Source organism: Phoca vitulina, unplaced genomic scaffold (genome assembly GCF_004348235.1).
Source record: "Phoca vitulina isolate PV1807 unplaced genomic scaffold, GSC_HSeal_1.0 scaffold2, whole genome shotgun sequence".
Lineage (NCBI taxonomy): Eukaryota > Metazoa > Chordata > Mammalia > Carnivora > Phocidae > Phoca > Phoca vitulina.
The window spans coordinates 10,454,266-10,525,840 of record NW_022589705.1 but is presented as its reverse complement, the minus strand read 5'-3'; the positions used below and the strand labels follow the sequence as shown (position 1 = coordinate 10,525,840).

The following is a 71,575-nucleotide window of genomic DNA, read 5'->3' as shown; positions in this document are numbered from 1 at the left end:
TCTGCTGTATTCATCCTTAGATCCCCATCGAACTCAACATAGGACCTCGCTCAGAGCAGATAATAAATGTGTGCTTGGAGAATGCACATGTGTGGGCTTCGGACGATGCCTCATCTCTGCACACCTCAGAGTGCTGGGTGAATGGCCCTTCTCCATTTGGAAGAGTCAATGACCAACTCCTCTCCTCTCTGAATTCCCTTCGGACACCTGGATGCACTGTGTCAACAGGGCAATAGGGCATCCGTTCCGTTCTGTGCGCCTTACTGCACTGAACACTGGTGTACTCATTTCCTATTGCTGTTGTACCCAATTACCACAAACTTAACGGCTTAGAACAGCTCAAACTAATTTTCATACCGTTTTGGAAAGCATTAGTCAGAAATCAGTTTCCAGTTTCACCGGGCTAAAATCAAGGTGTCTTGATCAGGGCTGGTTCCTTCTGGAGCCTCGGAAGGGAGAAGCTCTTTCCTGGCCTTTTTCAGCTTCCAGAGGCCACCCACATTCCTGGCCCTGTGGCTCCGCATTCAAAGCGCATCCCTCCAGCCTCTGCTTCTCCCCTCACATCGCCGTCTTCTCTTTTGGGGTCACATTTCCACCTGCCTTTTTCTTGTAAGGACGCCTGTGATTCCATTTAGGTTCACCTGGATCAGGTAACATTCTCAGGGAGGAGGATTTGCATATTTTTAGGGAGCATTATTCAGATTACCACATTTATCGTTAATACTGACAATTTACCTTTTAATTTTATACGTGCCTGTCTTTCCAGGACACTGTGAGTGACTTGAGAGCAAGGACTGTACCTTGTCTACCTCCATGTTTTTGGCTCCTCATACAGTGCCTCACGTCCAGTAGAGGCTTCGTAAGTGATTATGTGCATAAATAATCCCATATCTGCGGATTGCTTCTGCCCTAGGATCATCACTGTACAGCATTCCAAAGAAATCTAAATCTGACTTCAAAAAGCCTTAAAAGATGAGTCAGTCTTTAGCAAAATTCTCTTGGGGACATAGTGGAGGAGGTCACACAGCATAGTACACAGCAAAGCTTCTTTAAAAAAATGCCCTGGAGACATTTCTCCTTCCCCTCCAGACTCCTTCACTCAGTCTTTCCCTTTTTCTGCCCATCCACTGCCCCAAGCAGCCAGATTTGTCATTGTCCTAGGGAAAATGCAGGAGCATCAGGATTTAATTTTAACACTACCCATTCTTAACCAATGGGCAGGTCTCACTAGGAGAAGAAGAAGAAGAAGGAAAAAAAAGCACTATGCACTTCCTAAATCCCTGGGTGTGTTCCTGGATCTGTCTGCCACACAGGGTCTGTGAGGCATTGTGTCTAATTCCCAGTGATCCCATTTGGACCATAATTGGGACCAGCCTTCTGTTCTCCAGCCAGCGCCCAGAGGCTGACTCCGAGGGGTAAGGGGAGCGAGCTGCCTGGAGGCCTGTCTGGCCCCAAGGCTCTGGAACGGGCAACCTTCCCAAGGCAGCCCAGCATCTCCAGCGTGAACGTCTTGAAGGCCTTAGGCCTTCCTTCTTCCTCCTTCCGAATTAAAGTCAAAAACCAAAAAATGAGTCTGAGTAAAATCTCACTTGCTTTAGTGACTCTTGGCTCTAAATTCCTGATGCTCTGACACGATCCAGCCCGTCCTGATTCTGCAAGCTTTGCTTCTAGGCACTTTGCTTGTGTGGGCAGGTCACTCCGAGGGCATAGTAATGACAAGAGTCTCAATGTTTTATTTACTTCCTTGTGGGTAAGTTTCCTAAAATGGAATAAATAGTCCGGAAGATATGACTGGACTGAATGAAAATTTTTATAGCTTTTGGTACATATCATTTGATTGTTTAAGGAATTACCCAAACATATCATCGCCAGCAACATGTAAGTACATACTGCCCCACAGTTTTGTTAACATGAGATTTATCATTTTTATTTGTTTTTACTAGTTTAATAGTGCCAGAATGGTATCTTAAAGTTGTTTAGATATGTTTTTCTTTATTGCTTTCAAGGCTGTATATTTTTCTATGTGATGTTTGTTCTTCCTTTTTATTTGTTAATAAACCACTCATCTCCTCTGGCAACTTACAGACTGGAATCCAGACACAACTATATATTTGTATCAGTTCTTTCCTATTTCTCAATAAGCTTCCAATAATTATATTTTTCACATATATTTTTCCTATAGCCTGTGTCTACCGTAAGTTTTTTTTTTTTTTTTAATGTTTTATTTATTTATTCATGAGAGTCAGAGAAAGAGAGAGACAGAGGCAGAGGCAGAGGGAGAAGCAGGCTCCCCGCCTAGCAGGGAGCCTGATGTGGGGCTTGATCCCAGGACCCTGGGATCATGACCTGAGCCGAAGGCAGACGCCCAACCATCTGAGCTACCCAGGCGCCCCTCTACCGTAAGTTTTAAAATAATCTTTATTTTTTAAGAATGATGTTTATGTATTCATATTTCTCTATCGTGTCCTCAATATTTGTCATTTCTTCAGTAGTCAGACCTTTATCACTCCTTTAAACACAAGATTTTTTTCTTATTCTTAAAAATACTAGTGTGTGGGGACCCCTGGGTGGCTCAGTCGCTTAAGCATCTGCCTTCAGCTCAGGTCATGATCCCAGGGTCCTGGGATCGAGTCCCGCATTGGGCTCCCTGCTCCGCGGGGAGCCTGCTTCTCCCTCTGCCTCTGCCTCTCTCTCTCTCTATCTCTCATGAATAAATAAATAAAATCTTTAAAAAAAAAAAAAATACTAGTGTGTGTTTCACTCTGAAATTATTATTCAATATGTTATAATGTATTACTCTAAAGTAATACATGGCATAAAGTAATGAACTTCCTTTCTATCATCCCATCGCCTGAACAATTAGTAAGCGATGAAATCTTTCTGCATTGTTGTATTGTTTCTCGTTTGTTTTAAATTAAGTTTATAAAGTAGGACATCTGAGCCACAGGAATTTCTGTTCTGTTTCGTTCACTCAACAAAAATTTGTTTTGAGCACCTACTGTACGCCAGGACTGTTCTAGGTGCTAAGGATACAGCTGTGAGCAAAACAAGCATTTCTGCCCACATGGAGCTAACATTCTGGTGAAGGAGTGGAAGAGGGAAAAACAAATTTAAAAAAATACATGATAGATGGATAAATAAATAACAAGTAAGGTAGGAAAAATGTTAGGGAGCCTGGCATTGGGTTGAAATTTCCAATGGGGAACTTCAGGACCTCACTGAGAAGGTGACATTTGAGCACAGACCTGAAGGAAGGGAGAGAACAAGCATGCAAATGTGGGGGTGGGGTGGTGGCACCTGGGTGGCTCAGTCCATTGAGCGATTTTGGTTTGGGCTCAGGTCCTGGTCTCAGGATGGTGGGATTGATCCCCTCCTCGGGCTCCATGCTGAGTGTGGAGTGTGCTTGGAGATTCTCTCCCTCTGCCCCTGCCCCTCTGGTGCACATACTCGCTCTCGCGCTCTCTCTCTCTCTCTCAAGTAAATAAATAAATCTTTAACACACAGACACACACATATCTGTGGGAAAGCAGGTTCAAGAAGAGAGCAGCAATTGTAAAGGATCATCAAGTTCCTAACGTGCTCTGGCTGGGGGGCTAGAAAGCCCGTAAGAGAAAACGGAAATCTGTGAGGATCTGTGAGGAGGCTCCAGGCTATGGTAGGGACAGAAAGCCATGGGGGCCTCCATCACGGGCCCCGGAGGTGGGCCAGCGAGAAGTGGTGGGTTCTGGATCTATTTTTGACCTGAAATAAAGAAGGTTAAGGATGACTCCACGTATTTTGGCCAGACCATTGGAAGGGTGGTTTTGCCTTTCCTGAGATGGGAACAGGGAACTGGTTCTGTTTTAAGCTTAAGATGCTGTACCCAACAGAGATGTTCCGCTGATTTTTTTTTTCCTGTTTGGGGACCTATCGTTTTGATAAATGTGCTTTTTACAATGCATTTTCAATCATGTGAGAGAGTCCTCATTTTTTCCCACTGTTCTCTAAGATTGATATCAGTTATTCAGCTTCTGTAAGTATTTTATAAAGCCTTAAACTAATATTGCATTAAATCTATCAACTTTGAAAACACTGTCACATTTATTAAATTTTGTTTTTCAGTAATGATGCAGTATATCTCTCCATTTGTTCACATCCTCTTTTCCTTTTCCTGTTATGGCTTAATAATCATCTCGGAATAAATACTGTGGCTCAAAGAAAATCCTCAACCAATTTTGTTTTTGGTTTGCGGTTATGAATGGAATCTTTCTCTTTTCTTTATTTTATCTTTTTATTAATATGTGGCTGTATTTCACTAACAGCTAGAAATGCAGTTGTTCTGTGTGGGTTTCTTTTGGCTACATCTTTGCTGGATTCATTTATTATTTCTAGTAATTTAGGGGTTGCTTTTCTTGGAACTTTCAGGTATGTAATCCTGTCAACTACAGAAAGTAATATTTTTTTAATCCCTATATTTTTATGTCCTTCCCAAATAGTATTACCATTTCCATTACCATGTTGAAAGAATAGCGCTGGGTGAAACCTCTGCTCCTGCTTTCAATGGGAGGAACCATCCTCAATCTCCAGTAAGTGTGACATTGACCCTTCAGAAAAAGTACATGGTTCTTCTCATCGAAGAATAAAAATCTCCACATCTTATTTTGAAGCTTTAATGAGGAATTAATATTAAACTTTATTGACTGTCTTTTCATCAACTGTTAAATGAGTACACACTTAAAATTGCTTTTCTTTTTCACCCCTGATTTAATTTGCTACATTTTCTCTCTTTCTAAAATGGAAATTAACTAGTTAATGGACGGCCAAGGAATCCAAATGCAATTATATTTTTCTTTCTTTCTCTTTAATTTTTACCAGCTTTTGGCTTATGTCTATTATTGTATTATTTAGGACCTAAAACTTGATAATTGTTAGGCACTTACTGTTCGATGTATGTTATCCCCTTAATATTTGTGACCATAAGATCTACTTTATTTGACATACTGTTCTTTACATACTCATAACAGAACTTAGAATATGCCCATCATTTTAGTTTTTTTTTTTTTAAAGTCTTTTGGGGGGGCGCATGGAGGGCTCAGTCGTTAGGCGTCTGCCTTCTGCTCAGGTCATGGTCCTGGGATCCTGGGATCGAGCCCCACATCGGGCTCCCTGCACAGCGGGAGGCCTGCTTCTCCCTCTGCCGCTCCCCCTGCTTGTGTTCCCCCTCTCGCTGTCTCTCTCTGTCAAATAAATAATGGTAATTGGTTACACAGCAATAGAAAACTAATTTCGACACCCACCTTTCTTATCACATTATTTACAGATTTGGGGACAGAGGCTGTAAGTTATTATCTATTTATTTACTTTAATCTTAAATGTATCTTTTAAAATAGGTAAGGGGCGCCTGGGTGGCTCAGTCAGTTAAGCGTCTGACTCTTAATTTCGGCTCAGGTCATGATCTCAGGGTCGTGAGATCGAGCCCCGCGTCGGGTTCTGTGCTGGGCGTGGAGCCTGCTTGGGACTCTCTCCCTCTCCCTCTCTCTCCCTCTCTCTAATAAAACAATTTTTTAAATAAAATAAAATAGGTAATATACCATTATACATTCATTATAACATTTAAAAGACCAACATACCAAATATTGGCAAGGATGTGGAGCAACTGGATTTCTCATGCCCTGCTAGTGGGAATGGAGAAGGGTCCAATCACTTTGCAAAACTGGCATTTCTTAAGACGTTAACATACACACATCTACAATCTAACCTTTCCACTCTGAGGTATTTACTCAAAAGAAATGAAAACATATTTTCACCCAAAGATTTATAGGCGAAAGTTCACAGCAGCCTTATTTGCATAACCCAAATCTGTAAACAACCCGCATGTTCATCAACATTTGGCTGGATAAACAAAATGTGGTACAACCATACAACAAAATACTATTCAGGAACATGCTCTTGAATACACAAAATAACATGAATAAATCTCTAAGCCATCACGCAATGTGCAAGAGCCAGATACGAAAGAGATACCGCTTGATTCCATTTATATAAAATGCAAGCTGGCCTCAAATGACAGAGGGCAGTTCAGTGGTTGTAGGGGGCCAGGGTGGAGAGAGAGGGACAGCAAAGGGGCATGTGGAATCCTTGGGGGATGAGGCAAATATTCTGTATCCAGATTGTGATGGTGGTTTCACAAGTGTATACAATTTTTAAAATGTATTGCTTTGTGCATTTTAGACGGATGTGGTTTAACTGTGCAATAAACTCAGTAAACTTGGCAAGGAAAAACAGATCCACGTGGTTCAAAATTCAAAAGGTACAAAAGGTGCAAAGTGGCCTTTTTATAGTGGCCCTAACGGAGGCAACCACTGTTACCAATTTCCTGGGTAGCTTTCTGCAGATATTTTTACTTAATATAAAGTGAAGATCTGGGACGCCTGGGTGGCTCAGTCGTTAAGCGTCTGCCTTCGGCTCAGGTCATGATCCCAGGGTCCTGGGATCGAGTCCCACATCGGGCTCCTTGCTCAGTGAGGAGCCTGCTTCTCCCTCTCCCTCTGCTGCTCCCCCTGCTTGTGCTCTCTCTCTCTGACAAATAAATAAATAAAAATCTTTAAAAAAAAAAAAAAATAAATAAAGTGAAGATCTTTACATATCAGCACATTAAAAAAGAAAGCCCTCCTCTTTCTTCTTTTTAATAGCTGTTTAATTGTCCCTTTATGGTTGTACCATAATTTACTGAACTAGTTTTTAATTGCTGGACATTAGGTTATTTCCAATCTTTTTACAAAGAAAACAACAATGAGCACAAACTGGTGGGTTATAGAATATGTGAATTTTTTTTATTTTTAAAGGTATTACTAAATTACTCTCCATAGAGGTCATAGCAATACCTATTCCCACCAGCAGCAAGAGTGCCTATTTTCCACAGCCTTGCTGGAGTACTATGTTATCAGACTGTTCAATGGGCTAGATAAAAAAAGTATAGATCATTATAATTTTATTTTTTATTTCTCCTATTATGAGTAAGGTTGAGGGCCTTTTCACATTTTTTTTTTAAGATTTTATTTATTTATTTGACAGACAGAGACACAGCGAGAGAGGGAACACAAGCAGGGGGAGTGGGAGAGGGAGAAGCAGGCTCCCCGCCGAGCAGGGAGCCCGAAGCGGGGCTCAATCCCAGGACCCTGGGATCATGACCTGAACCTTAGGCAGACACTTAACGATTGAACCACCCAGGCACCCCATCTTTTCATATTTTTAAAGAGTTATTTATAGTTGTCTTTGCAGTTACTTTTTTGTGAAATGGTTATTCGTATCTGCCTATTTTTCTGTAGCATTGCTGGGCTTTTTCATATTGCCTTCTAATAGTTCTTTATACCTGGTCTTGACTCAGATGCCCTAGGAAACTGGCTGAGACAAAGCTCACATTCTAATGCTTTACTGCGGGAGCACAATGTCAGGACTGCAAGAATGAAGAGAGATATAGAAGTGAGGCCAAAAAGTAGGGAAAGCAAATACAAGGTGGTACATTACCAAGCTGGTCACAGATTCACAAAGAAACAGATCATTGCGCGGTTATGTGACTATCAGGGGCCAGGGCTGGTGAGAATAGGGAGAAAAGGATATCCTCTGTCAGTTCCCTCCCAACTACAGTCTCTCAGAGGTCAATATTTGCCTCGCAGGGTGCTAATTGCCTTGCACTCCTGGGTGCCATGCCCAGCACAGCTGGTGGGGAAGCCAGATTTTGTGTCCTGTGGCATGGTGTTTCTCTGAGTCCAGAAGAGGGGGAGGCATAGCTCCCAGATCTGGGCAATCGTGGCCGCTGCCCAGCCTTCATCCTGGCAGAAGACAAGCCAGGCAGTGTGTTGGGGACAAGGCAATGAGGGCAGTGGCTAGGGGACTCCACTGAGTAAGCAACTGAGGTCCTGGAGAGCTCCAGGTAGATCTGAGCTATTCTGGAGAAAATTTTATATATTTTTTACATAAAATTATAAATTTTATGGATATATTTCCCCTCTAATTGCTTAGATCTACCTGCAATATCCAAAAAGGACAATAATGTGTATATATATATAAATATATAAGGACATTATATTTTATTGTATATATAATATATATTACATATAAATATATATCAATATAAATGAATATATATTACATATAAATGATATTATATATTATTATATATGTTATCCTTTGTGCTGTATTCTAAGTTTCAGATACTCCCTCCTGCCCAGTTTGTTATTTGATTTTGACTATTTATGGTGATTTTTTTGTTATGCAGAAAAGTTTTATTTTTATGGGACTGAATTTATCAATACTTTCTCTTATGGCTTCAACCCTTTCCTACTCTGAGATTATGAAAATTAAAAAAAAAAAATCTTCCCATGTTTCCTTCTGGTGCTTCTAGGATTTCATTTTTGAAAGTTTAGATATCTCAGATTCATCTTGATTTTATTTTAGTATAAGGGCATATAGTATGGATCCAAGTTTATTTTTGTTCTAAATGGCCACACAGTTGATCCTGGTATAAAAGGACACCTTTATCATCTATTACGTTTCCTTACTTTTGAAGACTTTTTATTGAACCCGCTTTTGCCTACTGGGCCTGAGACTCACAAGGTGGAAGCAATGATTTAGGAGACGAGGGTCACACAGTTAACGGAGCTCCACTTTGTCTCACACCATGGTCCACTCCAGAGAGGGCAATGGTGGGAAAAGAGCAGGCAGTTATTTTTTTATTATGTTATTTTTTTAACATAACTAATACTGCATTTTGTGATGCTGTGTGTAATGATTTGGACTATGATACATCAAAATGGGGTGATATCTCTATAACTAACAACACCTTGGGGAAATGAAGGAGATGGAACTTTGAATTATGGCTTCTTCCCCTGGAGAATGTCATAAAACATAAATGTAGTTTTGGATGTGCTATTTTTATTTGGCATGGTCTGTGGGAGATCCTCAAAGGTGTTTCAAGTGCCAAAAAGTCCAGACAGAAAAAAGGGGGGGGGGACGAGTTCTTTTAAAAGAAACTGGGCCTCTGAAGCCACCCTTGGCCTAGAGCATTAACTCTGTCTTTGTGCCCCCCAGTGCAATTTCAGTGACAGTGAATGATTTATGATCCATACGTCCTGGCTAGGCATACATTTCTTAGGGGTGTAGACTGAACCGAGCCCTGGCTACATTTAATCCCAGGGATTAGCCTAAAGCCTGAAACACAGTCATTGCTTCAAATGTGTTTCTGGAATGAATGAAATAAAGATAATGATAATGAATCAACTCAGATCTCCTCCTGTGAAGCTTTTCCTGACACCATCACTGTTCCCTTCAACCCAACCTGGACTCTGGGAGTCCACTGAGTCCTTTGATTTAATCGCTGATTTCCCACTTCTCCTTTTATGCATCCCTCTTCCCCGTAACAGTGTGAACTCTTTAGACACATGAACTGTCTTAATCAATCTTATGGCCCTAGCACTAGTAAACACTCAATAAATGTTTGTGGAGTGAATGAGTGAAGGAATGAATGGTCTGTAGACAGACTGTTAGAAAAGGTCTGAATGTTGCTAAGGGCTAGCTGGTGTCTCTAGTCTTCATGTCCAGAAAGGAGATTATCTTTCCAGAGGAGAAAATATGGTCAAGCGGGAAGAATATAGGCTTTGGACAGAGAACATCTGAGTTCTGATTCCAGCTCTGCCACTTCCTTTGGACAAGTCAACTTCTCTTTTCTGAGCTTTAGGGTCTTGCACTGTAGAGTAGATATAATGAGGATTGGAGATGAGGTTTGCCAAGCCCCCCCACCCCACCCAGGGCATGGCATGTTCTAGGCCCTCTCTAACAGCCGTGCTGTTGCTGCTGTTATAATTATTATTTACCACTATGGTTATTTAGAGGTGTGGGGGAAGTATGGAGGAAGCTGTTACCTGTACAGTTTGGGGACAGGATGGAGTGTGGGGAGACCTTCGATAATTGCAATGGTGATAATAACCAGCAGATACTGAGCACCGACTCTGTCAGGCATTCCACACACATCCTTTCGTTAAATCCTCACAACAACCCTTAACGTTGGTGGTATCACCCCACTTGTCGAAACGAGGAAGCTGAACCTCGAAGCACTTCTCTGAGATTCAAGGTCATAGAGGTAGTAGATGGTTGAGCTGGGTTCAACCCAAATCCATTTTGAAAGCTTTGCGTTAGGTTTGAACTCCTACCCTATCTTGAGTAACCCAGGAGCTAAGAATATTCTGGGAATGAAACCTAGGTTAGAGACCTGCCAAGAACCTAGATATTGAGTTAACTTATGTAGAATTACAAGAACATACACCCCCATCTTTTTTCATGAACCCATGCTTATCCCTCCTGCTGTCATTAATGATGTCTTAGTATTTAAACTGGGCTTGCCTAGACCAAATGGACTGTACCGCGTGTGGGGAAGTAGACTTGGGTGAAAAAAAATCTTCACCTGCACCTATTCCTTCAGCAGGGGCAAAGTACCAGTGGTTTTAGGACAGCTGTCTTTTAGGAAACTGCCCTGGGCCTGGCTCATCCCCTAATGGGAAATGTCATTGGTTTGCATTTCCCCAGCACACATCAGATGTTGGCCTCAGCATACCATACATTCTCCAAGCATGGGGGACAGGAAGACTCACCCCAGGCATGACTGTCACAAAGCTTCCTCTGGCTGTAGCCTCTTTAACCCCTTCTCTAGTGCACGAGCTCATCCTGGTGAGACTTCCCTTGGGCATCATAGATTTTAGAACCGGATTCTGAATTCCCAGGCACTGGGGCCATCATTGTGTTGGCCTTCTCTCCATCAGCCAGATGGTCTTAAATGTGCTCTGACTCCCCCCCCCCCACCACCCCCAATAAGTTGCACCTTGTAGGTCCTCAATAAATATGCCCTGAAAGGAGGGGTTAGCTGAGCAAGAGGAGCTGAGCAATACCACCTCTTGGCATCGGTTTTATGTGGCATCAGTATTCAGGAACAGTTGAGGGGATGCAGAGCAAGATTGATTTGTTTAAAACCTCTTCGTTTGTATATATGTCTCTCCCACAGAGAGGCCCGCTGAAAATAAACATAGCCTGCCCTGTGTGTCTCCACCACAGGAGGGGTATACGGCATGGATTAGAACTGTCTTCTTTGGGGGAGCTTTTCCAAAGGACACTATCTATTTACTCAGCAAATATTTACCGAGCAAGATGGGAGGAGGAAGGGCATTCCAGGGAGAGAGAACAGTTTGAACAAAGTTAAAGAGAGGGGAAACCGGGGATATGCTTGGGGTCCAGTGAGTAGTGAAATTCAGGAAGGAACATTTGAAAGGTAGGAAGGAACAGATCAAGAGCTTTGAATGTTTGGCACGGGAATTTGGCCTTATTTCAACAGGTAGGAGGGAGTCAAAGATTCTGAGCAAGATGGATGTAATCAAAACTGCTCATTAGGAAAATTAATTTGACAGTAGTGCCTAAAATGGACTGAGATGAAGAATAATTATACAGAGCAGCCAGCAATGACTGGGTACTTACTCTGCACCCAGCACCATGCCAAGACGTTCATACACATTGTCTCATTCAATAAAATTAATAGATAATGCATTTAAGACTCAGTGCCTGGCTCCTCGTCTTTTCTAATCTTCACAATGAACCTGTGAGTTGAATATTATTCTTACCTCAATTTTACAGATGATGCCTGAGGTGCAAACAGGTTAAATACATTATACCCAAGGTCAGAAGTGTTAAGTGGCAGGGGCGCCCGGGGGGGCGCAGTCGGTTGAGCACCCAACTCTTGGTTTCAGCTCGGATCGTGATCTCAGGCTCATGAGATGGAGCCCCGCCTCCAGCCCTGCGCTCAGCGGGGAGTCTGCTTGGGATTCTCTTTCCTTCTGCTTCTGTCCCTCCCCTCCCCCCAATGCTCGCTCACTCTCTCTTAAATAAATAAATCAAGCTTTTTAAAAAAAAGTATTAAAAGCAGAGCCAGGGTTTAAACTCAGATCGGTCTGACTCTAAAGCGAACTCTTAAGGGAGGACATGTTAGGAAGTAATTGCAAAATCCTGACCAGTTTGATGAAGTGGAAGAGGGGCAGGAGGGAAGGAAAAGAGAAAAGGGATGCACAACTGAACTGTGGATACATGACAGACATGACGTAGCAACTGGGGGACTATTGGAGAGACAGAGTGGTCAGAGATGGCCCAAGGTTTAGAGGATGGGTGACCAACAGAAAGGAGGCACTATAATGAAAATGAAGAACATAGGTAGTAAAGCAAGTTAAAGGAATTCCAACCATGTTGAGTTTGATGTGTTGATGGCATTATCACGTACAGATATCTTGCAAGCATTTGGAAAACCCACCTTATTCCTTTTTTTTTTTTTAAGGTTTTATTTATTTATTTGAGAGAGCGAATGAGAGAGAGCGAGAGAGCACATGAGAGGGGGGAGGGTCAGAGGGAGAAGCAGACTCCCTGCTGGACTCCAGGATCATGACCTGAGCCAAAGGCAGTCGCTTAACCAACTGAGCCACCCAGGCGCCCTGGAAAACCCACCTTATTCCTCACACCTTGTTCCTCATTTATAATGTCTCATTCTTAAGTGTCTCATTCTTTTCTTTTTTTAGATGTTATTTTTTATTTTATTGTGATAAAATATGCCTAATATAAAATTTACCTTTTAACCATTTTAAGAGTCTTATTTTTTTAAACTAATATGAAATTGACTTCTGGTTACTGCTCCAGCATGGAAGGAGCTTGGAAGTCATCAGTCCATCCACCCAACAAGTAAAAAGCTGAACAAACTGAAAAAATCAACTCTTCTTAGATCTATCAGAACACTGAGGTCGCAGAACACATTGCTGCCCCCCAGAATGGAGAGAGAGAGACAGGTACATACATACAAAGTATCGCAACTTTGCGGAGCAGAAACCTCGGTGGGAGTCAGTCCTGGGGGAGGAGAACCTAAACTGTAGCTGACGAGTTGCTGGAGGCTCAGTGTGGACAAGTCTGAGAGTGAAAAACTCCAGGGGGCAATCATGGGGATGTATCAGGTTCTCGCTGAGCATATCAGAGAAAAATCCCCTTGTACTTCCTTCCGGCAAAGGAAGGGAAAAAGTGACCATTTTGAAATATGCAGGAGCATTCCATTCTTCTTAACGAAGGCCTGCTCCCAAGAGAAACTATTTTACCACAGCCTAGCCTATCGGGGTTTTCCCAGAGCTTAATCCTTAGCTGAGGGAAGGGAAATACCCAACTTTAGCCCCTATTCCACCTCAGGGGTGAGAGAATGGAGAAGCCCATGTGAAGCTCACAGCCCAGGAACACAGCCTCACTAAAAGCCTGAGACCTAATCATCAGACTACAGAATGCTTCCCCTCCCCACACACCTGAGCACCTCACCCTAAAGGCCTATTTCCCAGAGCTCCTTTTACCCAGCACATCATGGCAGGCTTTCAATAACCAAAACACACACACACACACACAAACAAAACAAACAAACAAAAGCTCTGCAAGGCATACTAAAAGGCAAAAACCACAGTTTGAAGAGGCAGAGCAGCATCAGAACCAGATTCAGATATGGCAGGGGTGTCCTATTATCAGCCTGGGAATTGAAAACAACTACGATTAATATGCTAACGGCTCCAATGGAAAAAGTAGACAACATGCAAGAACAGATGGGTAACGTAAACAGAGAGATGGAGAGTCTTAGAAAGAATCAAAAAGACATGCTAGAGATAAAAACACCACCACCACCACCAGAGTAACAGAAATAAAGAATGCCTTTGATGGGCTCATTAATAGACTGAGACAGCTGAGGAAAGAATCTCTGAGCTAGAGGATATGTCAATGGAAATTTCCAAGACTAAAAATCAAAGAGGAGGGGCACCTGGGTGGCTCAGTCGTTAAGCATCTGCCTTCGGCTCAGGTTATGATCCCAGGTTCCTGGAATCAAGCCCCACATCGGGCTCCCTGCTCGGCGGGAAGCCTGCTTCTCCCTCTCCCGCTCCCCCTGCTTGTGTTCCCTCTCTCACTGTGTCTCTCTCTGTCAAATAAATAAATAAAATCTTTAAAAATATATATATATAATATAGATCATATATATAAATAAATATGATTACAAGTAAAGGAATGGGGAAAGATACACAATGCCAACCCTAACCAAAAAAGAGTGAGTGTAGCTTCTTTCACTCAGCATAATATCTTTGGCAGTCATCAAAGTTGTTTTATATATTAATAGTTTATTCCTTTTTAATCCATTGTATAGATGAACCACAGTTTTTTTTTCTCCATTAACTTATTGAAGGATATTTGGATTATTTCAGGTTTTGGCAATTATGAATGGAGCTGCTATAAATATTCCTGTGCAGGTTTTTGTGTAAACATCAACTTTCATTTCTCTAGGATAACTGCCCATGAGTGCAACTACTGGGTCGTAAGGTAATTTGTGTTTCATTTTATAAGAATTTATCCAATTGTTTCCCAGTGTGGCTGTACCCTTTTTCATTCCTACCAGCAATGTATTGGAACCATGTTCCAATGTATGACAGCATCTCATCAGCACTTGGTATTGTCAGGGGTTTTATTTTAGCCATTCTAACATGTGTACTGCTATCTCATTAAGTTTTTTTTTCTTCAAATTTTATTTATTTATTTGAGAGAGAGAGAGAGCGCATGTGCATGAGCAGGGGGTGGGGCAGAGGGAGAGGGAGAAGCAGACTCCCCGCTGAGCAGGGAGCCAGCCTGACGAAGGGGCTAAGGGGGCTCGGGGCTCTGGGCTCAATCCCAGGACCCTGGGATCATGACCTGAGCTGAAGGCAGGCGCTTAACTGATGGAGCCACCCAGGCGCCCCTCAAAGTTTTTAATAATGAAGTCCAATATATTTGTATTTTTCTTTTATGGATCATTGTTTTCTTGTCAAGTCTCAGAATTCTTTGCCTAACCCCCAGGTCATGAAGATTCTCCTGTTTTCTTCGGAAAGTTTTTTTTTTTTTTTTTTTTTTTAAGGTTTTATTTATTTATTTATTTGACAGAGAGCGAGAGAGAGAACACAAGCAGGGGGAGCGGGAGAAGGAGAAGCAGGCTTCCTGCTGAGCAAGGAACCCGATGTAGGGCTTCATCCCAGGACCCTGGGATCACGACCTGAGCCAAGGCAGATGTTTAACTGACTGAGCCACCCAGGCACCCCAAGGAGTTTTTAATGATAGCATAATACATATTAACGACAGAAAATGTAAATAATATAGACAGGCAAAAATGAAGCAACATCCTCTTTCTTTTTCCCAGCCCAAATCCTGCTCCCTTAAAATAGCCAGAAGAAGAGTTTGACTTATTCTTCCAATACACTTCATTTCTCTATAGATATACATCAGCTCAAAAAAACCTCATAGGATCATCTCGCAGCCACTTTTAGGCATTGCTCTCTTAACCTAACAATACAGATTCACCTCAGTCATTTTAGAGGCATTGTCGTTGTAGAACTCCAGCACCATGCAGTCCACGGCACAGTTTAAGGAATTTCATCAGCCGCTCAGATGCATGGACAGCAGATTATATTTTGTGAATTGCAGTAATTTATGCATCTTACAGATGCAGAGTATTTTAGGGTCTATTATCCTAAGGGGGATTTGAAAACAAAATTAAGAAGGACTGTGGCACAAGCTCCATTGTATGAGGCCCTCTTCCCTGGAGAATATTTAACCCCACGCCAGCGCTTCAGAGTTCTCTGGTTTTAGTCCCAGGGGTGCTGTGGCTTCTGAATTCTCAAATAGAATGCTTGATTTCTATTGCTGTTGCAAATTCTTTTCTTTCTTCTTTCCTCTTCTGAAAGTTTTATAGTTTGATGTTTTACATTGAAAATTACATGGATTAAACATCCATTCTGAGTTAATTTTTGTACATGGTATGAGGTTTGTTTTTCTGCTTATGGATCTCCAACTGTTTCAGCACAATTTGTTGGTAAAAAAAAAAACTGTCCTTTTCTGCGCTGGATTGCCTTTGTGCCTTTGTGAGATATCAATTAGCCATATTTGTGTGTATCTGTTTCTAGATTCTCTATTTTGTTTCACTGACGTATGTGTCTCTCCTGTTTTCATTAATATAGCTTTGTAGCAAGTCTTAAAATCAGGTCATGTGATTCTCCCAGCTTTGTTCTTCTTTTGCAAAATTGTTTTAGTTCCTTTGCCTTTCTGTATAAATTTTAGAAACTGCTTGTCTATATCTACCAAAAATCTGCTGAGGTTTTGATAGCAACTGAGTTAAATTTATTGATCAAGTTGGAGAGAATCAAATCTATACCCTATTGAGTCTTCCAGTCCCTGAACATGGCATGATTTTCTATTTTATTAGGTCCTCTTTGATTTCTTTCATTAGTCTTTTATACTTTTAAGCATATAGATCCTGTATATGTTTTAGGAGATTTGTATCTAAATCTTTGATTTTCTTAGCTTTTGAAAGTGATATTGGTTTTTTGAATTTTGGTTTCCAATTTTTATTGCTAGTATATAGATATAGGATGTGTGGATCTTACCTTTTGCAATATTGCTAAACTCAGTGCTAGGTGATGTTTTGTGTGTGTCTATGAATTCTTTGGGGTTATCTGTGAACAGAGACAGTTTTATTTCTTTCTTCCAATCCATATGACTTTTATTTCTTTTTTCTAAAATCATAAATAGATGTGAATTTTGTCAGGTGCTTTTTATGCATCAATTGCTGTAATCATTTTTTTTTTTTTTTAATGGTAAATGTGGGAATTACACTGCTTGGCTTTCAGATAATTTCAGATAATGAGTAATCCCTGCACTCCTTGGATAAACCCTATTTGGGCATGGTGTGTTACTCCCTTTTTATATAGTGCTGGATCTGATTTTCTAATAATCTATTGAGGATTTGTATCTATGTTCATGAGAATTATTTGTTTTTAATTTTCTTTTCTTGTGATGTGTTTTTCTGGTTTGGGTATAATGCTATTCTATTAATGGATCAATCCTTTATTTTAAGGAGGATTGAACCTAAGAAATGAGAAGGATTCTGCAAACATCCCATAGAATACAATTCCTGGATTCCAAACCAGTGCCATTTGCTGTGCTGTGAATTATATATAATTTCTTGTGTGTTTTTCTCCTGGATCTACTGTTGGCTACAGTGATAACTGACTTCTGTAATCTCAATATCTCATTGCCAATTATTAAAACTGTCTTCTTCCCTGCTGACACATTTTCAGTATTTGATATAACAAATGTTTCCATTTTCCTACAGTTGCACTGTCAACCTGATCTCTTTTTCCCTTCCTTTTTGCAGTCACCCCTGGAACTGCATGAAATCTACCAGCCAGGTAAGCCCAGGCTTCTATGCGATTCAGAGCTACACATAGTCCCTGACTTACGTATGGTTCGACTTAAAACCTTTCGGCTTTACGATGGTGCAAAAGCAATATATTCAATAGAAACTGTACTACGAATTTTGAGTTTTGATCTTTTCCATGGCTATCTAGACACCTTCCGATCTTCTCTCAGGATGCTGGGCCCTGGGAGCCAGCCGCAGCTCCTGGTCAGCCAGATGAGCAGGAAGGGTAAACAACCCCTACATGTACAACCATACAGCTATTCTGTTTCTCACTTTTAGTACAGTATTCAATAAATTACATGTGATATTTGACACTGTACGATGAAATAGGCTTATGTTAGATGATTCTGCCCAACTCTAGGCTAATGTAAGTGTTCTGAGCATGTTTAAGGTAGGCTCCACTAAGCTATGATATTCAGTGGTTTAGTTGTCTTAAATGCATTTTCAACCTAAAGATATTTTTGACTTATTATGGGTTTATTGAGATAACCCCATCATAAGCAGAAGAAGATCTGTATATTGATTTCCAGAGGGCTTAGGGAATTTCTGCTTCTTTCTCTCCAGAAAGGGACAAATAGTTCAGATAACCCCGGGCCTCTAGGTAGCATGCATTTGGCTGAATAGATTGCCTGTCTGGGGCTCATGATCATTCAGGTGAAGGCCAGCCAGGTCATCAGTGTGAAAGTAGATAAGGGGGGAACTTTCCACCAGGCAGCCCCTCTCCAAGTGATGAAAGGAATAGATGAGAAGTCAGCTACTCATTTGTTTTGTTTAATTTAATTTAATTTTTAAAATTTTATGTATTTATTTGAGAGAAAGAGACAGAGAGAGGAGCAAGAGCATGAGCTGTCGGGGGTGAGGGGGAGGCAAAGGCAGAGGGAGAAGCAGACTCCCCACTGAGCAGGGAGCCCAACACAGGGCTCCATCCTAGGACACCGGGATCATGACCTGAGCCAAAGGCAGACGCTTAACTGGCTGAGCCACCCAGGTGCCCACATTTTGTTTAATTTTTAAAAAACACAATTTTAAATGTTTTCCTAAGTATTAAGTTGGTATAGTCTTAATGTGGAGCGATGTCTATAAAATAGAGTGGAAATTAAATAATAAATACATTATTTATGTATTATACCATTCAGGTAGTGCTTTTATATGCCAGGCACGGCTCTAAGCCTTTTACATATATGGACTCATTTAATTGTGACAAAACCCCCAACAAGGTAGGTATCATTGTAATCTCAATCTTACCAGGTAACTGTCACAAGAGGGGTTGTAGAATAATATGAATAGCCTTATTTATGCAATAAAAAATCCCATCTATGAAAATACAAAAAATATTATGTGGAGGTGAGGTTCCCCACTCTAAGCCTGGAGTGTGTGCTTCACTTTTGTTGCACATACATCTGTTTGCTTAGATTTCTTTTTACAAGGATACATTACTTTTATATTTAAAATTACATTTTTATTCAAATTGCTCACCAAAAGTAATATGCACTGACTGTCAAATTTTTAGAAAATGAAAACACACACAAATGAGAAAATAGAAATGACCTGTGATCTCACCTTGGAGAGGAAATAAGCATTTTGGTGTTTATCTTTTTAGTTCTTTTTTCTTTGTATAAATAAGTGATTTTACATTTACCAAAAAGTTGGTTCACACTTGAGAGATAACAGAAAATATATATTGGCCTCTGTCCCCCATTCCTGGCTCCTAAAGAGCTCCTAAAACCCTTGTAATTTCCCATATGATCAGAGCCCCAGGAGTATCTCTTGTTTTAGCGAGGTGACTATTGGTGGGCTTCTGAGTGGGGGCTGGTCAATGGAAAGAGCAAACCATGACTTGAAGCTCGGAATCTTCGGGCTCTTCAAGAAGGAATGGCTGAAAATGGAGTTAATGATTGATCATACTTCCGTGAGACTAAGTCCATCAATGCCCACAGGTAAAGGCTCAGAAAGCTTTCAGGCTGACGACCATGTGGAGGTGCGGGGAGAGGGGTCACTCCATGTCCCTTCTCACATACCTCACCCTGGGCGTCTCTCCCATCTGGGTGTTCATCCTTTATCATATCCTTTATATAAGAAACTGGCAAATATAAGTCAGTGTTTCCCTGACTTCCGTGAGCAGCTCTGGCGAAGTAATCGAAGCCAAGGTGGGGTCACTGGAATCTCTGATCTACAGCTGGCTGGTCAGAGACACGAGTGACAGCCTGAGCATGCGACTGGACTGGCGCCTGAAGTGGGGCTGGCAGGGAGGTGTCTGTGTTGTGGGACTGAGCCCTTCACCTGTGGCATCTGATGCTGTCTCCTGATTAGATGGTGTTGGAATGGGGTCGAATTACGGGAACCCCAGCTGGTGTCACAGAGAATTGCTTGCTCTGGGGAAAAACCTCTACACATTTGGAGACCAGAAGTGAGGTGCTCTGTCTAAAAGTAGCGAAGATACACAGGAGAGACACACATTGGGCAGGAGCTGGGTTTTCTCCATTCATAGGTGGAAAACGGAGTCTTTCCATACACAGAGCTGTAACGCTGTTTGAAAAGCTGCCTTTTTTGGCTAGCCATTTTACGATGAGCGTCTGTCTGGGTCATTAAGCCTTCTTGCATGGTATGGCCTTGACCATAGTTTTGGTTGCCTGCAGCTACACTTTTCTTTTGCTATTGGAAGTGGGAGAGGGTGATTAATTGAACATTTAAAATGGTGGGATAATGTGATTGAGAAATCAGCTATATGTGGTTTTCTTGGCTGTGGACTCTTCAGGAAAGAATGTGAAGTATTTTCCCCACATCCTCCCAGGAGGGTGGCCAGACCTTCTAGTCCTGGAGGTCAAAGGGGAATTGGAGCTGGTTTTCCAAGCTGGAGAAGCGAGAGCCTTACCTTAGGGGCCGTTAGTTCTAGTACCTGAGAAGAAGGCGCGAGATCACGAGTGTCCACAAGTGGCAGATATTGAGATCCAGCTGGAACACACATCCCCTGACCCCACGCCACCCCACCCGCCCGGCCCCCCGGGTGGTGGAATCTGGTTTGGGACGGCTATGTGGAGGAACCAATAGTCACAGACAGAAAGGACCAGCGTTCAGCACGTAGTACAAGGAGCAGATGTTACTGTGGTCATTTCCCCTGAAAAGGACCAGCTGCCCCAGTTTTACAAGATCAAACCCTTTGTTTGTTTGTTTGGGCATTTTTGGGTTTCTGTGGGGTTTTTTTGTTTTGTTTTGTTTTTTGTTAAATCCAATGGGCCAGGGGATGAGGACCTAATAATGATTTTAAACTCACCAACTGTGGATGGGGCTCGTGATCAGATTTAAATAAACCTGGCAAAATGAAAAATACTGGCATTTCTTCTCCATCAAGTGTCATGGAACTATTCGTTTCCTCATTTATGCACGATGATATGAGGCACATTCATGTGACTAAATCTGTGTTCGTCCTTGATCGCTGGCTGTTCATTTCAAACATCTCTCGGCCTGGAAAGCGGGGCAAGGTCAGCTGGGCCAGTCAGCTCCATGGATTAAGAGACCAAACTGGGCAAAGACGAACAAGAGTAGGGGAACCTGGTTCCAGTCCTCACTCTGTCGCTACTGTGCTTTATAACACTGAGCAAGTCTCTTTAGCTCTCTGTGCCTCCGTTTTCCGGTCTGGAAAGTTCTGTGGACCCATAAGTCCTTGCTTCTTGGAGCTCTCAGTCTGTAGGAAGTTAAGACAACTTGCCAGTAAATTAAATGACATATCATGGAAACCATAAGCAGCTCAGTATCCTCCCATGTGCTCTGGTCAAACTAGATTGTGGGCCATGTTCCAGAACATACGCTGAGGTTTACACGTCTGTGGTTTTGCTCTTGCTGTTCTCCTAGAACAAGTGACCCTCGCTCCTGCCTGTGGAAATCCCACTAGGCCTTTGAAACTCAACCAAAACGACTCTCCACGAGGCCACCCCCCTTGGAAGCCCCCTTCTTTTCTTTTTTCTTTTTCTTTCCTTCTTTCCTTCTTTCTTTCTTTCTTTCTTTCTTTCTTTCTTTCTTTCTTTCTTTCTTTTTTTCTTTCTTTCTTTCTTTCTTCCTCTCGCATCTTATGCCTGAGACTACAGTCATCAGGGTACATTTTTCAAGCTCCCTGAGGGCAGGGGCTGGGCCTCACTCCTCTCTGTGGCCCCCACAGGACCCAGCCCAGGATGCTACATGTTATGGTGCAGCCAAATGTTTGTGGAACTGAAATTGGGACCTGGGCCTAGGCTTGGCTCAAGTTTCAGGCTATTTCAGGCCCTGGAATGGGTGGGGCGATGAGGGGAATGCTGGGGCTGCGAGATAAAAGGCCTGAGCAGGAATGTGGCCTAGGCTTCACAGCCTGGAAGGGCCTCTCTGCCTCCGTCCTCTCCCCGCCACCCAGGCTGGTGCAGGGAAACACTGTGTACTAGGGACTCTTCCATCAGACCCCTGTGGGCCCCTTAGGACCCTAGCCCCGCCCACCTCTTCCCTGGGTCCCTGGGGCGGGGGAGGGGTGGGCCAAGGCCCAAGCAGGTCTGCAGGAAATGGTTGGAGGGGCTGTGGGGAGAGGTTAAGGTCCAAGCTCCTGGTCTCCGCTTGGGCCCCACTGTTGCTTTTGGTCTAAAACGTTGTGTTGACCCTTTGTCCGGGCTCTGTTTGGAGTGTGGAAGTGGCATGAGCTCATGCAAGAGGCCGAGGAGCCTTTCCTCACTGCTGCAGAATGGGACAAATGCTGAGGGTGGGGATGAGGGAGGTTAACTCTTTTCCTGGGGAAGAGTCCAGGCTTGCCATGCCTAAGGTGGAGGCTTCAACCCTCAGGTGGCCGCCCACGCAGAACTCCTGCACATGACAGAGCAGAACGGAGGTTTGCGAGATCCAGACAGACGGGTGTGAGGGGCAGCGCTGGGAATCTAAGTCAGCTATAGGAAGGCCTGGGAGGGTGAAATGGTTAAAGGTTTGTTGAAAAACAGGGAGAGTCCCTCCTCCAGGGGCCCAGCTGGCTGCAAAGCCAGGAGCAGAGGCTCCAAGGGTGATGCAATGGGGCCCGCCCTGCACACCAGAGAGGGTGAGGAAGGCGGGCTCCCACCCAGCAGCAGCCTCCACACTGACAGCTGACCATACTCCTCCAGCTCTAACAAGCCAACCTTGGGGCAGGGCCTTTGGGGCAAAGGGGGCAGGATCCCAGCCACCAGAGACTTAGAGGGTTGAAGCTTCTGGCTGTCCCATTGCATCCAGCCCCAGTGTCCTTCCCGTCAAGGCAAATCCCTCTCTGAGCCCCCAATAGCAGATGTAATCAACCTGGCCAACCTCTTGTCTCTCCCAAATCCAAGACCATTTCCAGCCCTAGGGGCAGGTGGCCAGCGGCAGGTGGGAAGCCAATGCTGGTGAGAGGCGGAGACAGGCTATGCAGTCCCCGATCCCGGCAAACTGGTACCTCCGCCTCACCAGCCCACTCTCCATTGTCTTGGGACAGGATATCTGCCAGGGAGACAGTATTCCAGGAACTTCTAAGACTCCAGGACAGAGCCAGGGGTGGGTAAGTCGATGCAAACTCTGGAGATGGACGGCCGTCCTCCTCCCCACCCTGAAGTCTGGCATGGCAAATGCAGTTTACTTCTCAGAAGGACTTTGCAGGGTGGGGCACATGGAGAGAGGAAGGAAGAGGGCCCCACTCTGAAAAGGTATGGGGGGGCACAGATTTTGTGACCGAGTCCCGCTATTGACTCTAAGCCCCATGAGGACAGGAACAGTGTCTGTCTTGTTGACTGCAGGCGCCCTGGCATCCAGCTCATCCCCTGACAAAACGCCTGTGCTTAATAAATAACTGACTGGCAGAGACCTGGCCACAGTCTGGTGCCCAAGGCCAGTTTCACAATTTCTGGAGTCTGCTTTTTTGGTAAACTCCTTACCACTAACACACAGTGCGCGCGCACGCGCGCGCGCACACACACACACACACACACACACACACACACACACTCACAGGCACAAGAAAGTACACAAAGTAGCACAAAGAACCATCAAAACAGATTCCTTGAACATTGTTTACAATGACTGGATGCTTGCTCAGCCTTAACTTTTCCGGGCTGCAGCTTTGGAAAACGCAAACTGAAGAAAGATACATCAGGCTCTCTGGTCCAACCCAGGAGAAAGCATTTGAGGAAGTCTGCGGGGGCTCCTGATACACAGTAGCCAGAGCCCAGGCCAGGCTGCACCAGGGAGGTGGCAGCTCCTCATGACTGGGATGGTTCCAGCCGCAATTCTCAAGGAAGTACAGTCCCAGTGTAAGCAAGGACTCAGCACCAGCACTGACAAGCAAGTAGCTACTGCTCTTCATTCTGGGAAGCGGGGCACCGAGAGAATTCCAAATTCTCCACGATAACACCTTCCCCTCCCGACTTTTAGCTGGAGCCACATTTTGGTAACTTACATTTGCACAATACTTGTAACTTGTTCAAAGCTCTTTGATACTTATTATTTTATGAGATTGGATCATCACAAGCCCCAGATGGAGAGCTATCCCCCTGTTTTGCATGAAGAAACCGAGGCCCGGAAAGGCCCAGGATTCCAGCAGCCAAGTTGGTGTAGCAGAGTCAAGACTTGAGAGGCCACATCGCCGTCTGTCCAGATGCCCGGCTTCCCTCCACGCCATGAAGCATCCCCCGGCCCCCCGTGAGTCAGCCATCACGAATTCCAAGCCCTGGGCCTCACATCCCCTATGGCCGAAAGGTGCCTTCCCCCCAGTTTCTATTTATTGCCAGGACAATTGGCCCCACTCTTTACATTTTTGCTCCTTCTCTCTGGCAGGACCTGGGGGCTTTGACCCAACCTCGTCTATTTTGTTTGAAAGCCTATCCCACTCTGACTCCTACTCTGACCCACACTTTATTCAGATGGCACTAAGTTGGAAACCAGGGCCCAGCACTGGGAGCACGACCTAGCTAACTTTTATGGCAAGATGATGGAGTGCTTGGGAAATGCTGACAAGGACAAGCATGTAAGCAATCTCTGTATGTGGTAATGTGTTTTCGAAATATTGTAATCTGATCAAAGCAGAACACAAAGCAACATGCACCTACTAATCACAGGTATGTAAATGCCAGCTTCTGCAAATGGCCAAGAACCAGAAGTGAACTTAGAGAGATGTGAAGAGATTTTTATCTTCGCAGGTTTTTCTTTCCTATAGTGTTCCAAACAATAATAAATTATAAATATGATTGTCAGAAGCAGAGGAGGAGGCAGAGAAGGAGAAGGCCCCTGGGGGACTGTCCATCTTCTCAAAAGGGCTAGAGTTACAAAGGGAGGGGGATGACTGGACATGGGGAGTGAAGGAGCTGGGTGGGAGGCGGGAGCCAGGCATGCTTGCAGAGCCAGTCCCCCCATGCCCCCCTCCCCCGGCCCCAAGATGCAGAGGTGCATCTGGGAGCCTCGCCTCTGGGGGTCCCTCAGGACCAGGAGGGCAGATTAGCAATCTGGAGTCCTGCTTCAGGGATCCCCTACATGTCAATGTTCATGGTGCCTCCCAGAGTTGTGCAACATGGAGGCCCTGGGACAGAAAGAAGATGGGAGGCCACTGAGCCTTGCTCCCTTGCTTCTGAGGTCATCCAAGATCTCTTGCAATTTTTCTGCACCTTTCATTTCAGAGGGCTAAAGGGAGGCCTGGCCTACAGACGGTGAAATGCCTCCAGGGCAAGACCAGCCTTGCTCTGTGGGGTGCCAGCCTGGCAGGGAGCCAGCAGGTATGAAAGGCACCAACCTAGGCTCCCCTGGGACTTGGGAACAGTGCTCTCCACGGACATATCAAACTCGACATGTCTGAAGCTGACTCCTTATCTCAGCAGCCCCTCCACCCAGACTTGCTTGTCCTCCCATGTTCCCTATCCTGGTGGACGTCACCACCACCCGCCCTCGGCTTGCCAGGATCTGCAGGATCTGGCTCCACCTTCAGCTCTCACTCTGCTCCATTTTGCACCCTAGGCCCCACCTGCACTGAAATATTTACAGTGACTATGATACACCAAGTTATTTCATTGCCCTGACTTTTCTCATGCTATCCCTTCCCTACCTTGTCCAGCTGCTTATACGTCAAGAGTCAGCTCAAGGAGCATCTGTCTCTACAAAGCCTATCCTGCTCATCCCCACCCCCCACCCCCCAGATCCCCCCATCTGTCCCCCAGTAGAGATCAGTACTTCTTTTGTCTCTGTGGCCCCCCACTATCTAGCGCTGCTTCTGGCACATCTTCAGCATTCGATGTATATTTTATGAATTTAAAAAAATGAATGAATGCGGAGGGTACGTTTTGGGGTAGACAGAAGGGTCAATTTGATTAACCAGACCAAGCCCAGGTGTGATGTGTGAGGGCCAGCACATTTCTGGTGAGGGCATCTCCCAATTCATCTCTACCCTCAGGCTACTCCTTTCTAGAGCAGGGTCACTTCTGGCCCCAAGGCTCGTTGGCACCTTCCCTCCACCACACACAACAGAGGCACCTGTCCTTGGGGCTCTGCTCTTCTCAAACGTGGGCCCCTGGTCATTGTTCTCCTCTGTGTGTGGATTGTGTTGTTCACGGGAGTGAGCCCTGACTCATCCACCTGACTTACCTCAGAGGTGCCGAGTCAGATAGGTGATAGGTGGGTGGGTGGGCTGAGGACAGGTCATTTCTTGTCATCCATGAGAAACGACCCCCTTAGCTGGGCCAAGTGGGACTGTCTAGGAGGGAGAGGGGCGGCGTGCAACAGTTCTCACCCATATTATGTCATCACACTCTCTGGTTGGGTGAGTTCTTGGGGCTCTAGCCCACAAAGGTGGGGGCAATAGCATCTACCCATGTCCTCTGTGGCAGGCTGATTTCCGGAAAGGCCCTGGGCCCTGGTCCAATGTGAACCACATAGCCCTGCTGCTTTTTCCAGGGCAGGGAGGGAGTACTGTCCCTCCTGCCTTCCAGTCTAAGCACCCAGTTCCCCTAGCTCGGCCTCCCCAGCCTGCCAGTCTCCTTCCTGGCTCAAACTGCAAAGGTACTTCTCTGTCAAGGCCTGGCTCTATTTTCAGCATCCTCAGCAGCAGCAGCGGCCAGTTCTATGAGCGAGGTGTTAGGGAAAACCTGTTACTTTGATCCAGGAGGAGTCAGAGAAAAGGGATCTTCCATCTCCAGGAGTCTCAGTCTGATTGCTAACACGCATGGCAGAACTTGGGCTCGGAGAGACAAAGCTCTCAGACAATGGGAGTTTTAAAGATCAAATCCAAAGGACAGACACATCTACTTTTTTTGTGTTTTTTGTTTTTTTTTTCTTTTTTCTTTTTTCTTTTTTTTGGTTTTTGTTGTTGTTGTTTTTAATAAGCTATCCTAAGTCACATGTTTTCCTATTCTAGGGATGTGGAGTTTTCACCTCTGTTCCAACTGGCTCTGCCTCTGTTCTCTGAGCAGGCACCTCTGATCCCTGGACTCTGACAACAGTTTGGGCAAACCCACAGGATACAAGCTACTTTAGGCTATAGGTCCAAAGACTCCTGGGTGGGCAAGTATGGCTCGTGGCCCCAGCTGAGAGATAAAGAGGAAGGTACCAGTCTGGCACCCTTGTGGATGAATCTGGTATTCTGGTCCTCCTCCTCTCTGTCCCTTGTGGGACAGGAATACAGCTGAGAAGGAAGTTGGGGGCTTGAAAGAGGGGTCAGAGGAGAGAATTCTAACAGTTAAGATGAGGATCTGCAGAAGTATGCTTCCTTTCAGGCACTTTCGAAGCTTGATTTAAACAGATGGCCCCCTGGGGCGGGGTGGTTGGAACATGAGCTTCTCTGACTAAGACTCTAGGGCCCCAGAGGCATGTATTTCACACTCTCCCCAGTCTTGAACACAAAGCAGTGAAAAAGATGTCATTTCAAACCACAGCTTCTTTCTTGAAAGAGTTGAGCCTGTCAAAGACCTGGTGGGCTTCTGGATATAAGGTGGTGGGCTTGGTGAGGCAGGGGGAATTTGAGAAAAGGGCACTGGGAAGACCTGAATTACTCATCACAGTAGAGAGGAATCTGGCTTCCCAGAGTCATTCAAGGAGGAGAGGGGGAGGTGGACGAGTGGGAAGGGAGTAACGGATGGGGTAACTGGGTGACTGGGCATTAAGGAGGACACATGATATTATAATGAGCCCTGGGTGTTATATACAATTGATGAATCACTGAACTCTACCTCTGAAACGAATAATATACTATATGTTAATTAATTCAATTTAAATAAAATAATATAGGAAGGGAGTAACAGGAGGAAGCACAATAGACAGCAGTGGGCTAGGGGAGCTTTGTGGGGTGGTGTGGCCAGTGAGAAACCCCAGGTGACAGGACAGCCAAAATAACTTTTCAGAACATTTCAGAAATGTGATTTTAAATTGTTTGCTGTGTGATGTAATCTCTCCCCTGTGGCCCACAAACCTTCATTAAAAGTTCTGCTACATGTTACAGCATTATTTTTGCAATTGTTTTGGAATAGGGGTGGGGGCTGTGTTCCATATTTGAATTGACAGCAGGAACTGAAGAAACAGCTAACACCGCTAGAATAGTGAATAAAACTTCAGATGTGGCAGAAAATTAGAGCCAGAGGTAACCATGAAAATCTAAGTCCCCCCTCCCCCCCCCCCCAAGTAATTCACAGAAATCCTGGGGAGGGCACTGGACTTTCCACAGGACATGGGCATTCAGCCAGTGTCATTTAAATCTCAAAGGACATGCTACCTCAGCTGACATTAGGTTCCAAATAGGCTTTGCCTTTGCAGCTGGACTAAGCCTTGCAAAACATAAAATGTATCACACACACCTTTACTATCCAGGGCCTTAGCATAGAGCACATATTGGGGCCAGTAAAAGAATGCCCTGGGTGCCACCGGGAGTTGGCAGAGTCTATGCTGGGGGCGGGGGGGAGCAAGAAAACCATTCGGGGCAGGACTTGTCTCTCCCACCCCCAAACCCCCTCCTTCTCTCCACTCTCTATCCATTAGCCCTATCCCAATGGCCAGATAATATTAGCTCTGCGGCCTGAAGGTCTTGTAAACAAGCAAGACCCAGCGGAGACGGTGGTGGAGGAGGTCACAAAAGGTTGTGCGGAAGCCAAACTGCTCTGAGTCTGTTCTGCTCACCCCATAAGTGTGAGCAGAAGGGGAAGAGGCTCCTGGTCCAAAGGGTCTGGGGCAGTGAATGGGTTGTCTGGGTCCCCGACTATTTCCTGGTACTGGCTGTAGAATGTGTCGCGTGGGGCTCTGGTCCTTGCTTCCAAACATCCCCCATACGCCCTTCTGAGGCCTTGCGGGGAACCCCACAGCCCAAAGAAACCCTCCCTCTTCCCGCCAAGTTCCGAGGAGTCCTTGCGGAACCCACGCGCCGCTCACAGGGCTGATGCCGCCACCTGGCGGCGGAAAGTGTCCGGCTCACTCTGGGACCCAGAGAGGCAGGAAGAAGAAGGCGTGGCTTTCGAAGCCCGGTCCAGCGTGGTGACGTCACGACAGGGCGCCGTTTCTCCCCGCCTCTTCCCCTTACCCCGCCCCGCTCGGAGCTGCCAGTACTTGACGTGGCGTCACCGCCCTCTACCCTTACTTTGCGTGCGTGTTTGCGTGCGGCGGAGGTGGCGGCGCGGGCCGGTCGGAGCTCGGCGTTGCTGCTCTTGGTGCTCCTGTCGCCGCCGTCGCTGTCCGGCTGGTCTAGACTGCCGAGCGGACGAGACGCTGGCCACAGCACCTTAGCACCGGACGCAGCTCCGCGCGGGCCCGGCGGGAGGGTGGGCGAACGCGTGTCGGAGGGTGCCGCGCGGGCGGGCGGGCGGGCGCCGGTGAGGGAAAGAGGCGGGGGCGGCGGGTCAGCCGCGGGCCGGGCCGGCCGGGGGATGTCGATGCCTGACGCGATGCCGCTGCCCGGGGTCGGGGAGGAGCTGAAGCAGGCCAAGGAGATTGAGGACGCTGAAAAGTACTCCTTCATGGCCACCGTCACCAAGGCGCCCAAGAAGGTGCGGGGGCTCTGGGTGGCGGCGGGGGCCTGGGATGGGGCCTCGCGGAAGGGGCGCGAGCGAGCCCAGGGCCCGGGCTCCAGCTAGTTCGGGACTTCAGGGGCCAGGTTTGAGGTGGTCCGGGACGACTGAAGTGGTGTGAGGGGTGGCGGGTGAGTGACCCCAGGCCTATCCCGAGCTGGAAAGGCCGCCCCTGACCTCACTTTCCTTTGTCCCTCGGCCCTAGTCCTCCGGGATCTTTCTGAAATCCGAAAGGGCCAGGCCTTTAATTTGCGGCGGACTTTTCCTGGATGAAGGGCCTTTCGAAGACGGGAGGGGGGGTGGTGAGCCAACTCAGTCGACCCTTGTGACAAGCCCCCGGGGATGGCGCTGTACAGAAAATCTCCCCTCAGGTGAGTGGGTAAATCCGGCAGAGCTGCTTTGGGCAAATCCTTGGGAGCAGTGGCTGGTTTATCCAACAACTGCGTGCTAGCTTGGAGGCCAGAGGAAAAAATACGTGGAGCCAGCTCTTTTATGCAGGTGAAAGCAGCGAGGGCAGTGTGAGATTGAAAAGGAAAGTAAGATTCTCACCGTCTGTGGTCATCCGGTTGCTTCGAGATATGTAAGATATTAACGTTTGGAGGTTGGTGACAGACACTGTCATGGATACAGGTTGATCGTAGTCATGTGAGTAGATCACTTAGCATCCCTTGAGAAAGGAGCTTGGGTGGGTTGGAGGGGTGGGTGGTAAGGAAGGATTGCTCATTCTTTACCGCACTTAACTGAGGCAGAACAAGTTTAGTCTGTTGTGCTGCAGGTTGAGCTCAAAGGACACCCTTCTGATTCTCTTGTCGTGAAAGATTAAATAGCAGCCTTTGGAGATTTTAGTCTAACTAGCTCTCTGAACGATGGAATTGGGATCCCAAGTGCTTTGTGAGCATTTGCTGCCAACCACATCTTGACTTTCCACATACCTGGCACCCAGTTAACAGTAGACGGGAGAACCTTTGCAGAGAGGTGACCTTTCTGAAACTGATGAGAAGCTGGGTAAATATTTCCCTCCTGTAAAGACAGAGTTTCAAGGCTGTCTCTGCCTGCAGTGTTTGATGGGATGCAGTGCTTGTATAAGCTGAATACATGGTTTGCAGGAATACAGTCCTTGAGGCTCCTACACCTGAATTAGTTAAGCTGTCATAGTGGGAGGGATGACTTTGTTTTTAAAGGAGATTAATCTACCACTCCAGAAATCAAATGCAGGATTGAAAAGACGGGTTGCCATGGTGCGCTGTAGCTCTTTTCCCACAAGATTAAGGGACTTACCGATAGAATGCCTTAAAAAGGTAGTAGAAGATCCTTTGATTCTGTGGAGTCTGATTAACCTTATTTTTAGTGCTCTCAGTTCAGTTGACTGCTTTGTTGGGGCAGTAACTGTAATCTGCAGTATTTGGAGACACAGTCACAGTCTTTCTAAGAATGCTTAAGGGTGATACCTACGATGAGTTAGGGGAAAAGCTCTGGTACCCTAATTCCCTGAACTCTTCCTCTCCCCATTAGCCTATCCTCTTTTGTCTGGTTGCTTCAGGGATTAAGGGTCTTTATTCTTACGTGCCTTAATTTTAGTAAGCCCGTATTCTTGCCAAGTGCCACTTATTAGTAATGCAAAGTTTGTATTGTAGATTGTAAACTCCATAAAGGCAGGGACTCTTATTCACCGGTGTATGTATTGTGCCTAGCTCTATACCTAGCATATAGTAGATATTCAAATATTAATTGCCCACCTGGCTAACTAGTAATTGAGATGTCTGTAGGACCACCTACCAGGAATAAATATTCCTTTTCCTCTTTTCTTCCCAGGAGGAATATTGTTAATGTGTATTATTGTCAAGCCAAATGCTAATGATTTTAAAGAGTCATTCCATTAGCTGAAATGAGGAGTCTCTGCCAGGAATGTGGGAAGACCCTATTATAAGTTCCCATTTGTTGGTAAATGTCCCTCGTGTTTCTTATTAATTTTGCTCTTTCTGAGGTTTGTTGTTTAGCATTTACACAGCACTTTGTATTAGAGTGATTTATGATGACTAATTACCCTTCCCCTATTGATGATTAAAGGCATTTATTTAGTTAATGAGTTGACTGAGGACTAGTCAAGGTCACATAGCAAGTTCTAGGTGATGCGTTTTTTCAGAACAACTGAATTGGACATTGTGTCTTAAGTCACTTTTGTACCTCTGCCATGTGTGGATAATGTGAGAAAGCATGAGAAAAGAGAAAAAAATGTAGCTTGGTGTGTACTGAATGATGTAAGAAAAAGGCCTCTTCAAAAGGTGCTGGCCTTACCCTGTGAGGATTCCAGTGTGGCTCTAGGCCAAGTAATCCTTAGATCATTCCAAGGCCCCTCAGGAAGTGAGGTGCTAGTCAATCTATAGATTACTTTAGGGTGACCTTGATGGTCCTTAGATCAGATTCCAGTGTAACTGGTGAAATCTTTACTCATTTTGGGGGAAGAGTAGATGTCCATCAATTAAAAGCATAGATTGAGATTCTTCAACTATAATCATAACTTAGTTTTGTATGCCCCAGGGTCTACCACAGTACTGTGAAGTTAATAGGACTTGTCGGTTTGATTCAAGGTTTGATCTGGGTGTCAAGAAGTCAACTAAATGGGTACCACCTTAAGCAAGTGAGGTTCTGTGCCTCAGTTTCCTCATCTACCAAAAAGTACTTTTTATTTGGAATAGGTAGAGATAGGTGCACGTTAGGAGCTAAGATTGCATAAGTGGTTTTAAGGAAGTCTATTAGTATACTTACACTCCCTCTTTTTAGTGAGCATTTGAGATGGCTTATAACACAAGACACATACAATATAAATAGAAAGTCAAAACTAGGGGTGCCTATTATTTGACAGAGAGAGAGATAGCTAGAGCAGGAACACAAGCAGGGGGAGTGGGAGAGGAAGAGGCAGGCTTCCCGCCGAGCAGGGAGCCCGATGTGGGACTCGATCCCAGGACCCCGGGATCATGACCTGAGCTGAAGGCAGACGCTTAACGACTAAGCCACCCAGGCGCCCCATAAATAAATAAATCTTAAAAAAAAAAGAAAAAGTCAAAACTATAGAAGGAAGGGAAAAAATACTAACCATAAGGGCTAAGACAGGTGATGAGGCTGATCGTCACATGCAGCTCCACACTTCCTAGAAGTCAGATGATAAAGGGAATCACATTAGCAGACGTGGGAAATAATACATACACCATTTTCTTGGGAAGACAGCTTTGGCTGACACAGATTTCTAAAGGAGATGTTCATGGGACAGTATTAACAAGCTATAGTATGAGTCAACATGGTAAGGCTTGTTCACAACTGTTACTGTTTATTTCAGATTGTATTGCCAGGAAAATTTGGGTGAGAAAAGGGGTCCCTTAGTTGTAAGGGTAGTATACATTATGCCACAACTAAAGAGGATCCTTGTTTAATGTTGGCAGTTACCAGTCGACCCAAATAAACCGGCTAGTTACTCGTAATCACTGGTTATTTATCCCTCTTCCTGTTACTTTGTATTGTGGGAGTGAGAGCTGTCCTTGGGCCTTTGGAAATTGACATTGTATCAAGTTAATTTTTTTTTTCCAAGAGTAAACCCAAGTCTCCAGCTTGATGAAACTTCCTAAGACAAGCTTCTCTGGAAGGCCTATCAGAGCATTTGCTATTCTCTGCACTTCTGAACATTTATGGGGGGTGGGGGCTGTCTGTACGTCTGAATATTTATTGGGGGTACTCTCCAGAGTGATACATTAGGCATTGAACCTAAGATCTATGCAGACAGACTTTTACCACCAGCACAGTAGAGGAAAAGAGAAGACATAAAACAACTGCTTTTGCTTGTAGGATATTCTTTATTTGAATAAGGCATATATAGCAGCCTCAGTTTATCAAAAGGGTCGGCTAGGACTTCGGAAGCACACTAAGTAGAGCCCTAGTGAGTACTACTTAGCTGTTAACCTGTTGGGTGAAATGCGGGATGCTCCTCTTCTCATCAGGGCTGTATTATGGCTAATTCTTGGTGCAGTTTTATAGAATTTGCACGGAGACTTCTTAGATTCACCGAGAAGAGGTTTGACAGCTGGATATTTCCTGTCTTCTCTACATCATCAGTATCTCTTGATCTCTTCAGGCCAGCTACTGTTTTAGTGACAGTCTTCAAACAGAAGTCAGGGGTGTAAGAAGATCTTGTTTGGATTTCTCCACAGATACTGATTATCTCATTTTCTTATTTGAGTTGTTAGACACTAGTGTCCAAATTACTTTGTTCTAAGTTCCTTTAGACTTTTATCTTGTAACAGAGAGAAATCTGTACATTGTCTAGATCCCTTGCTGACAAGATGACAGTTGTGTTATCTTTTATCAGAGGGTTATCATTTGGATCCAGTGTGTGTTACCCAATGTATTCTTGTAAAGTTATTTATGAAGGATATTTTGATACATAGAATCATGTAGATTTCTAGTTGCCTGTGACTCTTCATAAATTTTCTCTGCCACCTCAAGTAGTTATGATCTGTAAACAAGATTCTTAACCACAAATTGTCTTTCCCACCTTTGTCAACGGTGTCAGCATCTTGCATATGATAAGCAGTTAAAACTTCACATAGAAGTATTGTCACCTTTTCTCTTCCGATTCCATATTTCCCTTTGACTCATTCAGGTAGTTCTCTTGCTCTCCCACTCTTGGCTTGGCTGTTACATAAGATCTCTTTAACTTCCTCTTTTTGTTCCTAAAACTGAGGAGTACAATGTACATCAAGCACTTGATTTTTGGAGTCAGGTTTACCTCCAGTCCCCACCATCCAAAAACCATGTGACTTTGGGCAAGTGACTTAACCTGTGGAGCCTCCATTTTCTTGTCTGTAAAAAGAGGAATAATGATAGTACTACAGGATTGTTCAGGGGATTAGCATTTAGTAAATATTCTTAGTGCTTTTGTTCCTTTATAACTGGAGTGACCATATTTCTCGTTTGCCTGGTGCAGTTCTGGTTTAGACCCGTTATCCCATCATGCTGTTCAGTGACTGCCTCTGTAAACTCTGAAAAGTACCCTGGTTTATATGGAATTTTGAAATAGTGTTAAAGAGCCAAAACAAAGATGTTTCTATTGGAATATCTTTTAAATAGGAAAAAAATTTTCCCTGAGAAAAATGTTATTTTATGTACGGCTTAAACCTATTGAACACTAAAATTTTGGATTTCTTTTTTTTTTTTTTTTAAGATTTTATTTATTTATTTGATAGAGAGAGACACAGCGAGAGAGGGAACACAAGCAGGGGGAGTGGGAGAGGGAGAAGCAGGCTGCCCGCTGAGCAGGGAGCCCGATGCGGGGCTCAATCCCAGGACCCTGGGATCATGACCTGAGACGAAGGCAGCCACTTAACGACTGAGGCACCCAGTCGCCCCTAAAATTTTGGATTTCTAAGAGGTACGCAGACAACGGGAGAACTTAGAGCTTGTGATAGAACTGGGATGTGTTCTACCTGACCCCTCCTCCCCCACCCCCCGCAGCACACAGTGCCTCTGTAGAAGGTGGGCGCCTTTCAGACAGTGGGCTAGCTGAGTCCAGTTTATTTCCTCAAACTGCAATCATCTGGGAGCCTTCCCAAACTGGAATCCTTGAATTACATGAAACAATTCCAAAGACCCTTTTGAGGTGTGACTTTATCTTTTTATATAATCACCTTCAGATCACATCCCTGTGTACTCCCAACTCCCTGCCTCAGGTACTGTTTCTCTTTGCTCTAAACAGCCTGCTCCTAATTACATTTAACTGATTTTCTCCTGCAGAAGTGTGTGGCCTTTGCCCCAAAGCAATTACAGAGCTAGGGTGGAACACCCATGCTTTTGTTGACACTCAGACTGGTTTCATTTTTTTCCTTTCTCTGTTCAGTCTCTCTAAAGGATTCAGTCCGGTGCCTTAATCTCAGAATGAGTGTAATGATTGGTGCTACTCAGCAATATACAATGGGGCTTAATCATTTACTATCCAAACAGGCCACAAAGTGAAAAAGTATAATGAACCACCGGTAAAAGGTGGTATTTGGAATCCTGTGGCTGAGGCGAGGAAAAGACTTTGAAGAAACACAAATGGAGGACTGGCCCAGCATGCTCCTGCTTTCTTGCCACAGAAGTCCCAGTGCCTCAGCTGACATGCCTCTGTACTTAACCGGTAGAGCTTAATGGGCTGAAAATGTTCTCCTTCACCAGCCCAAACCAGTTCACTGCTAAAATGGACACACCGTACTCAGTTGTGTGCTCGAATGAGGCGTAAGCAGGAGGGTCTTGGGACTGCTCACTGTTCCATGCTGTTCATCTTGGACCTGCCTCAGGCTTAGTTCTTTACAATCTGAAGAACTGCCCGGCTAGAACAGGCCCTCTTGTCTATTTTTCTCGAAGAGTGTGTGTGTGTTCAGTGCCATCAGCGGAATCCCACTGAGCATGCTGTGTGCTCCAGGTGCCAAGGGAAACACTAGCGTGCTGATCCGCTGATCCGCAGTGGTGCACGGCTCTGTGAGCTAGATGGTGAACTGGTGAGTGACCGAGTGAGGGGTTAAAGGCCGGAGGAGATGAGTGTAACCATGTTTCATTTCCGTCTCCTGAATGAAGCTGTCCATTTCACTGTGTTTGAATAATGTCAGGATTTTGGAAGTTCTGTTTTTAATAGTAAATGTTTCTAGCTCTTATGGTACTTATTAAAGTGAACCTTTGGGGCACAGGTTTCCATGGGCATAATGGGAATTACTTTATTCCTTTCCCCCAGGACTGGCTTGACCTCAAGTCAGAGTTTTTGGGCTATGACTTGTCTTCATTATGATCTTAGGATCCTGAAATCAAAAAAGGGACCTATCAGAAAAGTAAGTAGGACAGTGGTTCTGCTCTGCCCTTTTTGACCACCTCCTTCCTCAAAGGTCTTATGAAAGATTTGTTTGGGCTCTCGGGATGGTTAGCTTTATTTTGGAGATGTAGAGAAGACCTCTTTGCTTGAATTTTTAAAGTGCACACCCTCATCTCTGTTTCTACTTTTAGGAGACAGGTCAGTAAGTAGGTAAGTCTGTGTGGAAGGTAGAGAACTGGAATAGGTTTCTCTTTTGCCAGTTTGAGGGATGCTCATGAGATAGTCACTGGATTAGAAACTCTAGAATGATGGTTCTTAATGTTTTGAGTCACAGATCCCTTTAAGAATCTTATGAAAATTATAGTTCTTTGGGAAAATTCAGGAACACAAAAACTTGCATATATGTTTCAAAGGACTTGTGGTACTTCCTGAAACTCATCCATGGATCCTGGGTTTAAAAACCCTGTTAGAAGAGGAGGTCTCTAAGCCATAGTATCTCTTTTCTTTACAGATCCAGAAACTGCCGAGACTGTTTTCAGCTTGCAGTTTGTCCTTGAAACAAAGCTGAGGTTGTTGGTGTTCTTTGTCATCTCCCTCTTTGGGATATTCCTCAGCTTCCCAAGAGACTCATTATCAATGCCTTGAGGGTTCAACTCAGGAACTTAGGCATACTGAAACCAACATTTCAGCAACTTCTGGGGGTTCTTGTACTATCTCATACCCTCTGCCCTTCATATGAACTGTGGTGCCTCTAAAGCTTCAGAGCTGATTCTCAGGAGTGCTTAGGGAACTCACGCGCTATACTATCAAAACCAAACAAAATAACTTGTTCCTCTGTATCAAAAATAGGACTATTTTCAGGACTGACTTGATATCTGAATCTTAATTTTCATTTGATTTCTGTAAACCAGGCATATTGAGGGCAAGGACCATATCTCACACTTATGTATAGTATGCAGTGCTTGGCATGTAAGTACTGTCAGTATTTGTTTATTGAGTAAAATATTGTGAGATGATTATCACTAGGAGAAAGTGAGTTGAACTCACTGGGTTGTTGTGGCTCCCTGTCCCTTTCAGTTGGCAAAACGTTGTTTTTCTAACTCAGATCCCTCTCATTTGGGTGATAATGGAAATACCAAGAACTGCAGGTGAGAAATTGATAAGAATTTCCAACAGCTTAGTAGATCCTTTTATAATGCCAGAAATAGGAGGTAAGGGAGGAGACTGTTGAGATACAAGGCCTCCAGCTTCTTCGCCCAGTAGCTGAGAACCACAGGGCAGTAGGCTAGAAGCTTAGGGATATCCTTACATGTAATGGGAAGGTAATTTGATGTCCCACCAAGTTTTAAACCCTTAGCATTAGGGACACTGCCCTAAGTTGAAAGTGGTGTTCTGATTTACACATGCTCTTGATTTAAGGAACAGGGGCTTACTCTTAGGGTGTTTGAGATTTGAAGGCCAGTAGTGAGTTGAACAGTTTCATTTTGGAATTTGTGTTGGAAAGTAATAAACAACAGCGCTGCCCGGCAATGCTGGGCAAACTTCTGATTCTTATTCTGCAACCCTAGCTGCCCCTCCTGAACCAACGGCTGAGCTCCATGTTCAGAAGCTTTATATGCCCTTGTCTTTGAAATACACCTTCTTTAGAGTTACAGTCTTCTGGGAACTGGGCCAATGCTTGTCCTAACCAGGAATCAGACTCTAGTTGGCATTGAGGATTTTGTGTGTTTTTGTTTCCCTAAGTACGTGACGTAAGCAGGATTCAGGGGAAAGGGAGATCTTCAGAATTTTGTAGTTTTGGAAGTAGAAATAGGCACTTCGTAAAGATGGCAGATGTGTTCGATTGTTCTGGTAACTAATTCAGTTTCCTGTGGGTGGCCAGGTAGTATCCTACTTCTAAATCAGTACTTGAGTTTTTAGTGCCCAGCTTCAGAGCACCAGACTTCTTAGCACGCAAGACATGAAGATTCCCAATGTTCAATTCTTATGGAGAGTAGCCCAGCTGGCTTGTCATGCTGGACTAGATGAATTGTGAATGTTAATTATACTGATCAATACAGTGGCCTTGGTAACAGACTTGTAGCTGCTGTAGAATCTGTTTACTTCAGGTTTATAACAGAAAAGAGACCAAGCTGGTTGGGAACATGATGTTCTAAATGTAATAAGCTGTATTGTAAGTCCAGGGAAAATGCATGCTGGAGGCACTGAGCCTATTGCACCCTTCCCCAGGATTTCCCAGAGGAAAGCATTACTCTGGGGGTGGTTTCTGTTCTTATTTGCCAGTTGAAAATGAATTAAGGTTGGCAGAGGCATGGCTTTTGTGAGATGGGGTAGAGGATATTTACAAATCCTAAAGGTTAGATGGAGAGCACCCATGTTGGGAGGCATCTCATTCCTCTACCTAGTGTGTAATTAGGAGTGGAGAGTTGATGAGATTAGTTGCAACCCTTGCATTCAGAAGAAGGAACCCCTCCTATTTGAGGAATAGAGGGTTCAGAATTCTGCACATTCTTTTCTGACTCCACAGGGAGGGGATTAGCTGAACACTGGGCATGGTTGGAATGAGAGCACCTTGCCAATTCTTACTGGTTTTGGACCAAGCCATTGTAAAAATACAGTCTCTCTTCCTATAACAAGGTCTTTGTAATGTTCTCCTAAACCCTGTAGATCTATTTGATGGATTGCCTGTACCTGACAGATGGAGTTGGTATTAAAGAGGCAGATTTTCTGCTTTCTTTGCCTTATTTGTTTTATCTCTGAACAAGATATGTCTAGTCTGTTTGTTCCCTGTGTGCCTTCAGTTGCTTTATCAAGAGCCTGGTAAACTCAGTGTGCTTGTGTTTGCTTTTTCAGATCCTGCTTAGACTGTCTCCGATGAGTACTTCTCATGGAGTGGAAGGAATGGAAGGAATCGTCACCTAGAGAGCTTTTCAAAACATTCATTTCAGGGCCCTAACCTAGATCTACTTAATCAGAATGGGAAGGGTTGAGGGATAAGGGGCAAGTGGAGAATAGGATAGTATGTGCTTTTTGAAACAGCTTAAACTTGAAAGATCCCGTATTTAGAACCAGTCTTTTAGATTATCTAGCAAGACTGGCCAAAATTGTTATGAAATCTGATACTGGGATGGTAATGTAGCTCCCACCTACCTCGAATGACTTTGGCCATGAGGAAAAATCTTGTGCCCTGTGTGAGAGGTCCTGAAAATAGCCTATGGTTACTCTTCTTTTCCAGAGTATTCAGAGTAAGCTGTGGCCAGAAATTATGCAGCTCTATCAGCTCAGGGTTGAGCACCTACTACTATATCTGAGGACCTGTACTGGGCACTTAGGATTCATCAGTGAACAAGACAGAGATCCATATCCTCTGGAGTTTACATTCTTGTGAGGTTATTATTCAGGTCACATAAGTCTAGTATAGTGGTTCTTAACCATTTGGGGTTTGGAGCCCTATCAGAGCTGTGTTCATCTTCCAGAAAAATAAACACACATTTTTATATAAGTATATATGTGTATATATATGACATATAAGGGGAGTTGGCAGCCTGAAGCCCATCCATGAACCCAGGCTAAAAACCTAGAATGCTTTCCTAGAATTGAGAACCTGGTGATTGGGATCAGGCCAGGCCATGAGTTGGGTGTTTGGGTCTATTATCTGCTAGCCACACTGGTTTGTAGTTTTTTCTTCTGTATAGCCAAGGCCATTTGCAAAGAACTTGAGGGTGTCTCTAAAAAAAAGCAAGTGCGAGGAATTGCTAGGCCTCCACTACACCAATGGCATCTCTTGAGTCTGTGCTCTCTTTGAATGATTTTGACTCTGTTCCCATTCCCACCTCTTGATTTCTGGTTGGCTGAGCTTCTTGGACTCAGTAGATTAAAAATCGGGTCAGAAGATGAGAATTTCCTTAACACGATAATTTGTACTATCAATTCCTGGACTAAGAGTGGTAGTAAAATTATAAAGATCATGAGAGGACATTTTAGCGAAATTCTGGCTTCAGAACACAACCTCACAGAAGGAGCTGATTGATGAGGGGCTGAGGAAATAGCCAAGGAGTAAAGACTGGAGAGAGATGAGAGGAAACAAAGGAGGGCAGAACTCAGGCAGTTGAGGAGCTGGCAAGCCAGGTAGCCTTAAGCCAAAAGGAGTGGATTTGAGACCCAGACCAAAAAAAAAAAAAAGATTTCCTTTTTAGTCCTGAAGGGTCTGTCACTATTCCTTTATTATCAAACAGAACTCAGGATAAAAAGGGGAGGGCAGATAAGGTCTTGCTTTATGTATACCAGTATTAATATGTCTCTATCCTTGGAAAAGTTGGTGTTTGAGTTGAATGAGTGGCTGAACCCTGCCTCAGAGTTAGTACCATGTATAACATATACTGCAGAAGTATGAATGAAATTTCATTTGGGACACTGGGAGAAAGAATTATTTAGAATGATGTGGCCAGATTTAGAGGTTTGGAGCACAGTGAGCACACAGAGTCTTGTCCCAATTCTACCTTTACCTCCCTGGAATCTGATCTTTAGTGTAACTGCAGATCAAGACCTCTTGAAGGGTGGTCTTTCCAGGGAATTCTTGTTTCTCTGCCTGAGATCTAATGGGAACTTTCCAGACCCACACTGAGGGATTGCTGAAAAAGTGCCGTATTCAAGACCTTCTAGGCCAAACTGCTATACCCTCAGAGCCCATTAAAGAACAGAGCCCACAGTTCTCCCCAAAGGAGTCTGGAGGCTCTAGATGATTCCAGTTGTAACTGCTCTAGTTTGTCCAGCATATGGAAAAGCTGTTCTATGAAACTTTCTAACCTGTTAGTATATGGACATCTCATTGTTTGCTCAATGATGCATTAAAACCAAAGCTCCCTAATCTAGGGGAATAGAATCACACCACTAATTTATTTTCTATTTTTAAAGAAGCCCTTTGAATGATCAAAGGAATTTCAGACCTCACTTCCTGGGACTGTTTAAGGTTCTATTCAGTGTGTAAGCTGTGTAGTTAAAACCTGCTACTCGGTTTTTGGAAAGATTCTCCTGAAAACCATATAGCGAGAATGTTTTTTTCATTCATTAAATGAGTAGTTTAAATAAATACCTACTGTGGATATGAAATCAAAATTCAATAATCATATTGCTTAAATCCAGAATACCTCAATAAAATTAATAACGTTATAAGAACTTTTTTTTAGTCGTAAAGTCAGAGAATTTGTTTTGTATTTGAAAAATCTGACTTTGCAAGATCTTTGAGACGTGTTATAAGATACAGGGTGACTTGGAGTAGATACTGTTTGAGTACCACACCACAGATGAGAAAGGGACCTGGTGGAGTTCTCAGTTTAAGGGCATGAACTCTGATTGTGCTGTGTGTGAGAGAAAAGTGCCCAGATTCCCATTGTGCCCAACATAAATAAGTTGCCTTAAAAAGCACATTTAAAATATATTGTCTGTTGCATATTTTAAAGTATGGTCATTTCTTATGAAAATAGCAGGTTTCCCAGATGATGGGGGAAAAAAAATCATTGGTTGGTTTTAACCATACCTAATTTGAAAACCTTGTATAAGTAATCACAGGTGGAATTTCTACATTGCTCTTGATGCCTACAAGACATTCTCAGGTCATTTTTCTCATCCTGGTGGTCAGGATTAGACTGTCCATGCATTCTCCTCCTCCCCATCCCGCCCCCAGAAGACAGTGGACATATATGCTAGAACAGACCTTTTTGCTTCCACGATGTTTGGACTCTTACTCTCTTCTCACCCTTTCCACCCTGAGGAACCATACCCCTTAAGGCAATTCATTGGCAACTTTAATATATTACATTTCTTTGCATCATTGCACTTCTCCCAAAATCAGTGTAGATTTTGGAACAGAAAGAATTCTTTTCCTTCTCTAGAGTTCACAAGTGTTCATCTGGAAGCTCAGAAAGTTTCAGTGCAGTAGTAGACTATTCTGTAGCTGACCTCTTGAAAATAAAGGGGAAAGCTGCTGTTTTCCCCAGCCTATTCCAAAAGAAGGATAATAATACAGGGCCCGTAGGGATTTTTTTTCTCCCTTGCTTTTTTCCTTTTCTTTTTTTTTTTTTTAATCTCAGTATTGTTAGCAAATTTGCCTTCAGCAAGTCACTTAATCCCCACCCCTGTTCTGTTTTTTTCATCTGTGAAGAGTAAATCCTGTACTCAAAAGATTCTAAAATTTTTTGAAAATACAAATCCTCTATAAGGAAATCATATCTGCAGGCCACTGATGTTGAAGCAGAGTGCTTAAACTAGAATGTTATAGAAATCTAGGCATTCAGGGGATGCCTGGGTGGATCCGTCGGTTAAGCGTCTTGCCTTTGGCTCAGGTCATGATCTCAGGGTGCTGGGAGTAGATTTGGGCTCCTTGCTCAGCAGGGATCCTGCTTCTCCCTCTACCTGCTGCTCCCCCTGCTTGTGCGTCTTCGCTCTCTCTCTCGACAAATAAAATAAAAATCTTTAAAAAAAAATCTAGGCTTTCAGGACCTTTGTTTTTACGATACTGGTAAGTGTGGATTTCGAATTTATAATCAGCTTTAAGTAAAATCCTGATGTAATGCTCGAAGGTGGTTTTACTTGTTCTTTGTATGCCAAAATTTAAACAAAAATGGTTTGAAAAATATTGAGATCAGTGATGTTCTGACATTGTTATTTATTGATAAAATTTGCTGAGTAACTCTTCTATACCAAACTTGATTTCGACTTTTAGTTTGCAATATAGCCTAAAGCAAGAGATCTTTATCCTTGTGCGTCTGTCCACTTTACTCATTAGAAAATGACTGTTCAGGAAGTCATGGGTCAGGAAAACTCCACTTTGGTATTTTGGTCTGGGAAATAGAGTGAGGGGATTGTACTGTATTCATTCTGGAGCAATAGGTAGTTTGTTTTTTGGGGTTTTTGTGTTTGGTTTTTTGTTTTTGGTTTTTTTGTTTGTTTCGGTTTTTTTTGAGAGAGCGTGAGTGAGCGCATGGGGCTGGGGGTGGGGGGATGGGAGGGGGAGAGGAAGCGAATCTTAAGCAGGCTCCACACCCAGTGCAGAGCCAATGCAGGGCTTGCCCTCAAGACCCTGAAATCATGAGAGCCAAAATCAAGAGTCGGATGCTTAACCGACTGAGCTACCCAGGTGCCCAGGTAGTTCTTATTTTTAAATAGCCCCAAAGACATTACAGCCAACAATTCCTTTCAGCCAGCTTCTTTCTTACAGGCTATCTAAGGTCATGATTTCATACTGAGACTTTTATCTAAAATTGAACATATACACCTCGAGTTTAGAAAGCCAGGAAGAGATGGCAAATATTACCTCTCTAAAATGAAAAAATATAGATATGTTTTTGATGTGACCGATTGTCAGATTCTTGTCCTTGTGTTATATCTCTAGTCTCCTTCTAGAAGTTTAATATTTTGTGTTTTGTTAAGAGCTGTGGAAACTACAGCCACCTGCAGCTGATCTTTAAAGTGATTTTACCTTGTTTTTTTGAAATTGAAACTATTCTACCTCTCTACAGAGTGGATTCCGAAAGATCCCGTTGACCCATACTACATAGTTACTGTTTAGTATTAGGTCTTTAAAGTCAGATTTTTTAATTTAATGTTTTGATGGCTTTTTCCTCCCTTGAGCCAGTACTTTATGGGAAGTAGTGGATGGGAACTAAAAAACTGATGTGGTTTCTGTCTTATTAACCTTTGTTGGGCGTTAGCCTGGGGTTTAGAAAGCACACCTACATAAACTGAGCTGCCACTTTTTTGGAGCTACTTGTAGTTCTTCTGCCATAAACTATTTGGCAAGGATTTGCATGTCTTGCACCTCTCAATGGATAGAGCCTTCCCAAAAGCTGCTCTGACTTACAGGTGGGATTCATTCACTCAAGCAAATGTGTGTAGAGGGTTTGAATTTGTAAGATGTAATTGGCTTTCAACTTCATTTAAGCTAAACTTCTAGATCAAGGAAGGAAGAATTGTTTTTGTACATCTCCAATCTTGTTCCTTCTTGGCAGGCTAAGATATTATACAGATGGCATTTACTCAGTCTGTGTGGCCACCTTCCAAAATGTCAGAAACTCCATCTTCCTTCTAGACCTGTCCATTGATCGATTGCTTGCTTTCACTGTTAACTTTACTTCTCATAAAAATTCGTTTGACGAATACAGATTTACCTATTTATAAGCATTTGACAAATTTTCATCTTAACGAACATCCCAGCATACCTTGCAGTGAGATTTGCCAGTTTAATTTCTTGTGAGCTTTATTTAAAGTCAAGATTGGCTTTAGGCTATTGACTTTTTAACCTGGCTCAGTCCTTCCCAGCATTTAAGAATTACTGATTCTTATACTCTGAGCCAATACAAAGTGATTCCTAAGTAAAAAAAAAACGTGCAGAATATTTTAGCATTCTACCTTTTGAGTAAGAAAAGAAAAAAAGTATAAATATATACTTGCTTTTTTTCTACCTCCAGAAATGAACATAAACCAGAAACCAACGAAAATGGTGATGGGGGGGCGGTTAGAAATGGCAGGGAGACTTCTCTGAATATACCTTTAAAACTTTTGAGACGTGTGTTTCATATGTAAAAGAGAAAAAAGGAAACCTTAAAATTGCTGTTAACAGAAACAAATGAATCTAATAACTACATATCAAATTGATTATATAATCACCCAGAAAACCATACTTGAACTATACATCATTTGTGAGATATTTTCTAAAGACAAAAAGGACTTCAGTGAAATATTGGCACTTCACTATGTAGAATATTGTTAGTAATATTACCCTTACAATTTTGAAATTGTTTTAGATGTATTATAGAATAAAACAAGTAAGTGTATCATTGGTAATAGAGACCAAGATTGTCAACATATAAGGGGAAAGAAATACAAATAGGAAAATTAAAAGTTTTTAAAAAGGTAATGTTAAATTTGAAATGGATATATCAATACAAACTCATGAATAAACAAAAAGATTTCTCTGTCCCCTGAAAGAACTTATTAGCACTGACACCTCTAATAACAATTAGCCCACTTTATACTCAGATATTATTTTCTTAAATAACATTCCCCACTGAAAGATATCAGTGCTCTTTGGAGAAATGGCTGATTCCAGGTCTGAAGCAGAGAAAGAACAAGGTGAGCCTGGTGTATCTTCTTATGCCAGAAAGGAAGGAAGCACTTAAACAGAAGAGTCAGCTTGAAGGAGACTCCCACTGGCTCAGTTTGGGACAATTGGAGCCTTCAGTGTACTCATTGTATAATTTAGTGTAACAGATTGAATAAATAAAAATATGAATGACAAGTAAAGAAACAAGTGAAAGAGGGAGAAGAAAAGCCTTTCTTTACAAAATAATGCCAGCTAATACATGTGGAAAGAATGATAGCGAAAAAACCATGATTCTGAAACACTCCCCCCAATATAATTGGTTCAGGCAAGGATTATGAACAGATGGTAAAGTCACTAGGGAACAGGATATTCACAGGCTGAAAAATATCACCCCACAGTTTAACCTTTACTTGCAAAGGAGAAAATACACCTTTCAGAGACTGATGGTCTCACTTTAACCCAGGGTTCAGCTTGGTGTCACTAATCATGGAACAACCTGACGTTATGTGCTGCCTGATACGATGCAAAGTAAAGTATACAACATTATCTATGAAATATTCTTTTTAAATTTTTATTTTTTTAAAGATTTTATTTATTTGACACAGAGAGCACAAGTAAGCAGAGTGGCAGGCAGAGGGAGAGGGAGAAGCAAATTCCCCACTGAGCAGGGAGCCTGATGTGGGGCTTGATCCCAGACCCTGGGATCATGACCTGAGCTGAAGGCAGCTGCTTAACCGACTGAGCCACCTAGGTGCCCTTATCTATGAAATATTCTTGCCAAAATTTTAATCTCTTTCAAATCAAACCTCAAAACTGAACTTCCAGTTTACAGGAAAGAACTAATCTAAAAAATTCAGAATATAGGAGATTCCATAAAGCAACTGGCCTGGACTCTTCCAGGAAAAAATATCACAGGGGAAAAAAAATAAAAGCAAGAGAACTGTTCTAGATTACCAGACACTAAAGGAACCTAACAACCAAATGCATTTAGTGAACCTTGATTCCATCCTGGGTTGGAAGAGTTGGGGAGGCATTTGGGTCTATAACTATGAAAGATTCTTTTTTTAAATTGCTCAAGTATGATTAACACAGTGTTATATTAGTTTTAGGTGTACAATATAATGATACAGCAATTCTGTACATTACTCAGTGCTCATCAAGATAAGTCTTAATCTCCTTTATTTCAACCCCACTGCCCCCAACCACTTCTCTGTCAACCACCAATTTGTTCTCTGTACTTAAAGAGTTTTTTGTTTGTCTCTTTTTTTTTGTTTGCTTTGTTAAATTCCACATACGAGTGAAATTTATATGGTATTTGTCTTTCTCTGACTGACTTATTTCCCTTAGCATAATACCCTCTGGTTGCTGCAGATGGCAAGATTTCATACTTTGTTATGGCCATATAATATTCCATTGTGCACATACCACATCTTCATGAAAGGTATTCCTGAGATAATTGGAGAAGTTTGAATACAGCCTGGATGAGATAGGGTTATTAATATTCATAAAAGTATGAGAATGTTATTGTGGTGCTGTAAGAGAATATCCTTATTCTTAGGAGATTCATTCTTAAGAATTTATTGGTGAGTTTTCATGTTTGCAATTTTTTTTTGGCAGGATCACTTGAAAGTTTGCATATGTACATGTGTGTATATATACAGAGGAAGAAACCTAATGTGGAAAATGGGAGGATTCAGTGTAGATGGAAGGTATACAGGTGTTCATTATGTTATTCTTTTAAAGTGTTTACATGTAGAAAATGATAATAAAGTTGGGAAAATGGGACAGTGGGGGTGGAGAGTGAGTTGGAAGGGAACTTTGGTGTATCACTGAAGTCATGGGTATGTTCCAGGAATCTAGATTTCTTTAGTCACCTGTACAAAAATAAATAAATATAAATATATATTTACATGTATAAATATATAAATATATATGTATAAATAACCTAGAGTGATGATAATTGAATGTCAGGAGAAAAGGAAGAATGACCAGCATATTTTCATATAATACTGGTGGTAGATTGAGGATGAGGAAAGTATGGACAGGCCAGGCAGTTGGACAGGCAGACAGCTAAATAGACATTGAAATATAGTGGAGAATGTGTTGTAAATTATGGTTTTCAAAAGATTAGGAAGCCCCTCCCTGTCGTACTTGTTGCCACTTTTTAACCTCTTAATTTTACCTCTGGTTGGCAGTTGGAGGCCCAGATCATTCACTTTCATTAGACCATTTTAGGAGCTAATAGAAAGCCACTGAGGTACGTTGTCTCATATGAAGGGTGGAGGATGGGGGAGTGGCTGATAAGGGTAAAACCACTCTTTGGCAGAGGTTTTCAAGCTTTATGTTACTTCCTCGCCAGTTAAGTGACTTGGCAGTGAGCCCTGGTGTTGCCTCACCCCTTCCTCCCACCGACATTGATGAAAGGTCAAGTTAAGTCCCATTTTTGAAAGGAGTGTTTCTTCTGGAAGTGGATTCTAGCAGTATGCGTGTGCAAGCACACGCTCATATTATATCCTGTTACCCTTGCGACAGAGATGGGTGGAGTGGAGGGAGATGTGTGCTGTGATTAGTCAGCTTGCTGTCTCCCTGCCCACCCCCCTCCCCCACGAAGCTCAAGCCCCATCTGGGGAAACTGAGAACTTAAGAAACTTGAGACAGGGAAGGAGGACAGGGAGCAGCCAAAACCTGCTGAGTCTCAGAAGACTGGTTTCTGCACTAGGGAATGGAAGAAGTGACTGAAGGAGGCTGTGGATTCGACTCTGTGGCCTGAGATTGATTCCCTTGAGATAAATTATTTTCTGGTGGTGTACTTGAGAGCAACGTGTTGGGAAGAGGATACCCTTCTTCTTTGGGAAATTTCTTTTACCTAATTGAAGGTCTGAAAGATGCGCAGACTTACATTGTTCTTGTACCAAAAAATTGGTGTTTATTGATAACTATTTCTTTGGATTCATCTGAAATGGAATCAGACTGATCACTGGTATCAAGGAAAGGTCTTGCACCTGTTTAGTTTAGGCTGACAGCCATACCCTCTTCCTTCCCTCTGAAAAGAGAGCAGATGAGAGTAGATTCTGTAGAAGAAGAAGGAATCTATTAGCCAGAAGATGTGTGAAAGATGGATTAGAAAAGACGTAGGAATCCTGGAAGGTGTTAGGACACGTTGCTTAGTAATTGACCTTGTTAAAATTTTTAGCTTCTGATAGTCTTTTTGCTCAGTTGCTAAATATTAGCTAAGAAATATGCTGACCATCATTTCAAAACAGAGAATTCTGCACACACAGTATGCTAGAGGAGACAGGGTGACAGATTATATAAATTTGGGAATGCCTCAGGAAATCAGCAGTGTACCAGAAGGAGAGATACTGGCCTCTCACATACTCCTCAGCAGTTAAGACAAACCAGTCCCTCTATGCACTTCTAAGCTATGCTTGCTTAATGGTTAGTTTTCCTAATAATTGCTATTTACCTTTGAGTCTAGTCCTTCACCCTTAGGAGGAAACATTTCTGAGGAAATTAAAAGCTGCTAGATAGGCATGTGAAATCACAGGTTTTGTGAGATGTCTAGCCTAACCTCTGATTTTTGGAGGCCTAAGCTGAACAATATCCAGATAAGCCTGTTAAGACTGCAATATCTATGGGGTGCCTGGGTGGCTTAGTTGGTTAAGCGTCTGCCTTCGGCTCGGGTCATGATCCCGGGGTCCTGGGATCGAGTCCCGCGTCGGGCTCTCTGCTTTGCGGGGAGCCTGCTTCTCCCTCTCCCCCTGCTCTTTCTCTCTCTCTCTGTCAAATAAATAAAATCTTAAAAAAAAAAAAAAAGACTGCAATATCTAGGATCTTCCTTAAGAAGCAGTAAAAATTCTATAACAGTCATTTGTGTTATCGTTACCCTCTTGGTCAAACCAAATCTACAGATTGTAAGGGCCCATATTTGCTTTCATAGATCTTTCCTGGGATAACGCTGGTTGCTTAGTTGGTGCCTCCCAAATGTGTCAACTAAAAGAATATAATCCATGAATATTATCCTGATCACCCTCCTTTGGCTATAGTGTCATAGTGCAATTCTGATGGCTTTCAGTTCTCTGGGATTCAGCAGCTAGACAGCAAAATTGGGTGGGACCTGGGAAGGATGTGTGGCTAAGCTATTATTTAACATCTGAGGAGATAGAACATGTGTTTGTGGAAGTAAACTTCAGCTTCTAATGGTAAAAAATATCAGTTGGGATAAATTGAACCAGTAGTATACGACAGTTTTTCTTCCCTGGAGGGTTATAACTGTTTTGGGTTGCCTGTGATCCCTTTTTTTTGATAAATTATATACAGCAATTCTTTCAGATCACTTTGTCACCAGACTTAACCACGAGGTGGTGGGTGCACCATATCCCAAATTGTTTCTTTGGAAAGCTTCTTTTCATCATTTTCAGTGTCAAATGGAAGAAAGTTTATACCCACTGAGCCCTTTGAAGAGGTGCTTTAAAATAGCACATTGAGGGGCGCCTGGGTGGCTCAGTCGTTAAGCGTCTGCCTTCGGCTCAGGTCATGATTCCAGGGTGCTGGGATCGAGCCCCACATCGGGCTCCCTCCTCAGGGGGAAGCCTGCTTCTCCCTCTCCCACTCCCGCTGCTTGTGTTCCTGCTCTCGCTATCTCTGTCTCTGTCAAATAAATAAAATCTAAAAAAAAAAAGAAAGTAAAATAGCACATTGAATTGGCCTGATATTTATTTATTTATTTATTTTAAAGATTTTATTTATTTATTTGAGAGAGAGAATGAGATAGAGAGAGAGAGCATGAGAGGGGGGAGGGTCAGAGGGAGAAGCAGACTCCCTGCTGAGCAGGGAGCCCGACGCGGGACTCGATCCTGGGACTGCAGGATCATGACCTGAGCCGAAGGCAGTCGCTCAACCAACTGAGCCACCCAGGCGCCCTGGCCTGATATTTAATGGAGTTTTTAAGGCACAGCAAATAGACTTCTGTATTTGGATGTGCTATTTGGAGAATGGGTCAATCTGACCTTCTAACCTTTCTCAGATGTAATATTAGTTCAAGAATGAAACACTGGCATGCTTGTTGTGGGTAAGGCTGTTTATGGAGTGGCGAGTATTCAAAATAGTTCTTTAACATAGGACTTTTTGATTTTCAGATACTTTTTTTTTTTAAGATTTTATTTATTTATTTGACAGAGACACAGCGAGAGAGGGAACACAAGCAGGAGGAGCGGCAGGCAGCGGGAGAACCAGGCTTCCCGCCGAGCAGGGAGCCCGATGCGGGGCTCGATCCCAGGACCCTGGGATCATGACCTGAGCCGAAGGCAGACGCTTAATGACTGAGCCACCCAGGCGCCCCTGATTTTCAGATACTTTTTGAAGTTCCAACTACCTTATCTCTTTTTCCTTCCCCCCCTTTCCCGTTCTGCATCATATTTAGAACTAGCCTTCCTTACAGATACAGCTTTGAAGAAACACTGAAGTACACCAGTTGAGACTTAATTATGATTGGAAGAAATGATGACAATAGGAAGTAATGTAAACAGAACAGTTTTGCAGCCATCCTTGGATTTCATTTTTACCTAAATGATCATATTATGTAAATGTGGTGAATCCATCCCAATTTAGAGGGCTGTTACTGAGATCTGGTTTCACTAGAGGGAAAACCTGTGATACTCAAAAACTGCTTTTGACAACGTGTCTTGGTTTACAATGTGAAGGTGAATAGCATTCCAGGAGGTACTTCCAAAGGAAGACAGAGCTATGGCTGTAAGGCGGCCATGGAGCGAGCAGGCCTGGTGGAAACTGGCAGAGCAGCAGTTGTGATCTAGGTTCTCTTCGGCATGCAGTTTGGTGGTGGGAGGGGAGACAGGTTATCACGCATCTTCGTATAGCTGGACCACCTTATTTGTAAGAAGTGAAAATATCAAAGAGCTCTGAGAATAGACAGCCACCCATCCGTGTCATGGCTTGAGTTAACAGTCTGCCCACTTCAAATATGGACCATATTCATTATTTGAGACATGAGGCACTGCACTATCAGTAAGCTGCTTGCAACACAGTCTAATATTTTTAGATGGGAAAGATTTTGCTAAGCTTTAGGCTACTATTGAGCTGCATTAATACAAGGTAGGATTATGACTATTAAATTAGTTCTTAGGTTGCTGAAGAAACACATTTCTATCTTGCCACAGCCACCTCTCTTTTTATTTAAGAAACGGCGAATGTTACTGCATTTCCCTCCCCCACCCCCGCCACCACCAGGTAGGTGGTGTCTGGGAATATGCCCGGAGCCTTTTGAAAAAAGATGAACAGGGGAGGGAATCGTAACAGCTAAGAGAGAAGACTAGCTTCCGACTAGACTGCCCATGCCAGGAACAAGGAGGCTGATGGAGGAAGGGCTGCCTCTGGAGAGTGTTAAAAGGCGTGCCGGTCTCTTGACTGTATTTTTTCTGCCACCGAAAGAACTGCATATTGGGTTGAAAATCATTACGTTGGTCCTGGATTAATCTCTTCACTAAAACTAGCTTTGCTGACTGCAGAAGTCATGTGAACATGCGATGGGAAATCCTATCTAGAAGGGCAGACGCTGACCTGTGGCCACTTCAACGAGTGGGTTTTTTGTTTGTTTTGTTTTGTTTTAGATTTATCTATCTGAGAGCGAGAAAGAGAGAGCACATGGGGGGAGGGGCAGAGGCAGAGGGAGAGAAATTTAAGCAGACTCCATGCTGAGCACAGAGCCAGGGCTTGATCTCATGATCCCGAGATCCCGACCTGAGCTGAAACCAAGGGTGGGTCGCTTAACCAAACGTGCCACCCAGGTGCCCCTCAAGAGTGGGGTTGGTTGGTTTGTTGGTTTGTTTTTCTGAAAGGCACTGTGCTTTTAGCATTTTAAACTACTTAAGTTTTAGCACCTAAACAAGCTGCTTAGGATGTATAAAGGTATTTGTTAATCAGGTTCTGGTGCCATGTATGTTGTTTAGGCTGAGTCCCTTTTACTTACTTCTTCTGTGTTGCACATTTAAGCCTGATTCTCACATGCTAGCTGATGCTACCCTAGCTGGAGGGCACGTGTGTCAGAGGAGGGGGATGTTTTGCAGCTGTAACAGATGGGCAGTTTACTGTTCTGGCTTCAAAGTGGGTATAACCACGTTGCTAGCATTTTTTTTTTTTTAAGATTTTATTTATTTATTTGACAGCGAGAGCAGGAACATAAGCAGGGGGAGTGGGAGAGGGAGAAGCAGGCTTCCCGCCGAGCAGGAAGCCTGATGCGGGGCTCGATCCCAGGACCCTGGGATCATGACCTGAGCTGAAGGCAGACGCTTAACGACTGAGCCACCCAGGCACCGCCCCCCCCCCACGTTGCTAGCATTATGGGGAGAAGACTTTTAATCTGTAATAGCTTTTATATTTCCAGAGATCCCTGCTAAAGACTTAGCTTAATGGAGTCTCCATGGGAACCTTTTCAGATTTAGTCAGATTGTGAGGAGAATCTCAATTCATAGTCTCAAACCGTTTTGTTTTTCAGGAGGCTGAAGCTTATTTTATATCTTAAAGGGTTTATCAGAGCTTAAATAAAGAGTTCAGGAGGAAGGTTTAAACCATTTAATAGAAGAAAATGTTTTCATACACTTTAGAAGCATCCATTAATTTGACTGTAAATTGTAAGGTATTTGCCATTTGTTAAAGCCAATTTTCCAGGTATCCTTCAAACAATTACTTAGTTCTGGTGTATTTCATTTAAAGAAGTTTTTAATACAGAATTTACCAAGTCATTTATTTTCTCCTTCAAATTAGTCCTGATTAGTTGGATTTTACTGTGGAGTGCACAGATTTTTTTTTTTTTTAATTTTGCTTTCTTTACTGTATGCAAGTATTTTACTGGATGTAGAAAGTTCTGGGCATACTACATTGCCTTTGTGAAGTATAGGTATGATTGGACTCTGACTCGGCACCCCAGTGCCCATTACCATTTCAGGGCAGCTCCATAGTTTTTCAAACAGCAAGACCATTGCTGATTTTAGGATAAGAATGTGCTACAAGAGACTCTTCTGGGGAAAAAACAAAAACAAAAAAAAACCAAGCAGAAGCACTATGAGATTGTGCTATTTTTTGGTAGAGTTGGGAGGAAGGGTAAAGAGCTTCATGTGTGTCAAGGTTGTAAGAGGAAAGAAAACTTTATGGAATGTGAGAAGAAAGATTTGTGAAATTTGGACAGAATGCTAAAAGAAGTTGTGTTTAAGCTCTCCCCGCCCCCCCAACAAAAAAAATCTACAATTGGAAAGAGGCAGTAATTGGCATTTGGGGAGGAGTCAGCAAGTCGCCTCTGCCCACCCTCGTTCTGGTGGGAGAGTTGCTGGCTTAGTAGGAGCTATATAATAACACTAGGTTTTAGGGAAGGAAATGTATGGCCTTAAAAAATGGAACATTTCATAGAATGCTTGTTGTAAGTTTTCAACTGTTTGTCTTCCTCTTACAGCAAATCCAGTTTGCTGATGACATGCAGGAGTTCACCAAATTCCCCACCAAGACAGGCCGACGATCTTTGTCTCGCTCCATCTCCCAGTCCTCCACTGACAGCTACAGTTCAGGTAGGTATGAACTTCGTGTCCACGCTGATCTCTCTTCCCAGTTCTAGAGCCTTAAGCTAGTTCTCTACCCACTGCTCTGTTTATCTAGAATCTAAAAGTATCTCATATCAGAACTTCCCATCTTTCTGCTGAAAGCTGATAATTAGCACTTGGGCAATGGGAATGTCCCCACCCAGGCTTGTAGCTGGGGAGGCTTTTGTCATCTGGAGATTTCTCTTGCCCTGGCTGTCTCTGTGTGTGGTCTGCGGCCGGTGCCTGTGTGGTAGTGCTGGGCTGGTTCCCATTCGCACGTTTCTCCGCCCACATCACAAAGGGAGAAAATCAATTCTATTTTGGCTGACGGAACGGGCCTTGAAAAAGAGGTGTACTTTGGAAGCATAATTGCCAACTTTGTTGTTTAAGATATACCCCGCCACCTGTCTTTTTCTTTCTTGGCTCCAAGACTGCCTGAATGGTGACAAGAAGAATGAGTATTTGGGCTCCTTTTATTTGCTAGGTTACCCTTTATGTTGAAGTGTCCTCCCCTGTTCACCTCTGGAGTAGGAAAGGTTCAACTATGGTAATGTGGCTCCAGCTCTGTTTCTTTTTAGTCCTCCTGTCCTATTTTAACCCTATATAAGTAGGCTTTTTTTTTTTTTTAATTGTGTCTTTCTCAACTTTAGAGGGAGTACTGGAAAGTTAATGTGGAAAAGGATGTAGAATTTAGGATTTGAGTACTAGCGGAATAGACACTGAAAGATCCACAGGGGCATCTGATCTAACCCCTGCCCTGTCATTGTTCAACTGAGGAAACATTTAAGAGTTTAAGAGGCTTGCCCAAGGTCATAGATTGCTGTTAGTTTTAGCATAGAGATTTGCTGTCTCCATAAATGACTTTACCAGAATACTGTTTGTACAGTGTTATTAACATTAAGGACCAGGCTTGAGGTGAATGGATTGTAAAAAAAAAAAAACAACAAGTAAATGCATTTTAAAAAAACGTGTCCTCTGCTCTGTGCCATTGATAACCCAGCGTAGGTGAGATAGGCAGATAAGAGCAAATTGTGGTCTACAGGGTGAAGTACTGAAATAAATGAATATTCAGAGTCACTGTGGCATGTGTGCAAGAAAAGTTTCCAAATATAATGGCTGTCATAAATAAAAGGTGTCTTGGAGTGACAGATACCAAAGAGTGGGAGTGATAAGCAGACTGATTCCAGCTAAGAGAGAATTAATTGTGGAAAACTGGGCTATAAGAGGAAGAAGGAAGGAGTGAGTGAAGAAAGCTTTGGCAAAGTTCTCAAAGATCTTGATGTCCATGTATTAACAGGAGCCTATCAGAGCATTTTTAAAAGCTTTATGAGCCAGGGGCGCCTGGATGGCTCGGTCGTTGGGCGTCTGGCTTTGGCTCAGGTCATGATCCCAGGGTCCTGGGATCAAGCCCCACATTGGGCTCCTGCTCAGCGGGAAGTCTGCTTCTCCCTCTCCCTCTCCCCCTGCTTATGTTCCCTCTCTCACTGTGTCTCTCTCTGTCAAATAAATAAATAAAATCTTAAAAAAAAAAAGCTTTATGATCTAGTTAAATTGTCCCAGTGGGACAGATACCTTTGGGAGTATTTGTGTTAGCTAGCAGTGTGTAGAAGACAGCGAGAGAGACCTGATGCACTGGCAGAGACAGAGACCAAGAAATACTCGTCGATTCACAGAGGAAAGAAGTGAATTGAGAGTGGGGGAGTGATTATTGTATGTCCCCCTGCATATCGTCTGAAAGGACATTTTTATATGAAGCTGCTTTTTTTTCTTAAAGTTGAACATATTGAGTGATCTCAGGGCTGACAGTAGAACCAGAACTACTTACTTACCTTTTGAGTTGTTTCTTTCCATTTCTGTATTCCTTGAGCACAACCTAGTGTAAAATCCCTTGTAAGATTCTCTTATCACTGTCATCCGTTTTAGTGGTTCTGAGTGTGGTCTTCTGAACGGTGGCAGCAGCAACACCTGGGGACTTGTTAGAAATGCTAATTCTTGGGCCCCACCTGAGACCTACTGGGTGGGAATCTCTGGCGGTGGGGCCTAGCCATTTGTATTTTAACAAACCTTCCACATGATTCTGATGAATGCTGTAGATGCTTGAGTTTGAGAAGCAGTGTTCTACAGAAATGGTGTTCCTTACATGCCCTAAAGTATTCTTCCATTTTTGCCATGTCTGGTTCCAGTCCACATTGGGACCAAGTGCCTCTGTTAGCTGGGATCCCTAGAGCTGGTGCAAGAGTGGGATCCGTAGCTTCTATTACAGGGACTAATGGCAGAGTATCATTAGGGTGGATGAAGGGGCCACAACACTAAAAGAGCCACAACACTTTCATTCATCTGTTAAACTCTGAAGGAGTAGAGCTGAGAGTGATGTAAAAGGTGACTCCAATTCCGAGGTTGCTTAACTTAAATGAGAGTCCTTTGGGGAGTGCATTTTGTGGAGTTGGGACCGTTGCGGTTTTTCTATCCTTGTTTCTTTCTCTCCTGGCTCTAGCTGCATCCTACACCGATAGCTCTGATGATGAGGTTTCCCCCCGAGAGAAACAGCAAACCAACTCCAAGGGCAGCAGCAATTTCTGTGTGAAGAACATCAAGCAGGCAGAATTTGGACGCCGGGAGATTGAGATTGCAGAGCAAGGTAAAGAAAGGGAGTGGGTGGGGGCCAGAAGCAACCCACTTGCTGGTCATGAGGATCCACAGACAACTTCACACTTGAAAGCTAACTTGAAAGTCGCCTCGAAAAATTCAGCACTGTGGACTCTTTTATTAGCAGATCTCTCTGTGTGCAGCTTGAGCCTCAGGGTTCTTGTTCTCCTTGCTTCCTGTTCTCAGCACGTAGTAATTACACAGAGTAGTTTCTGTTTTCCTCCCCCATGACACCATATTTGGAGATCTCCTTTTGGAGTCAGCAAGTCCCGGATCACTACATGATGGTTAGGTCTGCGGGATTCTACCAGAGCTGCCAATCTCAGAGACCCACATTTCCCAGAAGCAGCAGATGTGGGAGGGTTTTCAGCTAGGGATGTGGTGACCAGGGTCTCTTTGGTCTTTGGTCCTTAGCACCCTCTGCTGGAGCAAGAGTGGAAGTGACTGACAGTCCGTTAGATCTTGGTTTCCCCACCCACCCCACTCCTGATAAGGTCTTTTTACTCATTACTTTCACACTGAAGGCGTGCTCTCTACTGGGGGGAAGTACGGAAACCAAACAGATGGACAGAATGGGGTTAGGCAGCATAGAGAAAACAGCAAGTGCTCTTCTGCTGAGGGTGAAGTCTTCCTTCCTGGTGTGATGGTTATATATAGGAGTCCATTAGCCAATGCCGTAACCACTTCCCTCTCCTCCCCAGTGAATAATAAGACTCCCCCTCCATTTTGACCAGATGTGAGAATTCACTTCATTCTCCATTCAGTCCTCTGCATAGAAGGCTGAAATGGTGGAGGAAGAGAGACATTTCCAAGTCGTTGGATGACAACTCCCCAACTGTCTTTCTGCTGTTGAAGCCGCCAGTCGTCATGGAAATTTGCTTAGAGTGTTTCTACCTTACCTTGTAGTATCTCAACAGATCCAGACCACCCCTAGATGTTGCTGGGGCAGAAATTGATAATACTGCTAGTGCAGACCTAGCTCAAATCCTCTGTTCTTTCACAGACATGTCTGCTCTGATTTCACTCAGGAAACGTGCTCAGGGGGAGAAGCCCTTGGCTGGTGCTAAAATAGTGGGCTGTACACACATCACAGCCCAGACAGCGGTGAGTTTGTTGGGAGACACAAGAGGGACTTCAGATGAGGGGAAAAAAAGAAAGTTTTTTTTACTTGCTTTTCCTTCCCTATCTATCCAATCTCCAAATGCTAATGACTATTAGGTGGGACCTCCTGTTGCACAGGAATGGGGTTTTCTACTCTGTGTGGAGAGCTATAACCTATGTTTAACAGACCTGACTCAGGGAGATCTAGATCTGCAAAAATCTGACTGTTAACGAAAATGTTAAGACTTTCAGGAACACATCTTCTGGGTGAAGTTAGATACCAGTAGGCTCCCTCGCAGGACCATAGCCTCTTGTAACTTCCCAGTGTAGCACCAGTTGCCGCAGAGTTACTGGGTACTGCCCTCTTGTGTGCCGCCCCTACCTGGCCCTCCTCTTTCTCACCCTGTCTTCCTGAATGTCTATGTAGGTGTTGATTGAGACACTCTGTGCCCTGGGGGCTCAGTGCCGCTGGTCCGCTTGCAACATCTACTCCACTCAGAATGAAGTGGCTGCAGCCCTAGCTGAGGCTGGTAAGTTTAGCTTTTTTCACCAACTTTGCCTTGAAATAATTATCTAAATAGAATATTTTCAGATCAAAATTGTCTTTACAGTTACACGTATGTCTAGGGGCTGTAAAACATGGAGGGTAATAAGAATAGCCACAGGAAGAAAGTGGGTAATAAAATGAAGGTCCATATCCCTGATGAAATATCATATGGTCATTAAGAATGACCTTTGAAAAGAATCATAAATACATGGGGAGATGCATAATTCTATTGGTAAGTGAACAAGGAGGAATATTAAACTGTATGAGGTATATGAGTTCAGCTGGTCTCTTTTCACCAAAGGCTCATCACTTTTGAGGGAACACAAGTAAGAAGTGCCTTCTAGATTAGTAGCTCATTAGATATTGCATTGAAAATACATGGACTACTTATAAGTTCAGTTTAGGTTGAAACAGTTTTTATTGTAAAAATATTCGAAGAAAATCACCATGAAGTTTCTTGAAGGACTTACCATGTCCCTGGGATCCTCAGAGAGCAACTTTATAATACCTTTGTTTTTCTTGTTCTTTTCTGGTGTTTATTGCAGAAAATTTAGGAGTTTCCAGAATGATAATAATAATCCTACTTCACAGGGATAATATTTGACACATTTTTCCTTTTTTCTATTCACTTTTCCAGAGATAAATAAATCTCAATATACAATTGATAACCTAAAACATAACATTTTCAGAAGTAGTTTTCCATGTCACTGAAAACTTTTTGAAAGCATCATTTGTAATAATCATACGGCCACGTGATTTTACTTCAATGTTTTACTCACATTGAACATTTCGGTTGTTTCAAGATTCTTGCTAATACAAATAATGTTCTAGTGAACAACTTTATTTTGATTCCCATTTCATTATCTCATGAGGTTGGAGTTCCAAGTATAAAATTGGCCAAAGAGAATAACATTTTAAAATTCCACAATATTTTTATAAACAAAAATCTCTTAAATTTGTTACCGATTTCTGAACTACAGGTGCCATTTTGACTTTTTGCCCTTTCGAAGTTGTTTCCTTTCCATCATAGTTTCTGTAGCCTTTTTCTCTTCACATGGATCTCAGGAAGTGGTATTGGTATAGCAGAGTCCCCGAAGGAGGAATCAGCTGATCTGTTCCCATCCTGCAGGAGTTGCAGTGTTTGCTTGGAAGGGCGAGTCGGAAGATGACTTCTGGTGGTGTATTGACCGCTGTGTGAACATGGATGGTTGGCAAGCTAACATGGTAATGATGTATATTCATCCTACACTTTGACCATAGATTTGTTTCCCTTTTTTCCCCTCAAAGCATGGTTCCCTAAATATGTTTTGGATGTATGTTCTGATATACTTACTCTGTTGCCAAAGTGTTTAGCTGATACCTGTTCAGAATGGGTCTGAGTACTGAATGGAAAGGTGGGGGAAGGGTAAGACTAAAGTGAACACATGTGGCTCAAACACAGCAGAGTGAAATAGAAAGAAAGAATGTGGTTCCTCTTTGGAGTAGAATTCTGGTTTCTTTCCTTCCTGCCCCAGCTCTCCTTTTGCATCCCACGGAGCTATATATTTCCAGACTCTAGACTAAAAACGAGTCTATGATTATCCTAATACTCTTCACTATAGCCAAGAACAAACTTAGGAATCCTTTTAACCATTCTACACCAACAGATTTGACTGTGTTTCCACTGTCTAAACCTGCTCTAAGGAGCCCTGAAGAGTGCTCTTCCAAAACATACAGGGCTCTCTTACTAGTACAGAAAGTGGGTTCAAAGTTCCCCCCAGCTCTAGCAGCCTGAATGCCCATAGAAGTCTTCTGGCTGTTCTATAGATCCTGGATGATGGGGGAGACTTAACCCACTGGGTTTATAAGAAGTATCCAAACGTGTTTAAGAAGATCCGAGGCATTGTGGAAGAGAGCGTGACTGGTGTTCACAGGTAACAGATTCTGGAGTAGCTGCCCCTTGTGTCCTTGCCTCAGCAAACTCTCCTGGTCTCCGTTAGGCTCGAGGGCTGTGTTTCAGACTTGTAACTAAATGGGAATACCTTCATTAGATAAAACTACTCCGTTTTTACCTCTAAAGAATCCAGGAGATCCTAAAAGGAAGTTATCTCAGGTTCTAGTTCACACATTTTTCTTTCCCACTTATTCCACTGTGAGTCTCAACCAGTGTTGGGAGGTGTAGGAATGAATATATCTGGAAAAACTGTATTCAATATTGTATTATAATTTTATATTTGAAATATGAAAAAAATCTTATTGTAAAACTATACATTATACACACTGCAAAAAGTAAAACTGGGCAAAATATTCTTGGCTTGTCGAAAACCCTGAAAGATCTCTCTCTGAAAGAGTGTTTCTCAGTTGGGGGCACACTGCACATGCTCACACATGCACACATAGGGAACTGAAGCAGAGTAATCTTTGTTTATTAGAAGTAGGCATGTTCAGTTTTTTTAATTGAGAAAATGCTGGTCTAAGGAAATACATCCCCTTTTATGGAAGAGAAGTCCATTTCTTCTGTTGAAAGGGTTTTTTTTTTTTTCCCTTTCCAAGAAAAGGGCGGGGGCCCAGGGGGAGAGAAAATGAAAAGAGGTGAGGAGGGATGACAAGGAAATGATCTTGTTTACTTATATCCTTGGGCAGTAAATACAGCTGGGGTGGGCAGCATGGAGCTCGCAGAGAATTAGGCAGATTTCGCCACATAGTATGTTTTACCAGCTAACTTTGGTTTTGTTTGTTTTTGTGGCTTCTTCTCCCTTTAGGCTGTATCAGCTCTCCAAAGCTGGGAAGCTCTGTGTTCCGGCCATGAATGTCAATGACTCTGTTACCAAACAGAAGTTTGACAACTTGTACTGCTGCCGAGAGTCTATTTTGGATGGGTAGGTTGAAATGTATAGATACTTAAACTTCTAAGGGGACAGGTTTGGGTTGGGTCGCAGTGTTAGTCTGATACCACTCCAGTCTTGTCCCGTGGTCTTCCTTTGCCGTTAAAGTTTCGTTAGAGGGGTTCATGTCATACTGAGCCCAGCCCGCTTCCAGCTGGAGTTCTCGTGGGACATTGCCTCACACTTTTGCTTTTGTGCAGAGGGACTGTGTTTGGGCTAATAATGTTTAAGTTGAGCCCTTATCTGTTTTCCACAGCCTGAAGAGGACCACAGATGTGATGTTTGGTGGGAAACAAGTGGTGGTGTGTGGCTATGGTGAGGTAAATAGCTGGGCCTCAGTGTGTCTTTTCATAGACTTACTAGAAATGTTGAGTGAAGGAGATCTGTGCTGTCAGTGTGGTCACTGATGTGGGGTTAAAATATGCTTTGAGATGATGGATCTCAATAACAAAAGTGCTTTATTCAGATTTATGAATAGAGAAATACAAAATCAATTGAGTTCTCAGATCTCACCACACTATCTTGTGGAATGGCATGTTGGCATCATCCGCCCCTCCCCCCACCATAACAGTTACCTTTTATGAGACTTACTTCAAGTGAATATGTAGCATTTTAGCCGCATAAGTGACCTGGTATTAGAGTGAAGGGTGGGATCCGAAGTGGTATGTAGTTATCTCTAAACTAGACTAGGTGAAGGAGATTGTGTTGTCATCAGTGACCCATGGTGGTTCCTGAACTGCTGGGCTGGGCTATCCTTGAGTTAGATGCATCTCAAATGGGAGTTAATCAGGTTTTTCTGGAATAAGCTATGAGAAGTTACAATTGCTCTTCCTTGGTCTTGTTTTCCTAATGGTAATGTTTATTTGATCTCCGCATTTCTTTTACCATCCCAAGGCCCAGCCCTTGCTATGAAATATGAATGTCTGCTCAGTCACCTCTCTGACTGAGGGTCACAGCATAATCTGGATCTGTTTAAGCTCTGCTTGGCTTGGAGCATCCCTGCAAGGGCTCACTAGAGGATTGGTGATTTCAGGGAGGTTAATTCCCATCTCCCGAAGAGCCTACCTGCCCTAGTACCCGTGCCTTAGTGGACCTGACACCCCTACTTCTTTCTTCTGCTCTGTAGGTGGGAAAGGGCTGCTGTGCCGCTCTCAAGGCCCTTGGAGCAATTGTCTACATCACAGAAATCGACCCCATCTGTGCTCTGCAGGCCTGGTAAGATTGTGTTTTTGAGAGTTTATGATTGATTATATTAACCATTCCTTGCGGAAATCTCTCAAAGGAAGAGAAAGCTATGAGGATGGCTCTGTTCCCTCCGTTGTAACCCCAGGGCACTCCTAGAGCTTCTTGGCATTTTCCCTTCCTGAATGGAATCTCGGGGAGTCCAAAGAGGCCAGTGTGTAGTGTAGCACAGCTTGTCACTTACCTCTGTGAGGTAGCACTGGACGTGACTTCAGAAGGGAATTTAGCAGTCTCCTTTTGTGACCAGCTTCTGTCCCACTGCCTCCTTGCTTTGCTCATCGTGTTCCTTCCTTTTCTTCCAGCATGGATGGGTTCAGGGTGGTAAAGCTCAATGAAGTCATCCGGCAAGTTGATGTCGTAATAACTTGCACGGGTAAGTATCAGTGCTTTGGTGTACGTGGAGGACTGGTAACTCTGAGGCCAAACCTTGAAAGTGGTCTGACTTTCAGATAAAGTAGGTGAGACCTGTGCTTGGTGTAAAAGTCTCAGAACCAGAATAAGCTATCAGAACCTTAACATGTTTTCCAGAACCAAGAGCCTTTTCCCCTGATGGTTGTTTATACTGTCAGCAGTATAAACAACCTTAGTTGATTTAACAATCTTAAAACCAGACCACTGAGCCTAAAGAGCTGTTACGCAGTGTACTCGTTTCTCACAAAGGATGCATGCCCTTTAATGCAGCAGACCTCCTCTTTCCCATGTTCTCACTGGAAGCCAGTCGATACCTTTGTTCCCCAGCATCTTTCTTCAGCTACTCTCGTTTACCTTTAGGAAATAAGAATGTAGTGACACGGGAGCATTTGGACCGCATGAAAAACAGCTGTATCGTATGCAATATGGGCCACTCCAACACGGAAATTGATGTGGTAAGTTTTCCCTCATTGATTTGCTGCAGGGCCTTTTTCCCCTCCCTTCCATTATAGCCACCGTCAACTGTGCCGTCTTCCTTTCAGACCAGCCTGCGCACTCCAGAGCTGACATGGGAACGCGTGCGTTCTCAGGTGGACCATGTCATCTGGCCAGATGGCAAACGTGTCGTCCTCCTGGCAGAGGTACACACACGGGAGGGCAGTGTCGTTAGATCCATGGCGGAGGGGGGAGGCAGGGAAAAAGCATTAGGCTCACGTTTCCCTGAACTCCATCTTTGGATAGACATATAGTTCTTAAACTTTCTGGTCCCTAAAATAGAACCACTCAAAAAAAAAAAAAAAATCTACCTTTTACCAAGTAACACAGTATTTCTTGACCCCAGCGGCTGCTTTAGCTTGTCATACTCACACGGGCTTACAGGAAATAAGATACAATCTAGAGTCATGATCTGGAACTGTAATTATTTTTCTACCAACTGAGTCCTGTCCTGCATTTGCTTTGCTTGTATGACACTGGAATCAGACGGAGGGGGAGAGCACAGCTCATCCCAGGGCTCTCTTACCTTTTCAGGGTCGTCTGCTCAACCTGAGCTGCTCCACAGTTCCCACCTTTGTTCTGTCCATCACAGCTACAACACAGGTATGTGACCAAATGCCTGCTTCTCCTGCCCTGAGATTAGTGGAACCGGGCCTCAGTCAGAGTTCAATGAGACTGTGCCCTGCTATGTTTTTTTCAACTGGTTTCAGGTCACGGGTGGTCAAGATGGGCTTTCCTGAGTGTAGAAAAGAGTCATCAGTCAAGCAGAGTCAGTGTTTGTGTCCCTTGGAGTTGGCTGTGTTAGTTAAGAATGTAGGGTTCCAGCTTAGTTGCATTAGTCTGCTCTTATATTAGGAACTAAACGATAGCAGCAGCAAATTCTCTTACGATGTGTGGTGGTGTTTATTGCAGGCCAAGTTCTGGGTGCTGTCACTATGATAGATCACTATAGTACCTACCCCAAGACCCTGTTAGATGTAGTTTTATTTTTATGTCCCTGTCTAAGAAGTTTTGTTGTGTCTTCTGATCCTCTTTTCCCAACCTAGGCTTTGGCACTGATAGAACTCTATAATGCACCCGAGGGACGATACAAACAAGACGTATACCTGCTTCCTAAGAAAATGGGTGAGCGAGAAACAGTAGGAACCTGTATTGATCCCCAGACTTTTGCATGATTTGGTAAAATGATCATTGAAATGAAAGTATTGGATTTAGAGTCAAGAGTTCTAATCCGCATCCTAGCATTTCGTGGTTTCTGGACCTCAGGACAAATTCTAATCTCCATGAGCCTCGGTATCTTTATCAATAATGTGAGAGTAATATTTACATACATTGCAGAATTGTAGTAAGAATTAGAGCTAATGAGTAAACGTGCTTAGCACAGTGGTTTAGGTAGATACTCTTATTCTTAGTAGCCATATGGAGTTCAGTAAACTTCCCACCACCAGTGACTACAGCCTGGGACCGAGACGAGAGAAGCAGAAATCTAGGTTTTATCATCCATCCTCTGTGTAAATATGCAACCTTCTGATATTCTGGGGGACAGCTGTGTTTTGTTCCTGTGGCATAATACATCATCTCTGGTTCTTTCCCTTCTTGGATAGTGGCACCCACCTCCCGTCTATAATTGGTCAGCCCCTGACCCCTTAATTAAAGCTGAAAGACTTCTCACTCTCATCTCCTCCAACAGCTTACCTCAGATTGTTGTTGTTGTTTTTTTCTTTAATTCATATTCATAAAAGTAAAGCCCAGGAAGTGTCTATGAAAGAGTAATAAATTTGTACCAGCTGCCTTAGAAATCCATGATCCTAAGATTTGAGGCCTTTATGGATGTTATTCTAAATAAGTCTTAATGACACAAAGCTCTTTTGAGCTATTGGTGTCTAGTTTGTTTCATAGTTTGACTGTAATTCAGTTAAGGACGTTGCTGCAGGAAGGTGAGAGTCATACATAGCATGTTGGCCACTGGGGTAAAGCCAAAAGCTTGGCCGGAGAATGATGGGGAGGTACAAGTCCACCTCATTTTGTCACCCTGGCAAATGGCTTTCTACATGCATTCTGGATGTACAGAGAGAAGTACCCTGCCAGAGGGGCAACTTTGAGGGTTCTTTAAGCAATTATTTCGAGTTATAGATGCTTTCACAGTTATTCCATTCCTTGTCCTCTTTCTCGAAAAGCTTCGGATGAAAATAGGGGAGGTTATGCCCTGAGAGGCAGATTGAAATGGAGTCTGCTCCCCTGCCACTGTGTTCTTCCTAGATGAGTACGTGGCCAGCTTGCACCTGCCATCATTTGATGCCCACCTGACAGAGCTGACAGATGACCAAGCAAAATATCTGGGACTCAACAAAAATGGGCCATTCAAACCCAATTATTACAGGTAACTTGGGGGAAAACAAGTGAGAAGCTCTTTTACCCAATATTAAACAAGTATGCTAGCCAGCTTTCTTAAATAAAGTGGTGTGCCTGATTTTGAAGAGTACAAGAACTCTGCTCCAGACTAACAAGGTAGGCAGAGAAATTGTATATCTAGTAGTAGGTGTAAAGGAGTAAGGGTTTTCTAGAATTTTGAAGCTTGGGCCTCACCCCCAGAGATTCTGATATAATTGGTCTGGCATGGGCCCAGACTTATTTTATAAAAGCTCCCTAGATTAATGTTTAGTCAGGGTTGAAAACCACTGGCTTATATTATTAGGGAGCAGGAAATGAAACCAGAGATGGCATTGCCAGAAACCCTGTGGAAGCACAGGGAAGAATGATCCATGGGGAATGGCTGTAGGGAACCCTAGCTGGGGCCAGGGAGGGACCCTGGGGAGTGTCCTCTGTTTCTGATTTTTCTCTGGGATCTCTCAGGTGGAAGACCCAAGTGCTAACCAACCAGTCTCTTTCTTTACAGATACTAATGGACCATATTACCAAGGACCAGTCCACATGAACCACACAACTCTAAAAGAAATCTTTTTTAAGATAACTTTTATTTTCTTCTTATTCCTTTCCTGTTGATTTTTTTTCTATAATTTCTTTCTTTCTTTCTTTCTTTTTTTTTTTTTTCATCTCATTGTCCAAGTTCTGCAGACCACACAGGAACTTGCTTCATGGCTCTTTAGATGAAACTGAGGTTCAAGGTTCCTCACCCTAGTCACTAAAGAAGGATTTTACTCTCCCAGCCCAGAAAGGTGATTCTTTCTTTCCCATTTCTGGGGACTTTAGTCTTAATTGGGTACCTTATTAACAGGAAATGCTAAGGTACCTTCTTTGTTGAACAATCTGCAATGTCTAAATTGCCTTAAAAGAGCCCATTTCTTAGCTGCTGAAATCAGTGCTCTTCACTTTGTCAGAGGAGCAGGGATGGTACCCACTAGCCAGATAGGTTAGATGTTAGGTGGCGCATGCTCATTTCTCCAGGTGTTCCAAGCCCTGTTTCCTGTGTGAAGGTGGTGTGTCCGGTTCAGAGATGTGTACTGTTAAGATCCAGTTGGTCCACTTGGATTTAGTACAGCCCTTCCTCCATTCCCACCAGACCTTCTCATTTTTCAAGTTTTTAACCAGACTGCACTCTACTAAGTTTAATTTTGTCCCCTAGCATTGATTTCCATTGTACAAAACAGGAAAAAAAAAGAGTAAGAAAAATGTTTAGTGTTAACACTGAGGAACTGCTTGGGTGATTAGTTGTTACCAGTTTCTCTTTTGAACCTTTGGAGCTGAGAGTGCAGAATTGAGTCTGGAGAAATGCTGGCCTCAAACTCATCGTAAGTCCCTCTGTTTCTAGCCCATAGTTTATAGCATCAGTGAACTGGGGCCGTAACGGCAAGTTCTGTCAGCTCTGCCCCATGCAGCTTGTGCTGAAGGCGCATTTCTTGAGCCATTATTCAGTCTGAAACACTGAGCTCTATCTTTAGGATTTATCCTTTAAGAGCAAATTTCTGGTCAGCTGTGCTTCTGCAACCTAAAATATTTAAAGGGAGATAGATGTGGATGGGAGGAGAGGGATAAATTGGGCCAGGGTGAGGGAAATGTAGTTCCGTATAACTGGTCTGGGACTTTAGGCCCCATGTGTAATGTTAGTTTTACAGAAGTGGTACCTCTTTTAATTGACATGTGTCACAAAAAGTTTATGAACCAAGATCTTAAAGGGCAGTTTGTGCACAGAGAAGGTAATCAGTGCGTCCTGGCTCACGCTCGGAAAGAATCCCTAGAAAGGCCCTCAAAGATTGGAGAGGTGTATCCCCATGCCATGCACCCTGCTTACCAGCGTTTCTGCATGGTCCGATGAGCTTCATGCTCATGAGCTTTAAGTATGTAATTATGCAGGATTCTAAATCCTCAACTTGTTCTAGCTGGCGATCCTTCAAAGTTGGGTCAGGCATTAGTGCTAGGTACTAGCAATGTTCAATTCTCTGTTGCCATTGATCAGAGAGACAGACGTTAAAAACAGTAATACAAGAAAGGAAAGCTTTCACTCTGCAGCCTTCTAGCAGAGTCTTGCCAAAACATTTTTCCTTTCCCTCTCCTGGTTCTCCCCAGCCCAGCCCCTTCCCACTCCTTTTCAGTGTGACCATGCTTTCTTCTCTGTAGATGCTAACAGTTCAGGCCCTTTTTCCCAGGGCACTGAACCAGCCAATCAGAACACCCCATCCTTGAGGGGCGGTAACCTGGCCAACAGTGGTATCCATCGTGTCAGCTCTGCTGGAGGCGAGGGGCCCAGGTCCCGCTGCCCTCTGGCCTGCCCCCTGCTCCCAATCTATTACTGTGTCCATAGGAATAATAGGTAAGGGCTCCATCTCTGTCAAGCCATGTAACAAAGGACACTGTGGGAAAATGTCTGGCATCAGAGGGAGCGTGTGGAGAGCAACTCGGGAAGAACAAGTTTATTTTGTATTGAATGATTTTTAATGAATGCAATATTAATCCTTGCAGATGAGCAATAATCATTAAAGTCAATTAAAACGATAAGACCTTATAGGGATTCTGTGTCATTCTTGCCTGAACAGCAGAACGTCATTAGAACTTGTTTTCTAGGGCAGGATAAGTCACAGGTCAGGCAGCAGTCTCTAACAGAGATTTGCTGAGGACCTGATATGGAGAGGAGCAGGCTGGATGCAGAGTTCTTCAGGACTATCTTAAGGTGTGTTCGCCTGTCTGTGCCAAAGCACTTGCACTCAAAACTCCTTCAAGAAGCCGATCTGCGAGGTGCCTGGCTGGCTCAGTCGGCGGAATGTGCAGTTCTTGTCCTCGGGGTTGTGAGTTCGAGCCCTTTGTTGGGTGTGGAGATTACTTAAAATCTAAAAAAACAAATCTGCTTAAACTTCAGGGCCCCTCACTTGCATAGTCCCCCTTCAATACCCTATACCTAATTCTTACACTTGAAGAATGTCTCCGGGGCGCCTGGGCAGCTCAGTCAGTTAAGCGCCTGACTCTTGGTTTCAGCTCAGGTCATGGTCTCAGAGTCATGAGATCGAGCCCCGTGTTGGGGGGCTTATTATGGCGTCTTATTACAGAGTCTTCTTGAGACTCTCTTCCTCTGTCCCTTCCCCCTGCTCGCTCACTTGCTCTCTCTCAAATAAATAAATCTTAAAAAAAAAAAAGAATGTCTCCAAAATTAGGAAAGCTTCAGCCCCTCCCACACCTGTATCCAACTGTGGAGTTGTCTCTGTGTCTTCTGATGTAACAATATATCTATTAATAATATTCAAAAGTAATACCTTTTCTTTTTTGTTAAATTGGTCCCAAACAATGTTGATGATTTCTATGCAGACTGGTAAAATGAGTGTTTTTTAATGCTGGGAGGCTTTATCCATGCACATAAATCCAAATTTAAGATAAACTTCATATTGCCTAAATAGAGATTGAAACTTTCAACTGTCTCGTAAGTCTCTTTTATAACTTTTGAGATTATAAAAAGTTGCCCGTTATGGTGGGAAAATATCTTAAAATATTTGAATATAAAGAATTTAAATGAACTGTTGACCTTATAGTTTCATAAAATTGATTCTTTGGAATGTATTTTTTTTTATTGCCTATTACGTGCCAAGCTCTGTCTTAGATACTTGAGATATACATCAGTGAGAATCCAATTTCTTCCTTTGTGGAGTTTACATAAAATTCCAACAAGTCTCAGATTCCTCTTCCCCTTTTTCCTTCACCCACAATTCTGCAATTCAGTAGGGCAGAGCAAGCTAGGCATCCGCATGGATTTGTAGCCTGGTATGTGGATGTGGGAGCTGGGGGCGGGGCCCAGTGCTGGGAGTCATCCTAAGTGGGATGAGGAGGGCAATGGGATTGGATAAGAACAGGGACTTGATCAAATAAGCAAAAATATTAAGGATAACGGAAGTCAGCTTTCTCATTTTCAGAGAAGGTGTTCCAAACTGGAAAGAGAAAAAGACTAGAATGAACTCTGGTGTTGTGTTTGAACAGGAGGTGTTGCTGTGAATTCATGAATTTCAACATAAATATGGGAATGTGTGTGCGCGAGTGTGCGTGCACAAACATTCTCTAGCTCTAAGAGCCTTGTAGCAGTCTCCTTCCCCCGATGCAGTGCACACATCTAGCATCCAGATTCAGGCATTACATTCTCCACTTAAAGGAGCCGGGACCATTTGGAGAAAGGCTGATTTCCATGGATGGGCAAGAAAAGCACAAGATGAACCAGAAATAAAGGAAGTCGTCACAAAGTGATGGGGGCATGTCAAAAGGACACACAAGCCAGCTTTGAAGGGACTTAGGCTGGGCAAATCTGAGACAATCTGACATCAAAATAATGGCTTACAAACCCATTAAATAAAATAGGAAACTATGAGTCTACACTGATATGAATGAATGAATGGAGAGGAATAAGGAATTGGATATGTACATAGTTTTAAAGTACCTCCCCATAAAATATTAAGTACAATGGGAGAAAGTTTTAAAGGGGGGAAGCTGGCAGACCACCCTAACTGAACAAAATGAAAATAACGGGAGGATTCTAAATCCTCCACCACTGGGATGCATTGAGAAGGACACAGCATCCCTTCTGTGATATTTCTGCTAAAGATGCAAAACCCAAATGTAATCACGAGGAACCATCAGACAAAACCAAATTGTTTTACCAAATTACTTGCCTATAGTCAGTCTTCAAAAGTGCCAAGGTCACCAAAGTCAAAGAATGACCAAAGAACTGCAGAGACTAATACAAAAACTAAATAAACTGAACTGGATCATTTTACTGTAAACATTACTGGGACAACCGGTGAAACCTGAAAGGAGGCCAAGGACTAGGTGGTGGGAACATCGGTGTTGATTTCCTGATGTGAATGGCTGAACTGTTGTTCTATAGAGTGTCCTTGCTTGGAGGAAATAAGCACTCAAATATTAGGGGTTGATGTGTCATCAGGTCAATGATTCACTCTCGGATGGGCTAGGGAAAGATGATTTGTAATGTACTTGCTACTATTTTGTAAGTTTTATTGCAAAGTTAAAGAATTTTACTGAGTTCAAAGACCAAAAAAAAAAAAAAATCAGACTTTAGTTTCATCAATTGAGAAAAATTTTTTTAAATCTATTGGCTCTATTTAGGAACATCTTAGACCAGATAATAAAGGTTAAGCCTCCTGGGTTAGCAAAGGAAAAGAAATCAACAGAAAAACAGTATTTTACCTGCCTACACAAAACCATATTTCACTGACAATTCCCAATGAAAGTAATACACAGACCTGGACGGATCAACAGAAAGGTGGACATTCCTGTGTGGGCGCACTGTGGTGTAACCACTCAAGAGTGCTCCCTGAACAAAGTCTTAGCTGCCAAATAACTTCTGAATGTGGGAAATTTCAGATAAATCTGCGAATTTTGAGAGAACTTAGAACAAGAATTGACATCAGCACTTACCTGCTAACTGGGTGCAAAACTCTGGGTTAGAGCTGGGGTCAGTAAGTGATAGCCTTCCCATGAGCCCAATCTGGCCCATTGCCTGTGTTAGTACAGCTCACAAGCTAAAGAATGGTTTTCACCTTTTTAAATGTTTTTTTTGAATCGTGACTGAGGGGCGCCTGGGTGGCCCAGTCAGTTAAGCATCTGCCTTCGGTTCAGGTCATGATCCCAGGGTCCTGGAATCGAGTCCCACATTGGGCTCCCTACTCAGTGGGGAGCCTGCTTCTCCCTCTGCCTGCCACTCCCCTGCTTGTGCTCTCTCTCTGACAAATAAAATCTTTAAAATAAATTGTGACTGATACTTTGTGACACATGAAAATTACATAAAATTCAAATTTCAGTGTCCATGAATGAAATTTTATACACAGCCACACTTACTTATGTAATGTCTATGACTCCTTTCATGCCACGATGGCAGAGAGTTAAGTAGGTGCAACCAAATGGCTCACAAAGTGCAAAATATTTACTGGCCTTTTATGGAAAAAGTTTGCTGACTGCAGGCATAAAGGTTGTATTAGGTATAAAGGGAAAGATGTGTTGAAAGGCATTTCATTTGCATTCTAT

At 43.3% G+C, this 71,575-nt stretch overlaps 1 protein-coding gene across 4 annotated transcripts; it reads left to right on the top strand.

Annotated features, from left to right (window-relative positions):
- Positions 1-28,875: 28,875 nt before the first annotated feature.
- On the top strand, positions 28,876-68,063 carry AHCYL1 (adenosylhomocysteinase like 1). 4 transcript variants are annotated; one of them, XM_032421892.1, is made up of 17 exons: positions 28,876-29,262; positions 53,674-53,785; positions 56,292-56,435; positions 57,447-57,547; positions 57,972-58,074; positions 59,221-59,315; positions 59,898-60,004; positions 60,833-60,949; positions 61,212-61,275; positions 62,082-62,170; positions 62,500-62,570; positions 62,969-63,063; positions 63,151-63,249; positions 63,638-63,706; positions 64,150-64,228; positions 65,363-65,483; positions 66,000-68,063. In XM_032421892.1, exons 1-17 carry the CDS (start codon positions 29,143-29,145, stop codon positions 66,004-66,006), a joined length of 1,593 nt encoding a protein of 530 aa, XP_032277783.1. In that variant the 5' UTR covers positions 28,876-29,142; the 3' UTR covers positions 66,007-68,063. The 4 variants fall into 4 exon arrangements, with proteins under 4 accessions (XP_032277783.1, XP_032277803.1, XP_032277788.1 ...); XM_032421897.1 differs by lacking the exon at positions 28,876-29,262 and adding an exon at positions 29,509-29,654; XM_032421903.1 differs by lacking the exon at positions 28,876-29,262 and adding an exon at positions 29,678-29,928.
- The last annotated feature ends 3,512 nt before the right edge of the window (positions 68,064-71,575 follow it).

Coding starts and splice junctions, on each gene's coding strand:
- AHCYL1 (XM_032421892.1), top strand. CDS start 29,143: ATGTCGATGCCTGACGCGATGCCGCTGCCCGGGGTCGGGGAGGAGCTG. Junction 62,171..62,499: donor ATCTGTGCTCTGCAGGCCTG/GTAAGATTGTGT, acceptor CTTTTCTTCCAG/CATGGATGGGTTCAGGGTGG. Junction 62,571..62,968: donor TGTCGTAATAACTTGCACGG/GTAAGTATCAGT, acceptor GTTTACCTTTAG/GAAATAAGAATGTAGTGACA.